This window comes from Mus musculus, chromosome 2 (assembly GCF_000001635.26).
Source record: "Mus musculus strain C57BL/6J chromosome 2, GRCm38.p6 C57BL/6J".
Taxonomy (NCBI): domain Eukaryota; kingdom Metazoa; phylum Chordata; class Mammalia; order Rodentia; family Muridae; genus Mus; species Mus musculus.
The window spans coordinates 158,333,616-158,387,302 of record NC_000068.7 but is presented as its reverse complement, the minus strand read 5'-3'; the positions used below and the strand labels follow the sequence as shown (position 1 = coordinate 158,387,302).

The 53,687-nt window shown below is 47.0% G+C and overlaps 2 long non-coding RNA genes, 4 other non-coding genes and 1 pseudogene across 7 annotated transcripts, besides 1 other annotated feature; 4 read left to right on the top strand and 3 right to left on the bottom strand.

Moving 5' to 3' along the window:
• Positions 1–828: 828 nt before the first annotated feature.
• Snhg11 (small nucleolar RNA host gene 11) lies at positions 829–11,590 on the bottom strand. The gene is made up of 5 exons (NR_164123.1): positions 11,415–11,590; positions 10,977–11,222; positions 10,231–10,309; positions 6,452–6,532; positions 829–6,364 (listed from the first exon to the last, which is right to left on the bottom strand). It is a non-coding gene; the product is annotated as a small nucleolar RNA host gene 11 (long non-coding RNA).
• Positions 7,637–7,769, bottom strand: Gm25129. The gene has a single exon (XR_003954172.1). It is a non-coding gene; the product is annotated as a small nucleolar RNA SNORA71 (small nucleolar RNA).
• LOC115489592 lies at positions 8,949–9,081 on the bottom strand. The gene has a single exon (XR_003954173.1). It is a non-coding gene; the product is annotated as a small nucleolar RNA SNORA71 (small nucleolar RNA).
• Positions 25,573–25,849: a transcriptional cis regulatory region, noted in NCBI's record as "promoter|chr2:158186667-158188194 (MGSCv37/mm9 assembly coordinates) targeted for CRISPR interference". NCBI's record gives its function as "positively regulates Snhg11 and Snhg17 gene expression in mouse ES cells" and the evidence as "EXISTENCE:mutant phenotype evidence [ECO:0000015][PMID:27783602, PMID:31784727]".
• Positions 25,781–33,603, top strand: Snhg17 (small nucleolar RNA host gene 17). 2 transcript variants are annotated; one of them, NR_027887.1, is made up of 6 exons: positions 25,781–25,898; positions 26,233–26,360; positions 26,704–26,839; positions 27,972–28,121; positions 30,040–30,105; positions 31,262–33,603. It is a non-coding gene; the product is annotated as a small nucleolar RNA host gene 17 (long non-coding RNA). The 2 variants fall into 2 exon arrangements; NR_015463.1 differs by having other exon boundaries at positions 25,794–25,898; positions 26,107–26,360; positions 26,704–26,844; positions 27,871–28,121.
• Positions 27,374–27,505, top strand: LOC115489589. The gene has a single exon (XR_003954170.1). It is a non-coding gene; the product is annotated as a small nucleolar RNA SNORA71 (small nucleolar RNA).
• On the top strand, positions 28,831–28,943 carry LOC115489593 (annotated as a pseudogene).
• LOC115489590 lies at positions 30,749–30,879 on the top strand. The gene has a single exon (XR_003954171.1). It is a non-coding gene; the product is annotated as a small nucleolar RNA SNORA71 (small nucleolar RNA).
• Positions 33,604–53,687: the final 20,084 nt, after the last annotated feature.

Genomic DNA, 53,687 nt, shown 5'->3' with positions numbered 1-53,687 from the left:
GCTCTGCACTCCTAGGTGCAGCTACTGAGACTGAGTTTCTCTCTCCCTTTTCATGTTTCTCTTCCTGCAATCCATCACTCACTAGAACGCTCCCCAAAAAGGAATCTCCAGTCCTGCTCAACACAACCATTGGTCTTGGACCAAGGTCATGGCGTAGGCCTAATCCATGGCTGCCCTTGGGTGACTGTGCTTTCTTAGTTCACTGAGCTATAGTCAGGGTAAAGGAGAAGTGCAGCTGGCTGGTGTGAAGCTGGGGTGCTACAGATATACCCAACCTGGTGCTTGCTGCAAACCCTGGCCAGACCCAGCTGCCTGCTTTACCTTAATGGCTGGCAGACATTTACAACCAGGAATGGCTCCTAAGGCCTCAGACACTGTGGCGTTCCCAGATCACTGGGTCTGATATCCATGAAGAGAGCTCCTCTCCAACATGGTCGACGCTGTGACGAAACTTAAACGGGCTGGAGTAATAATAGAGGTAAGCGCCCCACTTACTCATCACCTAGGTGACTTTTGGTCTACCGAGCACAAAATGGGACTCTTCTGGACTTCCTAGCCCGTTTCCCTGCTCTGTAACTTTCTCCTTGTCCTACTCCAGCACACTGTGAAAGTTCTTTGGTCAATCCTCTGCCCCGTCCTCTGCAAGGTCAGTCCTAGGAAAGAGATCTGTCTGTCCTTTGGTTTGTTTGCTTGGCTAAGTCCTAGAACTGCCTGTATTAACTGGCAAGGGAGGGGCAGAGAGAGTGCTCTTCCTGGAGGAGGTGACATTGCGGAGCTAGCTGCCCTGTGGAGGACACAGGGAAAGAACACATTCAGGACTAGACACAGTGGCTGGGGGCTGGGGTGCCCATGGAAGTTTATTGCACAAGGGGAGGGAGGAGGGGCTGGTTTGGTGGAAGAGAAATGGGAGTCTCATCCATGTCCCTTGCTTAGCCGAGAGCCAGACAGGATGCAAGAAGCTAAGAGCAACTGGGAGACAGGAGAGGCTGGGCCAGGGATGAGACGCATTCAGTAACTAAACAAAGGGCTGAGTTAGGAAGAACTGTCCCTTACTGAGTGCTGACTTCGGAAATCTGCACTGTGCTCTCTGACAACAGCCTTTCACCGCCTGTCTTAGGTACTTCTCCGTCGTGATAAAACATGTGACCGAAGGCAACTTAAGGAAGACAGTGTTTATTTTGTGGTTCCAGAAGAGAGGTGAGTCCATTACAGCGGTAAGGCATGAGAGCACACAGCAGGCATGGTGGCAGGGGCATGAAACTGAGCAATCACACCTTGAAGGTCAAGCTTAGAGCAGAGACTACACTGGAAGCAAGGCGAGGCTTTTAAACTCTCAAGGCTCTCCCCTCCCTCAGTGGCATACTTCCTCCACCAAGGCCAGCAGACTAATGTAATGATTCGCCTGGAGACAAGAAGGCAGCCCCACTCAACCCTACTTAGTAACTGGTGTTGGTTGAATCGTAGCAAGCCATACATCACTTATTCCCTTTCTCATTTCCATACAACTATAATTTCTTCCATCTGAGCTTTCTAAAGAGTTCTGCATTAAGCTAAAATCTGTATTATTACATTTGAACGACTCAGTTAGTCTAACCAAGCTGCCACCCATTCATGTGTCTAAATGTTTGGATACTCTTCTTTTTGCCTGGACAGCTGGTCCCAAAGAATAAAAACAATGATTAGCACAGCAATACAATGTTATACTGTGTCCTATTACAGGTGCACCCTTTATCCCTCCTTTTGACAAAAGGCATTTGGATTCTGCACCGACAGGCTGAGAATCAACATGAAATACAGTCAGTAAACATAACAGCATCATTTTGGGGTCAGCAGTATCAGGTCCTTCTTGCTTCCCCAAAGTCTTGGCTTGACCAGTTAAGTCTCTCCACGTTATTGGCTTCCTTGTCCTCTTGGGACGTCTCCTCTTGATGGGTTTGTCGTCTAGCTTCAACCCCTTGCTTGTCTGGTGGTCTCTGGGATGCAGTCCTTGTCTGAAATGTCACAGCAGGAGCCATCTGGGACTTCATTTTCTGGAAGACATAAGCATAACCTCGCCTCGATGGCAGGACACCGGGCATTTCCCATTGATTAGTTGTTAGGTTTTTTGCTTTTTGTGGGTTTTTGGTTTTGTTTTTGTTTTAAATATATACTCTAGGTAGTGTCTCCCTTGGGCAAAATTTTTTTGGAAGTAGAAAAAGCACTCTCTTTTAAAGTGAAAAAAAATTTTAATTAATTAATTAATTAATTTTTTTCAAGACAGGTTTCTCAGTGTAGCCCTGGCTGTCCTGGAACTCACTCAGTTGTAGGCTGGCCTCGAACTCAGAAATCTGCCTGTCTCTGCCTCCCAAGTGCTGGGACTAAAGGCGTGTGCCACCATTGCTCGGCTCTAAAGTGAAAAAATTTAGAGTTAGCCTAGCTAAAAGTAAGATGTGGGAATTCAAATTTGTAATTTGAGTATTGAATTGTGCTGTTTTACAATAGTTTGATACTGTCAACTGTAAGGGAGTTCAGTAGCATGATTAATATTCCATAAACTTCAAAAATTTTTTAATCATTTGCCAGTATCAGCAAGTCCATTTATCAGTTTTTAGTCGTAATGGGAGTCCTAGAAAGAAATGTGTAAAGAGCTATCTGACAAAGTCAAGTTGAAGATATGACAGAATGGTGTTTTCCTGGAGCCCCCAGGACCCTATGCCATGCTTGGGGCTGTATTCTCCTGCTGTCTAATTAGGGAGAGGCATAATACATGCCTGCAGTGTACACGAGCACAGGTCTCTACAGACAGAAGACAAGGCCCCAGACACAGTTGTAGATGTCACACTGATGCGAGAACCTCTCACTACTAATATGCACTAGAAACTTGGAATACTGTGTAACATGAGCCTTGAACAGAAGGCAGGGCTCTTGAGCCTCCCCTAACTTCTTCCCTTGTCTGCTCCTTTACGTCAGACCAAGGGCAGGCACAAAACTAAACCACAAGCAAATCCTACTTAATTCACATTAACTTTGAAAGATTTAAACCTAAGGCTATTTATGTAAGATTTGGGATCTTTACATTTTAGGGCAATTTGAATTTTGAGTTCAAGAAGACTCTCCTGGGGGCTGGAGAGATGGCTCAGAGATTAAGAGCACTGACTGCTCTTCTGAAGGTCCGGAGTTCAAATCCCAGCAACCACATGGTGGCTCACAACCATCTATAATGGGACCTGATGTCCATTTCTGGGGTGTCTGAAGACAGCTACAGTGTACTTACAGATAATAAATAAATAAATAAATCTTTTTTAAGAAAAAGCAAATGTACAAACAAAACAGCGCCAATGATGGCATGTCCCTATAGCCCAGCGCTTAGGCTGGGGGCAGGAAGATTATGAGTTCAAGACCAGCATGGCAAGTTTGAGGCTTGCTTAGGTAAATGGCTAAAATGGTGATATTATGTTATCTTGCTACATTAAAAAAAAAACTACTAAAATAAAGCAAAGCCCTCAAAAATAAGAAAGCTACTACCAGCAGTAAAAATTGTACAATGGCTTTGAACAAACATTTGCCACACAAGAGAGGAATGGTAAGGGGAAATATATGCAATATCATTAGTTATTAGAAATTAAAGATAAGGGCTGGAGAGGTGGCTCAGCAGTTAAGAGCACTGACTGCCCTTCCAGAGGTCCTGAGTTAATTCCTAGCAACCATATGGTGGCCCACAACCATCTGTAATAAGATCTGATAACCTCTCCTGGAGTGTCTGAAGACAGCTACAGTGTACTTACACATAATAACAAATAAATCTTTAAAAAGAAGGAGAAGGAGGAGGAGGAGGAGAAGGAGGAGGAGGAAGAGGAGAAGGAGGAATAGAAGGAGGAGGAGAAGGAGAAGAAGGAGGAGGAGGAGAAGGAGGAGGAGTAAGAGAAGGAGAAGGAAGAAGAAGAAGAGGAAGAGGAAGAAGAGGAAGAAGAGGAAGAAGAGGAAGAGGAAGAAGAAGAAGGAAAGAAGGAAAGAAGGAAAGAAGGAAGGAAGGAAGGAAGGAAGGAAAGAAAGAAAGAAAGAAAGAAAGAAAGAAAGAAAGAAAGAAAGAAAGAAAGAAAGAAAGAAAGAAAGAAAGAAAGAAGACTCTCCTATCAGGTTAACAGGAGATTACAAAGTACCTGAGGAACCATCACAGAACATCCCGAAGTGGGAAACAACTGGGTTGTCCCACGAGAGTGTGAAAGAACATGTCCGGTTGACACTGCAAACAAAACAAACATGTGAACAGTATCGAAGAATAACATTTCCATGGAAGAAGAACTTTCTGGACCGTTCTATTCCTTACTACATCCCACCTATTCTCAGGCTGTACCAAAAAAATCTTAGGTGGAAACTTTCAAGTAATCTAACTCCTATCGACTACACTTCTGTTTTTCAGTCCTTGGCCACCGTATTATCCATAAGAAATATTCCTTCTTGGTTCCAATTTGCCCCTATTTTTTTTAAAATCCAAGTTTGATCACATTGCTATTTAAATTTTTTTCTGTTTTACAAAGATATAAATTTAAGACATGAAGTTTTAGTAATCATAAAAACAAAGACTCTGGGTGGGGTTTGGTCTCTGGGTGCCAAAACGGCTTGAAGTCTGTCTTTTGTTGTTTTTTTTAATCGAAAGGACAAGATAAAATAGCTTATTTTGCTAAGGCTGATTAGACAGACGGTTGGACAGACAAAGACAATGAAGCAATGTGACCAAGACAATGAAAGCCCTGAACAATCCTGGCTGGTCATCCTCCAGGTGGCTTCTGCGGAGCGCCAGCAGCGGAGTCCACGGCAACCTACAGAGAAAACAAAACCTTCTTTAATGATCCTCCCTCCCGAGAGAGACTGCGCGCCACACAGGACAATACGTGAACTTCACCTAGCAAAATAATCGGCACGCATTTTATCTCATCTTTCTTAGGGGTCCAGTTGACCCTGTTTATTTAGGCCTGGTAGTCCTGTCTATAGACCGTCACCACCACCTGGCTGCATTTCCAATTTTCAACATCAATCATTTCTTGTTCAGGAAGCCAAGGGACTGAATCTGACTGACACTTGTGCAGAGCTGCAGCTCTGTTGCTCTAACTATTTCCCTCCTCTGGATCTTAACCAACAGCTCAGTAATTGTAAAAAAAAAAAAAAAAAAAAAAAAGCTTTGTTTCAGGACTGGGAAGAATCCAGGCATATTCTATCTTCCCACTTACCTGTTACCTCCTGGGTGAGAGCACGCACTGCTCCTGGGTGACTAGAGAAAAATTCTCTTACCTACTCCAAGACTGGAGACTCTCATGTTGGTCGCCATTGTGGGGGGTCCTTGCAGGTATCTCAAACAGCCAGGGTGGTAACCCAAGTAAGGTAAAAAAGGCCATCTGGTTCAACATGACTCAGTAGCCAGTGTTGATTCAAATGTCTTTATTACTTTAGTTTACTTAATTCTATGTTTGAGACAGGGTTTCTCTGTGTAATCCTGGCTGTCCCGGACTCACTCGGTAGACCAGGCTAGCCTCTAACTCAAAGATTCACCTGTCTCTGCCTCCCAAGTGCTGGGATTAAAGGCGTGCGCCACCATCGCCCGGCTAAGTGTTGGTTCAAACTTCAAGAGTCTGATACCAGGTAGTTTAACATAATAAAGCTTAAGTCATGACATTTTCCATAAAGATAATTGACTACACGTGACATCTTTTTTTTAAATTATTTATTTTTTGTTTTGTTTTGTTTATTTGAGACAGAAGATTTCTCTGTGTAGTCCTGGCTGACCTGGACTCACTCTGTAGACCAGGCTGGCCTCGAACTCAGAGATCCACCCACCTTTGCCACCCAAGTCCTGGAAATAAAGGCATGCACCACCACCACCCAGGTGACTGATTACATATGACATCTTAAGGGTTTAGGAGAAGAATACCGGAAGTAAAGGCATGCGCCCCCCCCCCCCCACCTAGCTGACCCATTATAGATGATACCTTAAGGCTCTAGGGGAGGCTCTGACATGGTCTTGGTCATACAGATAGCACAAAGTTCGCCAGGATATTAAACACCTCCGCTCCCAGCCTTCTGGGAGGAAAACAGGATATATGTCTCTCCCTTTGAAGAGACAACCTGCGTGTTTAACACGGCTGGTTTCCCGAGTGCTTATTTGTGAGAGCAAGAACCTCAGTGCCACGTGGCATTCTGTGGCTCTAAAGGGAGGGACAGACCTAGCGAGTCTCTAACTTTGGTCCCCAAGTCTCCAGAGTCAAGGCCCTTCCCTCTGCATACCTACCAAAGTAAAAAGGTGCTCCGTGCTGGTGAGCCAACAGCATCAAGGGCTGCAGGCATGTTGCGTGCCAGCAACCTTGCTCTTCCTGGGTACCACCACCATCACCTAGGGCAGAAAACCAGGCAAGGCCAGTAGCTTAGAATTTTCATTCCAGATTGCATATTCTGACCCAGCGGTCTGGCAGTAGCTCACCTGGCTAAGGCCCCTGCAGGCGATCACTGCGAGATGGTCATGCTCTCTGGTCGCTCCACACTGATGTTGGGGAGTACGTTCCTAATTAATGATGGACAGAAAGTGAACACGCATGCAGACCTATGAGTCTAAAACAGCTCCCCACAGGACAACTGAGTAGTCATATAAGTGGCAGAGACAGAGCTCAGGGCCTTCCTCTCAGGGCTCCTCCCACCAAGGTCCCAACATCCAGCAGCCTCCGCTATATACTGTCATTAGTGGCCTGCATGTCAACCTCAGAGTCCCTCCCACGCCTTCTCCTATAAGTCTCCTTTGTAGCTGGGCGGTGGTGGCACACGCCTTTAATCCCAGCACTTGGGAGGTAGAGGCAGGTGGATTTCTGAGTTTGAGGCCAGCCCGGTCTACAGTTCCAGTACAGCCAGGGCTATACAGAGAAACCCTGTCTCGAAAAAAACAAAAACAAAAACAAACCAAAAAAGTCTCCTTTGTTCATTGAATCAAATTTCTTCAAAGGCCCACTCGGGCATGTACACCAACTCCAAAAGATTGCTTCTGTCTGGCATGGTGGTTTTAATCCCAGCCACTCTAGAGGCAGAGGCAGGAGACTCTCTGTGAGTTCAAGGCCATTCTGGGCCACAAAGCAAGTTAGAGGACTCCAAAGAGAGTCTGTTTCAAGAAAAGAAACACAAAAAGATAGCTTCTTTATAAAAACCTTGTAGTGGTGAGTACGTACCACTCATTATGTGCAATTCACCTTGGCCTTCCTAGATGCGAAAGTGTCAAAACCTTGGTCTCTGATAGAAGAGAGCCACGTTGAGAAAGCCCAAGCCAAAATATAAATGTATCCATTTACTTAATGTATGAGTGCTCTGCTGCATGTACACCCAAACGCCAGAAGAGGGCATCAGATCCCCTTATAAATAATCATGCGCCACCATGTGGTTGCTGGAAATTATTGAACTTAGGACCCTCTGGAAGGGCAGCCAGTGCTTTTAACTGCTGAGCCATCGCTCCAGCCCCAGCACATGACTCTTTTAATCTTAGCCCTTGGGAGACAGAGGCAGGCCAGCCCAGACCCACATAGTGAGACCCTGTCTCAAACCAACAAAACAAAGCAAAACAAAACTGAGATGACTCTCACGCAGCCATCCACGTCCTGTGGGGAGGCTTAAGTGTTGGCAGGAGTGTGTGAAAGCGCCAGCATTTGAGAGGGAGGAGTGGACCCTTCAAACACGGGAAACGGCCTTCAGCAACTCCTCTCCCTGCATCATGTATGGCCAGAGCACACGCAGCCCATGGTCGGCTTCTAAATGCAGGTGCAGATGCAAAACAGACATGAGGCCAAAAAGAGATGCAGACACTGGAGGCCTGCAGGGTTGAGTCCGGGGAAAGCCTAGCTAAGCATAGCTCCCCTGCCATGGTCCTTCTTTCCTACAAAGGCCCAATAAAGCCTCATGGCCAAGGATAACCAAAGATCCCCTGAGCACGGCTACTGGGAGACATAAGGGGTTGGGACAGGCACATTAGCTCAAGTGGAACACAAGTTATCTCTGCCTGTCATTGTTTTAGTTCTCCTTTTTTTTTTCTTTAAAGATTTATTTACTTTATATATGTGAATATGCTCACTATCTTCAGACACACCAGAGAGGGCATCAGATCCCATTACAGATGGTCGTGAGCCACTATGTGGTTGCTGGGAATTGAACTCAGGACCTCTGGAAAAGCAGTCAGTGCTCTTAACCACTGAGCCATCTCTCCAGCCCCCTCCTTTCTTTTCTTTTCTTTCTTTCTTGTTTGTTTGTTTTTTGATTTTTCATTTTTTTTTGTGACAGGGTTTCTCTGTGTAGCCCTGACTGTCTTGGAACTTGCTCTGTAGACCAGGCTGGCCTCGAACTCACAGAGATCTCTGTCTCCCAAATGCTGGCATTAAAGGTGTGCACCACCACATCTACCTATCCTTTTATTTTTCAAATGCTGAAAATGAAGTTCTGAGTCTATCTTTGACTCAGAGAGTGACAGGACAGGAGTCCCGTGTCCAGTCGGCTCTTGTATCATCGCTGAAAACCCGTGGCAACATGCATAGTGCTGTATTGCATGCAAGGGACCAATGCTCCAAAGAATTGACTGGACAAGAGATCTGACCTCAAGTACAGGTGGGTCTAGAATGTTCCTGACATGGCAACACTCAGGATGCCTCTATCTACAGTGGAGTCACCAGCAAAGCAAATGAAATCTGATGAGTACCCAGCTTGCCACTGCTTACAGCAGGGCATGGTGGTTATGGGGCAAAGGGTTGGCACAGAAGTTACCAGTCAGTAAGCATCCCAAAACTGTTGGCTCTTACTTCTAGAACGAACCCATTGTTGGCTTTAACTGCTAAAAAGAACAGTGTGTTTGGCCTATGGCAGGGCAGTCACCACCAATCATACCACCAATATAAGTAGTGCCCAACAGGAATGGATGGATGCCAAATGTATGCTGAGTTGAGAAACCATAGTGTGGGAAAGCTCCCAGCATTGGAAGGCATGGGTGTGGACCTTCCAAGCACGGGACAGTTCTTTCCACATTTCCTCTGCCTGCACTACCAATGGTCAGGGCATGGGTATCCCTGATCACTTACGAACGCAGGGCCAGAGAAGGTGGAGGGCCTGCTGTCAAACGCAGAAGTTTAGAGCAGTCAGTTTCAACTTGACACAGACTAGAGTTATCTGAAAGGAGGGAACCTCAGCTGAGAAAAAGCCTCCATAAGACTGGGCTGTAGGCAAGCCTGTAGGGCATTTTTTAAATTAGTGATTGATGTGGGAGGGCTCAGCCCATTGTGGGTGGGGCCACCCCTGGGGCTGGTGATGCTGGGTTATATAAGAAAGCAGGCTGAGTAAGAACCAGGAAACCAGGCAGCACATAGCACCCCTGCATGGGCTCTGCATCAGCTCCTGCCTCCAGGTTCCTGGCCATGTCTGGGCTTTTGTCCTGGCTTCCTTTGATGATGAACAGTGGTGTGGAAGTCTAAGCCAAATAAACCCTTTCCTCCCCAAGCTGCTTTGGTCATGGTGTTTCATTGCAGCAAGGGAAACCCCAATCAAGACAGACCTGGGTCCAGGTAGATACGCAGCACTGTCCCGTGTCTGATTCAGACCTTCTGCTGCTAACCCACCAAAGCAAGAAGCATTGCAGAGGACTCAGAACTGAAGCAGGCACAACAGAAATTAGATGTATATCAGTGGCCCAAAGGAGAATAAAACTGGGGGACAGGAGCCGGGCGTGGTGACGCATGTCTTTAATTCCAGCACTTGGGAGGCAGGGGCAGGTGGATTTCTGAGTTCGAGGCCAGCCTGGTCTACAAAGTGAGTTCCAGGACAGCCAAGGCTACACAGAGAAACCCTGTCTCGAAAAAACAAACAAACAAACAAAAACAAAAAACAAAACAAAACTGGGGGACAGAGATGCAGCCACCTTCATCTTCTGTCTGTTTACTTTCCAGTCTATCCCATTCCTGGGAACCTGTGAGCATCTCTTGAGGGCAGCCATCTTTTCTTTTTTTGTAAGAATATTTATTTGTTTTATATGAGTACACTGTAGTTGTCTTCAGACACACCAGAATAGGTGTCAGATCCCATTACAGATGGTTGTGAGCCACCATGTGGTTACTGGGAATTGAACTCAGGATCTCTGGAAGAGCTATCAGTGCTCTTAACCACTGAGCCATCTTTCCAGCCCCGCCCCTCTTCCCCTTCTCCTTCCCCTTCCCGGAGGGCAGCCATCTTAGGTTCAGATCCTACCTTGGGAGCGCTGTGGTCCAGCTGCTTCCTAGCTGGACAGAGACACCTCTCATGTCCCCTCTGCACCAAGCTGTCAATTCTGCAATAAACAAGAAGCATTTAAATCAGCATCTAAATGTCACTTGGCCAAGTCTGACCTGGGCAGAGAACCTGGTGCGACAGCCAAATACAACAGATACACCCGAGGCTGGATAACTAATGACGCAGCACTTTCTCCTGAACAAAGAAAGATGCTAACAACACATTACCTGTCAGAGAGCACTTTTCAGATCGTTCCTCCAAGCTCTGATAAACGGCAGCGACTCCAAAAGGTTTTTTATCCCATCTCCTGCCAAAGAACCTCAAATGGAAAAATGCTGGCTAACTGGCTAACCGCTGGCTTCAAAGACCTCAGCCATATGAAATCTACCTGCCCCCACTCGAAGACCAACTTACGTTCAAAATGAGAAATCGGTTTCATTCATACCACAGGGCATAGCTACCATACAGCCAGGCACTAGGGTTCAAAATAAGACAAGCAGCCAGATCTGCCTTTGCAACTTCCCTACCTGGGAATGAAGGAACTAGTTCACAAAGGACCTGAGGTCTTTATGGCCTGAGTCCAGACTCCCAAGCTTTCCTGCACAGGGTCTTTGCTAGGCTGACCTCTGAACCTGGGTGAATTCCACACTACCCCTCTGCTGGTGCCCATAGGTAGGCTAAAATTAGGTGGCACTCAGGCTTCAAGGTGCACCCGCAGCACTTACCGGGATACTTGCTTCCTGGATGGTGGCACCCACCAGTGAGTGCGGAGAGTGGGGAGAGGGGTGTTGGCTGCCGCAGGTTTTGCGTCGTCATCCTTGGTGTCAAGAGGGCCTTGCGGCAAAGGCTCATCTGGGAAACAGCCCTTGGGAAAGGGTTCAAAGCAAGGCGCCACACAGGAGTCCTAGCATCCCGTCCTAGGGTCCTGGGCTTATCAGCTTGGAAGGACGCAGGTCAACAGTCCGAGAACCCTGTGTAAGAAAGGACAAGAGGCTTCGCATGCCTCATGAACCTCACCTGGGTTCAGCCCCCAACCCTCCACCTCCGCCCGGACACTAGCACTGCGTCCCCTGGTCTTTCTCTCCTACCGGCTCCCTCCCCTAAGGCTGGGCGTAAGCTCAACTGTAGCCCACCGACCCTGCAAGGCGGAAGTCCCAGCCTACCAACGATCTCTTTTCCAGTACTCCAGGAGGTCCATAGCTCTCAAGGGTTGGAGGATCACGCCTGCACCCTAGCTTCCCGGCTCCTGGGTTTATCCGGTTAAAGAAGACTGGAGGTCTTGGAAGCGGCCAAGAGCGCAGAGCCGAGGTGACTTGCCTAGCAGGCTGAGTGCGTGAGTGAGTGCCGCAGTGCGGGACTGCGCAGGACACTCCCCGAAAACCGCAGTGTCTGCCCAGCTGCGGCTGCGCGCGCTGCAGTCTCCAGCTTCGCCTTTGCGCAACTGGCCAGTGGGCGTGGCTCTGCAGCGTCCCCTGCAGGAGTAGAACCGAAATGCTTACTGCGCCATCGAGGCTCTCCTTCCTTAGTCCTAGCTTCCATTCTTCCGATCAGTCCATGCATCCATTTTGCCAGAAAATATGTGCAGAACGCCAGCTTCCTCTCATCCCATTAGTCATCTATCATACTGACCCACCTGCCTTCTTATGTATCTATTCATCTGCATGCATCTGTCTGCCTGTCCATCCATCCATCCATCCATCCATCCATCTATCCATATACTCATCTAGCTTTGCATCCACCCATAATATCGTATCAAGGGCCAGACTACGCACTAAAAAATAAAAGGAATAAGACAAACATGATCCATAACTCGGCTATATTTTAATCAGTATGATAAACAAATAGGCCAGAAAATTCAACCACTAAAAATCATAAGTGCAGGGCTGGAGAGATGGCTCAGTGATTAAGAGCGCTGACTGCTCTTCCAAAGGATCCGGGTTCAATTCCCAGCACCCAGATGGAAGCTCATAACTGTGACTCCGAAAATCTCACACCCTTACACAGACATATATGCAGACAAAAAACTATTGCACATAAAATAAAATAAATGTTAAAAAAAAACCATAAGCACTACAAATGAAATAGTGGTAGGCAGATTGTGACAGTGGTGACCTATTTATTTATCCAGCGTAGACATCAGGGCTGTCTCTGAAGAGAAGACAGTCTAAAGCCTGATGGAAAATAAGGAATGAATTATGGAATGTTCAGTATACTATATCCAGGAGGGTTTGCACAAAGTGAAGTAGAGACATCAAGCTCATGCAAGTGGCTCAGCAGTGCTTCTTGTTTTAGTTTGACTTGCCTTTCTTGAGACAGGGTCTCTATTTAGTCTTAGCTGTCCTGGAACTCACTACATAGACCAGGCTAACTTTGAAGAATTCACAAAGATCCTCCTGCCTTTGCCTTCTGAGTGATGGGATTAAAGCTGTGTGCTACCATGCCCGGCTGTTTCATGTGCCCTTTTTTAAGAGTTAGGTTGATGTGTGTGTGTGTGTGTGTGTGTGTGTGTGTGTGTGTGTGTGTGTTTGGTAGGCACACATGTCATGGTGCACATTTAGATATTGGAAGACCGCTTCTGAGTTGGTCTCTTCTACCACGTGGTCCTGGAGTGGTTTTTGGTTTGGTTTGTTTTTTTTCTGAGACAGGATTTCTCTGTGTAGCCCTGGCTGTCCTAGAAATCACTCTGTAGACCAGGCTGGCCTCAAGGCCTCAAACTCAGAGATCTGCCTACCTATGCTGGGATTAAAGGCACGTGCTACCACTGCCTGGCAGGTTGTCATTCCTGAGGACACATGCCTTTACTGGTTTCACCATCTAGTCCAGTCTAGCCATGTCATCCCAGTATGATACGACTCTGATACCTTGATCTCAATGCAACGAAGGAATACAACCAGCAGCCAGTATTTTTGAGCACACAAAATATTTCAGGTGTTTTGACCCATTTAATTATTATTCCAGTATTACAGACTGAATGGTGACTCCCTACCCTAAGTCCATTTTGAAACCCTACCTCCCACCATGGTAGTATCAGGTTGCAAGATCTCTGAAGAGGGAAGTGATCAGGTTATGAGGGTCCCCTGGATCTTGCTTCTTCCTTCTGCCACTTGGGAACAATAGGAAGGCATCCATCAGCCTGTGATACGGGAGTGGTGTGAGGCAGGGCTCAGATTCTGCAGTGCCTTGACTTCAGACTCCCAGTGTGATGCTGAGCCAAAATACCAAGGAAAGCAACTTAAAGAGGAGAGCTTTGTGTTAGCTTTTGATCCTTTGGCTTTGCGGTTTCAGGGCCTGTAGTGAGGTGTCAAGTGCTCATGACAAGGAGTGTGTGGTGGAACAAAGCTGCTCCTGGAGGCCAGACAGCAAAAGAGAAAGGGCTGTGAAGTGGAAACGTAAGGGTTCTTTGGAAAGCCGACTGGATGGTGTTTTGTTGGGGCAAACACGTGAAGGAACGTTTAGCTGAGGTGGACACAGGTGAAAGGCTAAGGCAGACTTGTGAAGGAATGTTTCACTGAAGTAGACGCAGGAGAGGGGATGGATGTTCTGCTAACGCAAGCAATGTGCAAGGACAGGTGCTGAAGGGTTCCTTGCTAACATCACACATGAATTGGTCCACCTTACACTGAGTAGTTGAGCTGCATTTATCCGGAACTCCATAGACAGAAATGCACCAAAAAACTTCTGGTGGTGTGCCAAGGCTTTTTTGCTGCTTTCACAGACTCGGGCTGATTGGCAGAGTGATATCAGCTGAGACAGACACATGTGCTGAGGCAAGGCCCATGGAGGGCACGTGATGTTTGGAGGGAGTATAAACAGAACTTGTCGGACAGGGACAAAGGCTGAACTTGGCTTGCTTACAGAGCTAGTCTAGCTATGCGAAGCTTGTTGGTCTCCAGTCTCCACTGATCTTTGTTTCACTGAGAGAGGCACAGCTGAGAACTTTCCCCAACATTCCATTGACCCTGGTCCATTCTGCTGACTTGTGCCAAGGCTGAGACCTGGCTGTCTCTGCTAGGTAGTGCCATTGCTGCTGATTCGTATTTGCTATCCTGACACTGTTGAATTGGACTGCTGGTGTATTCCTAAAGTGTTTGTGAGTGGACCGACGTGCCACTGCTAACCTGTGAACTAAACTGCCAATTTCCAGACAACACAGACAGGAGTTGCTCCAAAGAATCTTTCTCAAAAGGTCCGCTTCCCCTGTATACTTTCTTTTTCACTACCTCTGGTGGGTGGTGGGTGGTGGGCTACAAGGGGAGGTTAAAGCATTTAAGAATGAACCATCCTTTTTGTTGTTGGTGGTGGGTTTTTTTTTTGTTGTTGTTGTTGTTGTTTGGTTTTTGGTTTTTTTCTTTTTTTTGAGTTTTTCGAGACAGGGTTTTTCTGTGTATCCCTGGCTGTCCTGGAACTCACTCTGTAGACCAGGCTGGCCTTGAACTCAGAAATCCACCTGTCTCTGCCTCCCAAGTGCTGGGATTAAAGGCATGCGCCACCACGCCCGGCAAATTTCTAAGTTCGAGGACAGCCTGATCTACCGAGTGAGTTCCAGGACAGCCAGGGCTATACAGAAAAACCCTGTCTCGAAAAATCAAAAAAAAAAAAAGAAAGAAAGAAAAAGTTAAAGTTACAGGTCTGGGTTTCTAATACTCCTCAGAGGGCAATCTTCCAGTCACCTCTCCTTCTACTAGGCTCTAGCTACTAAGTCATAAACACACAGCCTTTGGAAGTCATTTCTATTACAAAGCATAGCATCTATGCTTCAGAACCACAAGAAATAGATTTGTATTGTTTACAGGCCATCCAGCTCATACATCATCTGCAGCTCCAGCCACAAGGAGCTCAACACTCCACACGCTCTGTTGGCCTCTCCTGGCACCAACACACAGGCATAGACACCACACACACACACACACACACACACCACAGCCCATGATTGGTGTTTTAGATAGGGTTTTATTGCTATGAAGAGACATCATGACCAAGGCAACTCTTATACAGGCAAACATTTTTGTTTGTTTGTTTGTTTTGTTTTTTGAGACAGGGTTTCTCTGTGTAGTTCTGGCTGGAACTCACTCTGTAGACCAGGCTGGCCTTGAACTCAGAAATCTGCCTGCCTCTAATTGGAGCTTCGGGTGTCAGAGGTTCAGTCCATTATCATCATAGTGGGAAGCATGGCATTGTACAGGCAGACTTGGTGCTGTGCCGGGGGAGCCAAGAGTTCTACATCCTGAACCAAGGGCAGCAAGAAGGAGACTATCTTCTACAGGTTCCTCCGCAGGAGGAGGCTCTCTTCTGTCTTGGGCAGAGCTTGAACACTAGGCATCCTCCAAGCCCACCCTGACACAGTTCCTCCAACAAGGCCACACCTATTCTAACAAGGTCATACCTCTTAATAGTGTCACTTCCTGTGGGCCAAGCATTTTCAAACACATGAGCCCAGGAGGGCCAAACCTATTCAAACCGCTACAGTTGGCCAGAAAGGATCTTGGATATCGTTGAGCTTTTCAGGTGCAGGCAAACCTTGGGGCCCCGACATTGACATGCGTGTGTTCAACCATCAAGACAAGTTGGGTGATGGGTATTAGGGAGGGTGACTCTCCTGCAGCTATGAAAATGGTGGAAGTGAGGACCCGTGATGCAAAGGCTAATTTTGATTGTCAAGTTGACAGGATCTAGAATGCTTAGGGGATGAGGTTCTATATTGGGTGGAAAATTCCACTCTGAATGTGGGTAGCATCATCCCACAGGTCCGAGGCTGAATAAGAAAGAGATAGCAGGCACCAGTGTGCCATCTTTCTCTGCTTCTCATTTTAGATATATAACACAGCCAGCTGCCTCATATTCCTGCCACCACGCTGTGATCCTGCCATCATGATTTCTGCCATCCCCGCTGTAATGGACTGAAACCTCAAACTGTGAGCCAAAAAGAAATCTTCCCCTCCCCAAGTGACTTGTACCAGGCATCTCATTGCAGCAAGAAGAGCAGCAATAGATACACTCTGGCTTGGGAGACAACTGAGCATTGAGCTTAGAATCCATGAAGGGAAGGACTGTCTTTCTCAGGAATCCTGCCTACTGCTCACACGTTCTTCATCTCCAATAGCCCTGCACAGTCTCTCACTCTCTCAGGCTTAATATTCTGCTTTGCTTCATGAAGTCGCGATGGTGTGAAGGTTAACCCTGTAGAGACACAATTAGAAGATATTCCCAGGAGACTTGATTAGAAAGACCTTCCGTTTAAGCATTGGATGATGTACCATAGGGTCACTCAGCTGCACCAGAGGGGGCTTCCTGGGGAAGTGTCTACTTTTTAGCCATATGTGTTTGTGGCTTCAGCTCAATCAAGCATTCCCAACACCTCTGCTTCCCGGCCACCGACTATGATGCCAATGTGCTCAGTGCCCAGTCTGCACAACTTTATGGGCTAGTTGTCCCTGGGGCAGGTCAGAAACAGCTGAGTGGTCCTGGATGCTGTGCCCAGGCTCCCATTAGGGTTCAGTCCCTGACCTCAGGAGCCTGAGCTCACTCCCTCAGATTACTGCAGTAGCAGAGGAGCAGAAAGAAGCAGAGGAGGAGGATGGACAGGCACAGCAGGGCACCCAGCAGGGCAATCATTTGGGCTCAGGATGGGGCCTGGAGCTCTCGCAGGCCTCAGTGACCCAGCTGCTGATTCCTGGCCTTGGCCCTCCTCGGAACACTCTGGGTCTTGACTCCTCCTCCAAGGAAGAGCGCCAGGCCTCAGGCATCCTCAGCTACTGTGAGGTCACAAACTCTCAGAGGGTGGAGCTTTGTTCGTTCTGCTCTAGCTATGGGGAAAGCAAGAATCCTGACACAGAAATGTGTTTGCTTTTGGTAACACGGTTTACCTGGAAGGAAAGCTGGGGATGGAATTAGAATGAGTGAAGGAGAGAAATAAGGAGCCAAGACAAAGGTCTCTGATCAAGGCTCAATTTTATTTAACTCTGAATATATAGAGGGAAAGCCCAGAAGCCCATTCTTTGATCTGACTGGATTCTGTTGTGTTGTCTCAGCTGGATTCTGTTGTAAAACAAGCTCTTCAGCTCAGCAGGCAGGCAGTTCTCAGGTCTCAGGTCTCTGAGTTCTCAGGTCTCTGTAGCAAGACCAGACACCTGGCTCCAGTGTTGGAGACTTGTTCAGCCAACTCAAGGCTGGGGGAAGGGCACAGCACTTGCTAAACAGGCATGTTTTTTCCTAGGATATCACTAGAGAGTCTTGGGCATACCCCATAATTCTTTTCTCTCTCTCTCTCTTAAAAGGTTTATTTATTTATTTTATGCACATGAGTACACCACCATTGCTCTCTTCAGACTCACCAGAGCATGGCATCAGATCCCATTACAGATGGTTGTGAGCCATCACGTGGTTGCTGGGAATTGAACTCAGGACCCCTGGAAGAGCAATTGGTGCTCTTTACTGCTGAGTCATCTCTCCAGCCCTTGAGTCATTCTTAAAAAATAAAAAAAATCAAGCCCGGCAGTGGTGGCACACGCCTTTAATCCCAGCACTTGGGTGGCAGAGGCAGGTGAGTTTCTGAGTTCAAGGCCAGCCTGGTCTACAGAGTGAGTCCAGGACAGCCAGAGAAACCCTGTCTCAAAAAACCAAAATAAATAAATAAATAAATAAATAAATAAATAAATAAAATAAAAACTCTTATGAAAGCTGGGTGTGACTGGGGGGAGGGGAGATGTCTCAACCTATACTTTTTTTTTTCTTTTTTTTTTTTTTAAAGATTTATTTATTTATTATATGTAAGTACACTGTAGCTGTCTTCAGACACTCCAGAAGAGGGCGCCAGATCTCATTACGGATGGTTGTGAGCCACCATGTGGTTGCTGGGATTTGAACTCCAGACCTTCGGAAGAGCAGTCGGGTGCTCTTACCCACTGAGCCATCTCACCAGCCCCTCGACCTATACTTTTAATCCCAACACTCCGAAGGCAGAAGCAGAAGCAGGTAGCTATTTTAAGGTTAGCTCGGTGTATATTGTAAGTTCCAGGCTTCCCAAAATGGCAGAGGTACATAGGGAGGCTTGTCAAAAAAAAAAAAAAAAAAAAAAAAAAAGAAAGAAAGAAAGAAAAGAGAGAGAGAGAGAAGAAAAAAAAAGAAAAAAAAAGGCTGGGATGGTGGCATAGGCCTATACTTCCTGTATTCTCAATATGGGTTTTCTGAGGGTTTGTGTCCAACTTGGGCTACAGAGAAAACCCTGTCTTAGAAGCTCAGTGGAGACATGTCTACTTAGTATGCACAAGGCCTTCAACTTGATTTTTACCACAAAAATACAAAAAATAAATAAATCTTCAACCATTAGAGATTGGAAGCAGAGTTTCTTTTCGGTTACTTTAATGCTTAACTTAACTGTGTTTTTTATAACCATTCATTGTTAAGAACTCTCTTCCCTACCAGCTGGGCCTGAGCACAGGGGCTGCAGTCTGCTGGGAGTGGTCTCCTCTCTTATCCAAACCCACTTCTCCACTAGGAGACTTCCGTCCACTCATGCATTTGAAGGACACCCGGGAACAGCCTGGTGGAGGGACGTGTAAGGACTTCTGCATTGACTGGCACTGGGGCAGGAAGCCTGTGCCCGAGACATCCTGAAAGACACGATTCATAGTTTCTCTCCTTTCCATTGCTGCTTCTGCTGTTAATTCCCTCTCACCACGTCGGGCCTCAAGAGTGACTCTTGCCCTGGCTATCCTGGAACTCACTCTGCAGACCAGGCTGGCCTCAAACTCAGAAATCTACCTGCCTCTGCCTCCCAAGTGCTGGGATTAAAGGCGTGAGCCACCACTGCCTGGCGAGAGTGGCTCTTCCCATATGCCTTTACTTCCTGTAGACACTGAGGATGGAGAGTGAACTAGCCAAGACATCTTCCCGAGTGTTGTGGATGATACCGGACATGAGGGATGCTTTGTCTCAGTGATAATGGAGATGAAGCAGTGGAAGAATAAAGCAGCCCTCAGACAGGAATTTCATGGTAAGCCGTTCCCCAAGAATGGGCTTTAGCACCCCTGGCTTGTTTGGCTGAAAGGCCCCAGCACTGAGGAGTCAGACCAGCCTTGGACAAAGGAGGTGAAGGTAAGGCTCTTGCTTGTGTGCAGTGGGCCTAAGTCAGAGTGTGCGTGTTTGGACAGCAAACTGCTGGACCAGTTGGTTCTGTGCGTGTCTTTAAGATATGCTTCTCCTTGACGGCCAGCCTCAGCAGATGGGTGCTCAGCTTATCTGGAACTGTAGCGTTTGGTGTCTGCTCCAGTTTCTTCCTGTCATTGTGATAAAATGTCCTCACCAAAAGCAACTGAGGAAGGAAAAAAGGTGATTTGGCTCCAACTTTAGGTCAGAGCTACCATGGAGAGAAGTCAGGACAGGTTCTCAGCTGAAGCTGCTGGTAGAAACCATGGAGGGATTTTAGACTCTGGTTGGGGCTGTGGGAGGATTAGGCTCTTAGTCTTCTGCTGCCTCCTCCTCCTCCTTCTGGCTCCAAAGAGCTGACCAAAGCCTCAGATGTGAGCTGGAAAGTGTGGTGGTCACCAGCCAAGTGTGGCTACTCAGCCTGAGAAATGTAGGCAAAGTTGTAATATGATGTAAACATAAAATACCACCATTCCACCAGGCAGTGGTGGCGCACGCCTTTAATCCCAGCACTCGGGAGGCAGAGACAGGCAGATTTCTGAGTTCGAGGCCAGCCTGGTCTTCAAAGTGAGTTCCAGGACAGCCAGGGCTACACAGAGAAACCCTGTCTCAAAAAAGACAAGACAAGACAAAACAAACAAATAACTCCCATCATTCCAAAGACTTTGTACAGACAAAAGAAAATGGAAATATAAATACATCATTAATTTAAAAATTAGGTGTGTTAGGGCTCAGAGAAATAAATGCCTTAGTTAACCACTAAGCTTGTGCAGAAGATCTCAGTTTGGTTCCCAGAACCCATGTCTTGTGGCTTAAAATTGCCTCTAACAGCAACTCTGGGGGGATCCAACACCCTCTCTCCTGGCATCTGCAAGCACCTCCACACTTCAGGCACACACATGCATAATAAATAAATAAATAAATAAATAAATAAATAAATAAAAGCAGGCAAGATAAAAATTTGGGGGTAAAAGTACCTGCTGCCAAGCCTGACAACCTGAGTTAGATCATTGGAAGGGGAACAGCTGAAGGAGAGAACCAATATCCACAAATTGTCCACTGACTCCCACAGGTGAACACATGGGTACGCATGTGCACACACACACACACACACACACACACAGCACAAACATACACAGAAAGGAAGAGCACACTCAACACATACACAGCTGTACACACATACTTACACGCATCTGCACACTAAGTATAAATGTAAAACATTAAAAAATAAGGTGGACCGACCTGGAGATGCAGGCCTATATAATCCCAGATACTCAGGAAGCTGAGGCAGGAGGATTGCAAATTCAAGACCTTTCTTGTGGAACCTCCCTGAGCTACAGGATGAACTGAAGGGCAGTGTCAAAAGCCAGCTTGGCAAAGACCTGCTTTGACACCCAGGGTAAACTGAGGCAGGGTGTAGAGTCTGAGATTAACTGTAGTCATCCAGAATGTTCCAGGGTGGGGCGGGCTGGTGAAGATTTCCTTTGAGGGCCTACAATAGGCTGATGAAAAAACTCTTTGGGGGCCACCAAAGGCCAGTCACAAAAAAGAAAGGCAAAAGGAGGGACACACACACACACACACACACACACACACACACACTGGATGGATGGATGAACCAAACCTCAGCAAGCTCTAATGAGCAAGTTTCAACAAGCAAGCTCCATCAAGTTATTTTCCCCCACAGCTTATATATCCTAGCAAAATCTTGTAAGCAGTATAGAAATAGTACAATGTGATTATCTGTTTTTCTTATAGTGAACATTTTTTAGTAATAAAAAAAGTATTCTTCCCCAATACCTTTACATGAAAACACATTTTACCTAGTACAGGTTAAAAAAAATTATGCCAAGAACCCACATGCACTCATAACTAAGCAACTTGTTATAGTTTAACAAAGTATGAGCAAACAAGGTAGTTTTCTCAGCCAGTTATTCTAACTAGCAGGCAGCAATTTGCAACTACAAGGAAAGGAACAATTATTTTATTATTTATCTTAAAAAGTAATCTCACAAAAATCTTAAATGAATCACACATCTAAACTTGTATAGACAAATGATCATTTCTACTTTAAATCCTCAGAATACACATCTACTCGTCAGTAATTTTTATTAAGTTATATCAGGAAGCTGAGGGCAAAAATGGATACAAAAAAATTAACGCTCACCAATTCAGCCTAGTGAGAGTCACGTCAGCCAATGCTAGTCAGGCTGCTGTCCTTGTTCCCTGACCTCAAATGTCCACAGCTTACATTTTCTGAACTTCAAACTGTTTCCTAAGTTTTTCTGTGCCAACAATTAATTTTTCCAAATGCGTTTCTAAGAGCGATGGTCATAGGTAACAATCTCTGAGCGTGGCAATGGAACCATTAGCCTGCTCCAGCAGCAATGCCTGAATGAGAACAAGCATTATTATAGGGCCAGTGATACTGCCCAGTAAGGGGCTGGAAGCCCCCTTAGGGTTTTCATATAATTCTTAGATGAAGAGAGATGTAAGGGCAGCAAGCAGAGCAGAACTCCACAGCAGCACGAAGTCCTCTGGACACATAATCCTAGGGTTCTGCCTCTCCAAGGCACACCCATTGTGATTGTGTTAACCGGTAGGCTGCATTCCATGAGTTCTGAAGCCCCTGTTGTTCCTCCTACATGGCCCCCGACACCAGCGATGACGGGCCAGGCACTCAGGAGGATGTGTGGGGTCAGCAACTAAGCACTCAGCAGACTTTTCCTCTGAGAGAGCAAAACTTCATTTTCTAAGGCTGGGGAAAAAAGGGGAAAACACACACACACACACACACACACACCACACGTACACAAGCACACACACACACGGTGGATGAAGCAAGGCTCCAACAACTTTATATATATATAAAATAAGTAAGCCAGGCAGTGGTGGCACGTGCCTTTAATCCCAGCACGTGTGAAGCAGAGGCAGGTGGATTTCTGAGTTTGAGGCCAGCCTGGTCTACAGAGTGAGTTCCAGGCAGCCAGGGCTACTCAGAGAAACCCTGTCTTGAAAAAAACCAATAAAATAAATAAATAAATAAATAAATAAATAAATAAATAAATAAATCTTTTAAAAAAAGATTATCTCATACACACAAGTTACATAGTCTCCAAAAACATATTCTTCAAAACAGATTAAAATCATCACACAAAACGAAATTACACAAAAGGAAGTTACTGGTTATATTCTTCCTTTGAAACTCATACCTAACTGAGCATTTCTGATCTATCTTTCCATAAATTCATCCTAACTTCAGGGCAATAATTCTTTTGTTGTTTATTAACAAAAGTTTAACCAAGCCAAGTCTATGGTAGCTAGTTTTTCACTATACTTGGCTGAGGGCAGTTTGTATTCACTAAGAAACAAATCATTTATCTTATTTTATTTTTGAAACCTTATTTAGCTAAACTGGCTTATCATCTATTCTCCACACTTATTTACTCTTCATTTATAACCCTGCCTTTTCATGGTGCAAACCAAAACCTGTGACAATCCTTAGGTCACAAGATCAAGGAACTCAGATCCAACCTAGGCCGAATGTTTCTTTGATCATTAACCTGTCTCAAACCTCTTTTACTTTCCGCAAGTACAACTATGTGCCTGTACTGCATGAAAGCTCACGGTATCCTTTCCTAGTCTATACAGCCCCACTACTCTACAAAGAGGGGCACGTTCTACTCTTCTATCTTTTTTATTAACCTTCCTAGCAAAACAACCTAATCCATCTCCTGAACCTTCCTATCAACTACCTTCACCTCCTAAAACTGTTTAAATCAAGCCAAGTATTCTGGAAAATCATTAATTCATCTAAATAGCATTATCCTATGAAAGTTCATCTTTACATTGATCTGCAGAAAGACTGACCAGTAGAGTGGGCTGTTTCCCATGAAACCATCACACCAGACTATAAGCAATGGGGGTCTCTTCACGCCCATTCACACCATGCCAGATACAGGAGGAATACAGCAATGACAAACAGGAGTAGCAAGAAACAACCCAGAAACAAAACCCCAGGGGTTGTGACTCTCTGTAGTACATCTGTCACAGCTGTGCAAAATGGTGGATCACTTCCAGAAAGTTCACTTCCCCCCACATGGCATCTTCCAGGTCAGCCTGCTTAATTTAGTGAGATCCATCTCAAAGTTAAAATATATATATATATATATATTTTGCATTGGTGTTTTGCCTGCATGTATGTCTGCATGAGGGTGGGCAATCTCTGGGAACTGGAGCTACAGATAGTTGTGAGTTGCCACGTGGATGCTGCAAATTGAACCTGAGTTTTCTGGAAGAGGAGTCAGTACTCTTAACTGCTGACCTATCTCTCCAGCCCCTCAAAATTAAATTTTAAAAGAGGGCTGGTGTTTGGGCTTAGTGACAAAGCAATCACCTAGCGGGGGTGAAACATTTAGTGCTGGTTTAACCTCCAGTATCCAGAAAGAAAGAAAACTCCAATATGATGACATCAGTTGCCTTCTCATTGCTCTGTAAGATACGCTGACAAAAGCGAGCTGATCGGGAAGGAAGCTATTCTGGCTCCCAGTTGGAGGGTACAGTCTATCATGGGAGAGGGGTTCTGGTTGAGATGGCTGGTCATGCTGCATTCAAAGCTGGGACACAAAGAGTAACAATTGCTACTGCTCAGCTAATTCTCCACTGTTCAGCTCAAGACCCCAGACCAGAGAATGGTGCTGTCCACACCCAGTTAAGGTGGGCTTTCTCATCTTGTTTGGTATAATCTAGATCATTCCTTTACAAACAAGCCCAGCAGCTAACTTAATCTTGGTGTCCCTAACAGATGTGCCTAGCCTATTGTCTTCTAGGTGATTCTGAATCCTGTCAAGTTGGCAATATTAACCATGACAATGCTGACACAATATCTTGTTACAGTATTAAATTCATAAAAATACATCTACCTTTTGCCTTAATTTCTTAAAAAAAGATTTATTTATTTAATGGATAGGAGTACACTGTAGTTGTCTTCAGACACACCAGAAGAGGGCATCAGATCTCACTGTAGAAGGTTGTAAGCCACCATGTGGTTGCTGGGAATTGAACTCAAGACCTCTGGATGAGTGGTCAGTGCTCTTAACCGCTGAGCCATCTCACCAGCCCTAAAAAATATATATATATATATTTAATATATATTTAATATATATTTATATATATATTTAATATATATTATATATATATATATTAAATATACTTATTTAATATATTTAATATATAATACATATTTAATATATAATATATATTTAATATATATTTTAATAATATATATATATATTTTTTAATGGTTTTTTGAGACAGGGTTTCTCTGTATAGCTCTGGCTGTCCTGAAACTCACTTTGTAGACCAGGCTGGCCTCAAACTCAGAAATCTGCCTTCCTCTGCCTTCTAAGTGCTGGGATTAAAGGTGTGCGCCACCACGCCTGGCTTCCTTCCTTCCTTCCTTCCTTCCTTCCTTCCTTCCTTCCTTCCTTCCTTCCTTTCTTTCTTTCTTTCTTTCTTTCTTTCTTTCTTTCTTTCTTTTAATGCTATGCCTGCGAGTGTTTTGCCTGAAATACTATGTGTACCACTTTTACAGGCAGTGTTTACAATGTACAGAAGAGGGCGTCATATCCCCTAGAACTGGAGTTACAGACAAACATTAGGCTCTCTGTATGAGTACTGGGAATTGAACTCAGGTCCTCTGCAATTGCTTTAAGTCACTGAGCCATCTCTCCAGCCCAGACTATCTTTTGTCTTTAAGTCACCCTTAGAGGCGGAAGAGATGGCTGGCTCAGAGGTCATTTGGACTCTTTCAGTGGAGTTCCTTCTTCAGCCCCAAGGGCAGAGCTGCTGTACATAGGGCCAAGAGCCACATTTGGCCTAGGATCCAAGCAGAGTTTGGGAGTATGAAGACTTGGAAACACGTGAGCTCCTTCTCAAACATCTGTCTCTCATCTGTTACTTGGATCAGGACTTTTCTGGTTAAGGGAATCGTCCCATCGGCCTTATGATTTTTAGGTAGACTTTTAGCAAAGCATTCATTCTTTGCTCTCATCCCTTCCACATGCCAGTCTCAAGCCACTACTGACCTCGTGTGGTGGTGTTTAAAGTCATCATTTGTTCCTTTGTGACACCACTGAGCCATGTGCTGTGGAATCAGTAGTTTGTAAGAGAGGTCTGCTTCAGAACAAACAGAAAAAATACGGCAAACGAGAGACAGTTTCCTCCTAAAACGTATCATTGTTTAAAAAAAAAAAAAAATTAACTTAATATGTTCAAACAGTTGTTAGTCTCCTCTCCTCGTGGGGGCGCTGGAGGGCCCGCCGCTCGGAGATGCTGCTCTAGGCTGCAGCGTGCTTTGTCATTTGTTCTTCCGCCAGCGCCCATCGTGAAGACCACAGTTTCCTGTCGCGTGGATGTGTTTCCTCTCTGGCCATTGCCATCCGCCCAAATCTACAGACATCCCGCATGTTCCCGGGCTCGTCTCCCCAATACAGGGCACCAAGGTGAGTGCAAGGTGCATGGGCAGCGCCGTTTCCTCCATCAAGGAAACCGGGCTGCGGGCCGTCGGTGGGCGGCTGGTCTGCTGGGTCTAGAGGAGGGAGGGCCTCAAGCCGCGTGCTTTTCACCGTCTGAGTATCTGAAGCCTCAAAGCCATGTCTGTCGCCTACAAAAAGTGGGTCGGTGTTTACGACCTGTGTCCCATGTTTTTAGCATCCTACCAAGGCGAATCCATTGACCAGGATTTAAGTTGAGACTCCCCCAGGACCCCGGGTGCAGCATCTGGGTCCCCCTGCCCCGCCCTGCCTTGCGCCGCAGCCGCTTCCGTTGTCCTGCCAGGCTGTAGACTGCGCAGCCCTCCTGGAGACAGATGGAAGCTCCTTGGGTCGACAGATTACAGCTTCTGGAACCCCCTACTCCCTTCAACTCCGAGATGGACACCCACTGTCCAGGGAGAGGATGCCTGGGTAAGTGCTCTGCTATTCGGGAGCAACTTGAAGCCCGGGTGCCTGTAATTGGCCTTCCCATGGGTACCAGCAGAGGGGTGGTGTGGAGTTCTGATTACTACTTTTGAGGAGGTCGACAAAGCCACTGTGCAGAGAGAAGCTCGGTGAGGGCTCGAAATAACCAAGGGCAAGATTCTGGGGACAGTTCTGTTCCATGTTGCATAGTGGGGATTACAGAGGAAAGGGGGGGGTGTCTATGCTCCGTGGTTTGCTACCTGGCAGCTTTTGTGTTTGGGATTCTGGGTGCTTTCCCAGGTAACTGGGTGCTGTTCATGTGGCTCACCTGGGCTTATTGTATTTGCAGAAATAACAGCTGGGATCTACAGTGGCCAAAGAGTTGTCTCCGTCTTGCTACATCGACAAACTGGTGCTCCTGAGTGAGGATTGTGCCCTGGGATGGGGGATTCAGTTTCTTCATTTATAGTTGGAAGTGGGTGAAGGTGAGGTGAGGCTGGGTTCTTTGAGGTGTGCCTGCTTGTTGCTGTACCCACTTGGGATCTGTGTCTTGTGTGTCCTGTGTTCCCACTGTCGCTTCTGTACCCTTCTGCTTTACTCTGGTGGGTGGAGAGCAGAATGGAAAGGAGCCAGAAGATTTTGGGGGTCATATGCACCATCCAGATTTCAGCCACTGCTCTCTGCTGGCTTCCGGGCCTTGTCTGGTTCTTGATTTCCTCATCTGAAAAATGGGACTACCTCTGTGACATAAGAGTCCTGTCACCTCAGTTCTGCCAGCTGGGCAGGTTGCATTGATCTAAGACAGCAAGTGCTGAGCCTACTGCAGGTCTCGTGGCCAGTGCTTATTAGAACTGTCACCTCCTCCCGGCCAGTCTTCCGAGCTCTCCTTAAGGAACAGCTGTTGCTCAGTTAGGAGCAGCCTCTTTCCTTTGTTGGCTGTCTGGCTGTTGCCTATCTGTCCATCTCTTTCCAGTTTAACCATTACCCAGCTCTTGGCCATAGTCTTCCTTGCCCTCTGCCCCTGTATTCGAAAGTGATTGTGGGCTGCCTGTGCCCTGGTCATTGATACTGCAGGGAGAGGATTTGGAAAGCCTTTCCCCGTGTTTGGAGGATCCACACTCGTCCTTGCCAAACCCTGGTGCTTTCCCACATTGCCCGCTGCCTGCCGTTCTGGCACTTCTGGGAAGCAAAGGTAGGGAGCTCAGACGGTGGCTGCTTCCTTCAGATCCTTTCTCAGCCTCCACACCCAGTTGTCACTTCTTCAGGACACTTGAGACCGTGTAGAAAATGTCCTGTTGCTTGACTTCTAGAATGCATCTTGCTGTGTTCTGTTAGTCAAGAGGCAGGGTTCTGACTGAACAAATGAACGATCAAGGGGCAGTCACTTTCTGTAAGGCATTGTCGTGTGTCAACTGGGTAAACAGCCTGACAGGGAGGCCCAGGAGGGAGCAAATTTGCCGTTTTGCCTCCTTGAATTCTTCCCTCATGGCCTGCTTTTGACTCTTGCCTTCGGTAGCCACTTCGGAAGCGTTTTCCTCTCCACTCTGACAACAGGCAAGAGTGAGGGTCCAACAATACAGAGGAAGTAACGTGTCGCTGCTACTCTTCCATGCCCAGTGCCAGGAGCGACGGTACACTCCAGAGTGCTGTGCCCTGATGGGCCTTTGAGTGGCCAGTGCAGTGGATCATCAGCCCTGTCTCCCAAGAGCTCCAGTCCCTTCTCCGGAGAGGAAGTGGGTCCACTGGCAGCTCAGGAGGCCATAGCAGGTAAGTCATACACTTGCTACTGTTCAGAGGCCTCATCAAGAGATTGGAGTTTGAGAGAATGTAAGGATGGCTCTGTCCAGTCTGGAGCCCCAGCCTTTGAGTCCCTAGAGTTTCCTGTAGTATTTTCTGCCTCTTTGGGGGCGGGGAAGATGAGTGGGGAGTGGTGTGTGGATCCTCCCACCTAGGTCGTGCATGGGTAAGTGTGAGGCCTTTCCAGTGTTAGTGAATTGTAAGGGCAAGGGAGTGGACGTAGGCATTGAAGACACTTGTATATGCCACGGTCTCCCTCTTTTTGTCATTGTGTTGGGTAGCAGTGACTTGTTAGCAGTGGAGGGAAAAGTCATAGTTGAACGATGGAGAGTTAGGGTGGTCCGGAGCACCTATCTGCTCTGGCTCTTTGAGGCCCCTCCCTTCCCGTTCATTCTTCTGCCAGTGGCAGAAGTGCACCCACGTGTGTGCCTTGCTTCTGCCCTGGAAAGCTGGGCCTCAGCCTAGACATCAGGTGACTAGCTGTTACCTAGCTAGTCCCCAGATTCCACCTTAATTAAGCAGCCTTACCTGTTTTGATCTTCCATTTCCTGACTTGGAAAACTAAAGCTAAGACAAAGGTTTTTCAGGACTGACTCCCCCTTCTTCTTGGCAGATTGTGGGGCTCTGTGCAGTTGATGTTAGTTAACCACTGGATCCACGTGTTCACCGTGGCTTGCGCCCCTGCATCCGAAAGTGATCTTGGCTGCCGTGTCCTGGTCATTGGTAGTGCAGGGAAAGGATGCGGAAAGACGGGCTCCGAGCTCGGGGCGTCTGGCCTGGAGCTTTCCTACACTTGTGTCTTGCTCTGCAGCCTTACGGAAGTGTGGGTGGCGCTTTCTGGAAGCTGCACAAGTCAGTGCTGGGTCTTCGCAACTTGGTGTTCTGTTTCCAGAAACTTGGGGTGTTTGCATGTGCTAGGTCAGCACAGATTTCCAAAGGATCTCTAGGTGGGTTCCCTAACTTTTCACAGAGGAGCAGAAGGTAGATGACAGGAGGAGAGGTGGGGCTGGACTGAGGGGAGCTGTGTGTGCCAGGGTGGGGTGGGGCGGGGCGTGTAACAGCCCTTAAGCGTGTGTTGAGAGAAGGAGCTCCCTGGTACAGAGTGTGCAGCTCCCTTCCCAGCCTGTGGTCCCCGTGGCCCAATGAGTTTTTGTATCACTTGTGAGCCACTGGTCTTAAAATGCATGGTTTGCAGACCAAAATGCAGTCCAACATTATTTGTTTCATGTGTCTATGTGAATGCACATATGTATGTATGTCATTTGTGCCTGGTGCCTGTGAAGAGTTTATTGGGGGCTAGGAATTTCAGAGGGTGACTCTTCAGGATCTATATGGCTTCAGGCACGGCCATGTTGGACAGTAGCTGGGAGCTCACATACGTGATAGGACCACCAGGCAGGGAGCTAACTGAATGGCATGGGCTTTTGGAGCCTCAAAGCTCTCCTGCCCCACCCCCATGATACCTCCACTAACAAGGCCATACTTCCTAATGGTCCCAAGCAGTTCTACCAACTAGGGACCAAATATTCAAGTATATGAGCCTATAGGTGGAGGAACTTCCACACAGATCCAAACTTTTAACAAAACAAAAAGCAGGAAAGCCAACTTTATCAGAAGTTACAATGTAATCAGTGTCAGAAGGAAGAGAATGGAAGTGGGAGACTGAGGTGGGGGGTATGCTGAGGATATGGGAAGTGGGAGATTGCGTGGGGGGGGGCTGAGGGTGTGGCTTTCAGTTGAGTGTCCAGCATGGGAGGAGAAAGGGGGCTCTGGGAAGAAGCTGCTGCAGCCACCTTGTGTTCCCCCCACCCCCAGCTAATAGCTGTGTCTTGGTTCCTGGTGAGATCTTGGTTGACTCGGGGGTCCTGAGTGTGGCTTGTCTCTGCAGGATTGTCACGTGTGCTCAACAGTCCTCCTCGGCTTTCCAGAAGAGGCTGGAACAGGGCCCTTGAAGGTATGACTCCAGATGCCTCACTAGAGAGCTGCAGAGGTCCAGCAAAGGCCCACAGTCATGAAGAAAAGCTGAGGCTGCTTCCCCACCCGGGCCAGCGGGAACATGGCTCCTCCAGCCCCTGACACCTCACTTCCCCACATCTTCATAGTGTGAAGTAAAGAGCTACACTAGGGTCACAGGAGCCCCTGGGAACCTGCATGGCTTCATTGGGTTCTGCAGTTGGCTTGAGAATGGCTACAATTGGGGTGCAGTTAGCCTTCTCTGAACTTCTCTGAACTCTGGGCACTTGTTAGGGAGCAGTCCCGTCCCAGACTCATGAGGACTCGTGAGTCCTCAGAAGTTAACCCCCCCCCCAACTTGTCTTTTTTCATTCATTGTCTTAGTAAGAGGCCACTGAAGTAATGGTTCTCAAATTGTGGTCTCTGAAGCAACACTACCACCATCCCTTGGAGTGTGTGAGAGTGGTCCTGCCTGCAGGCAGCAGTATTTAGCAGCTCTCCAGGGGATTCATGGTTGAGAAGATTGGAGAGTTGGGAAGCTACCTCTGTTACAGGCTGTAAATATGGTCACTGTTTCCTGGTCACTTGTCCCAGTTTGGCCCTTTCCTAAGCTGCCCATCCATCCATTGTAGCTTCCCTCCTGCCCCTGTATTCGAAAGTGATTGTGGGCTGCCGGTGCCCTGGTCATTGATACTGCAGGGAGAGGATGCCGAAAGCCTTTCCCCGTGTTTGGAGGATCACACTTGTCCTTGCCAAACCCTGGTGCTTTCGAACAATCTTCCTTCTCCCAGCCTAGTGGTCTCTCAGTTGCAGATACCAGGCTCATTTAGAGTCCTCTGCCAGTGCCGGGCAGTGTCCTAAGAGGACATTATTCTGGCTCAGTTTTGCAAATATCCCATGAGCCCCAGTCACATCCTCCTTCCATGGCTGTGGATTCGAGGCCTGCAGACAGACATCTGTCTGGTAGATGGGTGGCATGTTCCCACATGCAGTGTCAGGAGGAGAGTAAACTTGGCTAACAGGGATGCTGGTCCCTGAGCCTGTCTAGCTCTGACCTGTTGTTACCAGCTTCCAGTTAGCTAACAGTGCCCGAAGCTACGTGATGATATGGTGGAGATAAGAAAGCATCATGATCCCCCTCCCCTTTAATTTTCTAGATGTTTGTGGACATCAGAGGGCCAAAGACGACACAAAGTGAAACTGGAGACACCGCCCCCCCTTGGCATCATGAAACTGCCGATGTTACTGGCTCATGCATGGGAGACACCAGCATACAAAGTCTTGACACCAACACCTCAGAGGGCTGTGTTCTGTCCCCGTGACCATCATCTAGTGCCTGGAAAGACTAGTGACAAGAACTTGTTGCCAACTTCCTATTACCTCCCTAACAGTTGTGCAATAAACCCCATAGGTTAATTCAGTCTGCCTTTTAAATCTGTGTCAACCCATGAATTCAGGGCTAGGTGTGGAAAAGGAGGCTAGCTCCTGACACGCCTGTGACTTTCCTGTTCTTAATGCCCCCTGAGGCTTGGGCTTCAGGGTGTTGGGAGTGGACAAGTAGGGCTGGTAGTCTATATGATTTTAGGGCTTGTGAGAGTTGAGATAGCTGAACAGAGAAGGTCAGAACTTGGGGAAGGTGCCTGTGTCAATAAAAAAAGGCTGGGGTGTCACAGTCCTAGGAAGTGACGTATCATTGCTGAGAACTAGGGGTGTGAATGGGCAAATGGACTGGAATATAAAATGTAGAGCATTTTCCTGACAGGACAGGTTGCTGTAGACAGGAACGAGGGTATGCTCAGTGACTGGCTTTGGAGGACCTTAAGGAACAGAAGTACTCTGGGTGGGGTGGAAGAGAAGAAATGCCCTTGAGTGACTTGGATACCAATAGGGCCAAAGAGAAACTGGTAAAGAGGGTGTAATTACTGATGGATTTATAACTAGGACTTTTCTATTGGAAGTGAAGGACCTGGGGAAGGCTTGGTAAGGCTGCTTACCAAGCTTAGATCCCAGAACACAAACAGGTAAATGGTACATTTTTAAAACTAACACATTTTTCTTGTCTGAGAATTTCTAAATTTTGATTTTTAAATTAAGTCTGTGTAGGGAGGTCTGCAGTTCACAGAAGGCATATGATCACCGGACTGGGTGTTAGAGGTGGCCTTGAGCCTCCTGACATGAATGCTGGGGACTGAACCCGACCTCTGCAAGGACAGAATTCATGGACCATCTCCAGGCCAGTGAAGAGCTTGATAGCAGGCTGTAGGTGTGGACAGCTACGGTGCCCCTGGACTTGTGGGAACACCAAAGCTAGGGGTTGGTTTGTAAGGGGTTCGAGACAGGGTTTCTCTGTAGCCCTGGCTGTCCTGGAACTCACTCTATAGACCAGGCTGGCCTCCAACTCAGAAATCTGCCTGCCTCTCCTAAGTGCTGGGACTAAAAGCATGTGCCACCACTGCCCGGCCTAGTTTTTTATTTCAGAGAAAGATTTTTGGAGTTATTCTGAGTGGGGTGGTCTTTCCATTCTGAGAAGGTATTAGCTAAGATTTGTCTTGATACTTTTGCAGTTTTTTTTTTTTAAAGATTTATTTATTATTATATGTAAGTACACTGTAGCTGTTTTCAGACACCCCAGCAGAGGGAGTCAGATCTCATTACGGATGGTTGTGAGCCACCATGTGGTTGCTAGGCATTGAACTCAGGACCTTCAGAAGAGCAGTCAGTGCTCCTAACCGCTGAGCCATGTCTCCAGCCCCTTGTAGTGGTTTTTAAGCATTCTAGATATCTGGAATTTAAGCTAGAGATGGTTCTAGAAAAGTTCTTGAATTTTTATGTGACAACTTCTAATGTTACTGGGCCTCATGATGGATGCTTACCAAGGCTGGGATTGACAGTCATTTATCTTTAGATTTTGGGTGTTCCCATTAGCATTGGTTACTATACAAATTTATTTAATAGAGTCTTGAATGATTAAGGAAGAGAATGGAGCCCTCTACTGTTGGTTGGGAAGAACGTTAACATTGGTACTGAAAGATCCTGACAGAATGTAAAAGGTCACAGAAGCCCTGAAATTGACAAAATAGATTTCATTGTTAGTAGAAGTAGCTTCACTGATTTAGAAAAACAGAGGTGCACAGTGCTCTGGCCCCTTCTTGAATCTGTGTCTGAATGTTCTGACCGTTCCTTGAACCCAGCTGTGTGTCCACTGCTGCACCTCACTGCCAGGTGTTTGTGATATTGGTTGCTAAGATAGAGTCAGAAAATCTCCCCAGCATTAGACTCTCCTTGTTTCCCTCCCATACCCATTTCTTAAGAAATCAATCATTTTACATTGTTTAGATCTGGAAATCCCCTACTCCCCTCTTCTCCTTTCCCCCCTGAGGACCTATAAAAACTGGGACCCCTTTCCCCTCGGGGTCAACTCCTCTACCCCTGAGTGGGATACGAGTCGTCCCCCGAGTTCTGGCTTTCCCCAAATAAAGCCTCATGTGGTTTGCATCAAGCTTGGTCTCGTGAGTTCTTGGGGGTCCGCTATTATCCTGAGGCTTGAGTGAGGGGCTCCTCTCGGGGTCTTTCAGTACCTATAGCTGGACTATCTCGGACTCACCAGTGATATAAATAATGACGCAAGAGACTAGAATTTTAAAGCTTAGGCCTTATGCTGAGGAGTTTCCAGGCTACTCTAACCTAATTCTGACAATGTGTCCCACCACATGGTCAGATCTGCTCTGCTCCAATCTGGTCTGTTCTCCCTTGGAGGCTGAACCTTGGGCCTCTGAATTCTTCCCCCAGAGTCCCTCTGCCCAGAAGAGCCTTCCTCTACTTCCTACCCAGCTATTGTCCATTGGCTCTTTCATACAATTCTAGATTGCCTTAGGCAGGTGAGGAAGAGGAAATATTTACAAAATAGAAATCCAGGTAGTTGTGATACCAGAATCCTGCCAGCATCCAGCTCTGCTGGTACAGAATGAATTTTGAATATACACAGACACCTTCACACAGAAGAGGTGGCCAAAAGAGGTCATGGTATCAGATCTGTCCTCTGTTAGGATCTGGCACTGGCCATGGTGAGCGGTTGGCACTTGACAAAGATTTATCAAAAGAATCAGTGTGTGTCATGGGGTGGGGGTGGGGTTCCCTAGTTCTCCACCCTTTAGAAGCCACCTTGAGTAGCTGCTGTAGTGGCTCTTAAATCCGTAGGGTCCTGGGCAGCAAGGGCCTTTTCTGACTGGTTCTGCTTTTACTTTGCATCTGGAGTCCTGGTACAGGGTAGCATTAAGATGTCTCCTTGCTCTTTAGACAGGGCAGTTTGTAGAGGATTCAGCTGAGAGGATACACAGATGGGCCAGAGGCCAACAGTCCTCCGTCTTGGGTGGAAGAAGGTGACAGGTAAAGGTACCACACCTTTGCACGTGTAAAGGGGACAGAATTAGGGAAAGATGGGGCAGGAGGCAAGAAAGCAAGCCCTGGCTGACCAGGTGGCATTCAAGACACGAGGTAAACAGGGCCCTATTTACTCATCTATCTCTCTAGAGGAAAAATGCCCCAGGCAGAGGAAACAGCACAAAGGCTCTGCCAGCAGAAGCTCTCACACACCTGGGGCAGTTAGACTGAATTTCCAGGGTCTCTGAAAAGGCATTCCTGTTTTGTGGAGGAGGAAGGGTGTGAGAAGGCAGGAGGCAAAGAAGATGGTAGGAAATGAGAGAAATGAAGGAGCAGGTACTACAGCTTGACCCACCCGAATGTGAACTTGAATCTGCATCAACCCCTGGAAGGCATGTTTAAGCAGGATCACTGGGCTCTGGCCAGTTCTGAATCTGTACGTGTTGCGTAGGGGCAAGAGTCTTTCCTTCCGAAGATTGATTTTTGGTTTTGTGTGTATCTATGTACAGACTAGTGCAAGGGCCTGCAGAAGCTACAAGACAAGTGTTGGCTCCCCTGGGGATGGAGTTAGAGATGGTTGTGAGCCACCTGATGTGGGTGCTGGGAACCAAACTTGGGTCCTCTGGAAGAGCAGTAAGTGCTCTTAACCACCCAGCCATATTTCTAGCCCCAAGACTTCTCATGTCTAATAAGTTCTTGTCGCTGCTCAAGGACCACACTTTGAGAACCCATCTCACTTCCAACTAGCCTGGAGATGCTCTCTTCCTCCTACCTGGGAAGCAGCCTTCATGATGAACAGGCAGCCTGCTTCTTCCAGAAGAGCATGTGTCCAGCTGCCGACTCCATCTGTCTGTTCAGGCAGTGGCAAGATGTCCATGAACCTCTCAGGAAACACTGAGAAGCAACTTGGATCCGGCCCATTACTGTCTTGTCAGAGGGAAAGAGTCCGTGCTTGGTAACCAGGCTTCGATCCTCTGCCAGCCTCCGTGTTTTATCTTCAAGCTGGCAAGAATCTTATCCTATGGTGGTGGGAAGACAGCCCAACCAAGTTCTGTCAACCCAGATAGCACACAGCTGCCCCACCACCCGGGGGGCGTGGGGGAGAGTGAGTGACCTCATCCCCCTCTGAAACCTTTTTATTTTTGTCATAGGGGACAGGGGAGGGTGTGTTTCTTTCACATGTCTATCCCACAGAATGATCTGAACAGCCTAGCCCTATAACTGAGCATTGGAGGAGACAGGAACAAATGTGACATGCTTCAAACTGGGCCTGTCACACAGCTCAAGGCCAGGCCAGAGTGATGTGTAGAGAAAGAGGAATGTCAGCTATGGTCACAGTGATTAATTAACAAGAGAGAAAGAGACTGGGGCTGGAGAGGTGGCTTGGTGGTGAAGAACACTGATCTTCCAGAGGTCCTAAGTTCAATTGGATCTGGTGTTTTCCTCTGGTGTGTCTAAAGATGTATACTCACATACATAAAATAAATAAATCTTTAAAAAAATACAATCCCCAACTGTGGCAGTTGTTAGAGAGAGAGAGACCCATTAGGGTCTGAGATAAAATTCTTTCTTCTGATGCAACTCACAACCACTGCCCTGCCCCATCTCTACCACCACCAAGAGGCCGGATAGCATTCCTGATGGCGAAGCTTGTGATGGTTTGTATACGCTTGGCCCAGGGAGAGGCACTATTTGGAGGTGTGGCCTTGTTGGAATAGGTGTGTCACTGTGGGTGTGGGCTTAAGACCCTCATCCTAGCTGCCTGGAAATGAGTCTTCCACTAGCAGCCTTCAGATGAAGATGTAGAACTCTCAGCTCCTCCTGCACCATGCCTGCCTGGATGCTGCCATGCTCCCGCTTTGATGATAATGGACTGAACCTCTGAACCTGTAAGCCAGCACCATTAAATGTTGTCTTTTATAAGACTTGCCTTGGTCATGGTGTCTGTACACAGCAGTAAAACCCTAACTAAGACAGCACTTAAGCAATTTTCTGGTAAACTTTAACAGGATTAGGACCTCTCTTTAGGGAAATCAACCACCCAAGTACCCAATAGTGATTATCAGACACCTTATGTCTTATATTCAGTTTAATAATAGTTATTCAGCCGTTCTCTTTTCCCAAGAACCTTCCTTGGGAAGATGTGGATTGGGTTCTGGGGCAAGCTAGAAATGTAACTTGGACACATGTTCGTAACTAATTTAACTGGAAAAAAAAAAGTAAAACTGACATTTTGAGAGGGCACAAGAGTAGTAGCTAAGATTTCAGTTACTGTTCGCCAGACAATGTATTGACTGCTCGCTAGTTCTGTATAACGAACTGAGTTATAATAGTGGTTTTGTTTCTGAGGTGCTCAGAGAGGTGGAGTAATTCACCCAAGATCACACAGCCAGTAGCAGAAAACCCAGGTTTGGAATCTAAGCATCTGGGTCCAGAGCTGGAGCCTACCGTGGAGTCACACTTCTGCCTTTGCTAAAAGAATTGCAGCAGGAGACAGAAAGTGGGGCAGTCCCTGGGGGGAGTGGGGGGAGCTGGTGTAGTGGAGAGAGAGGGTCTCCCCTCTGTGGTGGGCTTGGAGAAGACAGGCTGTCCCAGAAGAGGAGGTGGGGGAAGGCCACATGGGGACAGTGAGCAGAGCATGTCACGTGAGCTTATTGTGAGGAGACTGCAGATCCAGCCGACAGCCATGGCCAAGGTCTGTCTATGGCTCTGTCTATGGTTTTATTCTCTGGATTTGAAGAGCCGGTTCCAATCCCATCCCTCACTGGTAGAGTGACCTTGGACAACCCCTACTCCCGCCCCACCAGACTAAAGGTTCTCTTACCTGCAAATGAAGGGCAGCCACAGCGCCTCCTCCACAGGCTTGCCAAGGATTCAAGGACATAGACCTGAAAAAGCAATTCCCACCTGCCTGGCACCTATGAAGGGCTCCAGGAAATGGAAGCTGTTACAGCTTGAGCGGCAGAACCCAGAATGGCGTTAGAGCACCATTTATTTGATTTGGGTCAGGGGAGGGGTGTGGATTAGCTTGTCATCTCACCTACTTTCAGACTTTTTGAAAAGTTGAGAAGACTAGTACAAAAAAAAAAAATCCTGTACAGGGATTATACAAAGGGTCGTGACAGCCTAGGGAGGGGTGGGCATGTAGCTCAGTGGGTAGAGCGCTTGCCTCATGTGCATAGAGCCCTGCCCCTCTCCCCCCAAGTATCTCATAAACTGGGAGTGGGGATGCCCACCTGTAATTCCAGCACTCAGGAGATGGAGGCAGGACAGTAAGGAGTTTGAGGCCAGCCTGGGCTACATGAGACCCGATCTCAAAATAAACATATGTAGAAATGCGTACAGGTATATTTGTACCCTGAACGATTTGCAAGTCAAATACAGACCACTGGCTTTTTACCCTCCAATAATTCAGCACATCTCTCTGACCAGCAAAGGCATTCTCCTATCTAGTCACTGTATGATGACTGACACCATGAAATTAACACTATTATAGTCCAGTTATCTACACAAAGGGCCTTAGTTAGATTTTTATGCTGATTGTCTCATGATATCCTCTATGAAAAAGGCATATGGGAACTACTTAAACTCTATTTTTTCCCTAAAAATACAAAGCTATTTTAAAAGATAATTAAAAGATTAAAAAAAATCAGTGCCCAAAGCAATCAGTGATTTATTTTATAGTTATATTAATAAAATAATCATGAGCAGCATAGGCCTTGAGAATCCGGTTCACAGCTCTCTTAATCTGGTCCCTCCAAGACTACCTGAGCTAATGGTGCCTGAAGCATTGAGGGGCTTTGTGTGTGTCGTTATCATTCCCAATTATTTGCTTGGAACCTTTTGGGAATCCTCCGTTCCTGGTTTAGATGGGATTGGGTGTGTGTGGACAGTGGGGTGCCTCCCATTCCTGGCTAGAGACCCATCCCTGCATCTTGGGGGACTCCCCCTCTGGTGTTCCCCGTGGGTGTCCCTGGGTTGTTGTAGCAGCTTGTGTGTAGGGGCAGGACCTGCCGAGCTCCATTCTCACCCCTCCACGCCTACATATTACACACACAGTGGTGGTGGTGTCTCCTGCTCATTTTTCTCCTGTTCAGAATCCTATTTTATATATTTTTTTCCAGCCAGTTTAGGCGATACATTTTATTATGAAAGGTCTTTTTTAATATAAAGAAGACACCTGGGGACACAGTGCCTTTGTTTGTCCCATTTCTTTAATCTCCCAGAGTCACCCTGAGTCCTCAGCCTTTCTCATGTATCTTGTGACTTGAACATTTTCTTTTCAAAGTTATGAATCTCAGGTGTTGGGACAAAGCATCCAACTACCAGGGGGTCACATTTTTCTTTCTTTTTTTTTTGTGGGTTTTTTTTTTCGAGACAGGGTTTCCCTGTGTAACCCTGGCTGTCCTGGAACTCACTCTGTAGACCAGGCTGGCCTCGAACTCAGAAATCTGCCTGCCTCTGCCTCCTGAGTGCTGGGATTAAAGGTGTGTGCCACCACGCCCGGCAAGGGTCACATTTTTCTGCATGTTTTTGTTGTTGTTGTTGACAACTTTAAAATAGGGCCCAGAATGGGAAGAGGGGGGAACACTGGACCACCTGAACCATCAGCCTCCCTCAGAACCTCTGCAAGTAACCTGGGGAACTCCAGGCTAATCAACCAAAATCGTCCATTTTCTTCTAGCCGGGACATTCCAGGCACCGCCAGCAGGTGGCTCTGCAGCCCACATTTCTGACGCAGCTCCACAGGTCTGGAAAGCAACCCATTGAGCTTCTGGGGAAAGTCGTCCTGGAGCTCCGGCTCCAAGGCAATCCATTTCCTCCTGTTGCTTCCCTAGAAAGGGAATTTACATCATCCATCTCTGGTCCCTTCAAAGTGACTTCTGTGGGTGCCTTGAGATTCAGAACTGACCTGGGGTTCCTAAGCTAGAGCTGATCCACTCCCCAAAGTGGGAGCCTTCTCTGGTATTCCATGGAGCAAGCCACCCAGGGTACATCCTAATGTACTGGTTGGCATTTACTGGGGACTTGTGGCAAACCAGCTGCTGTGGCATGTTTTCCAGGCAGTGGTCATTTAAGCTGAGACTCCTTTGAAGGACTCCTGAGAAGAAGCCCTTCAGAGAGGGCTTCAGAGAGAAAGTAACCTGCCCAGGTCACACAGTTGCCATCTCTGCAGCGGGAAGTTGCTTGGGTCTCTCTCTCTCTCTCTCTCTCTCTCTCTCTCTCTCTCTCTCTCTCTCTCTCACGCTCTCTCTCTCTCTCACACACACATACATACACACATAGGGGGACATGAAGAAAGAGAGGGAGAGAGTGAATTTTACTTATAATGGGATAATGAATGATATAGTAAGCAGAGAGAGCTCAGATACACACATGGTGGGTGTACTGGCTGGTTTTGTGTCAACTTGACACAGCTGGAGTTATCACAGAGAAAGGAGCTTCAGTTGAGGAAATGCCTCCATGAGATCCAACTGTAAGGCATTTTCTCAATTAGTGATCAAGGGGGAAAGGCCCCTTGTGGGTGGCACCATCTCTGGGCTGGTAATCTTGGTTCTATAAGTGAGCAGGCTGAGCAAGCCAGGGGAAGCAAGCCAGTAAAGAACATCCCTCAATGGCCTCTGCATCAGCTCCTGCTTCCTGACCTGCTTGAGTTCCAGTCCTGACTTCCTTTGGTGATGAACAGCAGTGTGGAAAGTGTAAGCTGAATAAACCCTTTCCTCCCCAACTTGATTCTTGGTCATGATGTTTGTGCAGGAATAGAAACCCTGACTAAGACAGTGGGAGAGACAGACAGACAGACTTATAATGGGGATTGGAATAATGAGTGATGACTAGTAAGAGAAAAGAGCTCAGAAGATAACATGAGGAGTGGCTGCTGTTCTGGGGATCTGCCTGTCTTTGACCTCTCAGTGCTAGGGTCACAGGTGTGCACCTCCATGCTGGTCTTCTAAACCAGGGTTCTGGCAATCTGAACTTAGGTTCTCATGTTTGCCCACTGAGCCATCTCCCCTCTGTTACAGCTGAGATGTCGCCGGAACCTGGGCTGAGAGGCAGACTTTGCTGGGGATGGGAGCAGGGTGGTGGCATTCCTGTGGGTCACTGGATAGGGAAGCGTCACTGTGGTCTGTGTGGGTGGAACGTGCTAGACTCTTGAATTTGTCCCTAAATGTTATTGCATCACTGGGAGCTAACAGTAGTTCCAGTGTGTGCATGCTAGGACAAGAGGCTGGCTTCCTTTTGCTGCTGGTTGCTGTTCGCTGCAGGACTGCACCATGGCGGTTGGGGGGGCTGACAGTGCTGAGGCAGGCTGCTGAGTAAGCACACCTTCCTTAGCCAGGCATGGTTGGACTTCTGGGAAACAAAACAAACAGCAACCTTAAAGGATCTTGTGTTTGGGCTGGCTTTCCACGTTGTATGCCGTCTTCTCTCTCTTCTGCTTGGAACATGGTCACGGAAGCTGCGGCCATTTTCAGGATGGTGGGCAGGCACGCTAGGAGAGTGAGCACCTGGTGTCCCACTGGCATGGTCCTTTCTTCCTTGGACTGCCTTTCTTCAGACTCCTCCTTGAGAGAGAAGAAAGCAAATCCCCATCTTGACTGTGATGTGTCCCGTGAGTGGCTTGGTTCCCTAAGGTTGAGTATAACTCCCCGTTGATGACTCGGTTATCATCGGGGGCTGATTGTTTGTAGTTGATTATTCCTGGAAGCTCTTCAGCCAGTGAACATAAAGCTGCCCCCAAACATAAAATCTTCCTTTATCATGGATGCACTTCGGCTTCCTTAAGGGGCAGGTGGAAAATAAGAATAGAAAAATACATCTCAGTAGTCTTTAGCCTAATACTTCTTAAACTCCACATAGAAGTTCTAACACACATATAAAAGCACACCTAGACTCTTACACAGGTGGAAGTCTGTGGATTACACTAATGAGTGTTTCAACAGTACAGAATTATTCAGAATTTTTCTCCCATAAAGAAGTGAGGAGGTAGACATGTTGTTTTAGAGTCACCAGTGCTGTGATAAACACCATGACCAAAAACATCTTGGGGAGGAAGGGCTTTGTTTGGCTTCCACTTCCACATCACTGTTCATCATCAAAGGAAGTCAGGACAGGAACTCAAGTAGGGCAGGAACTGGAGACAGGAGCTGATGCAGAGGCCATGGAGGGATATTACTTACTGGCTTGCTTCTCATGGCTTGCTCAACCTGCTTTCCTATAGAACCCAGAACCACCAGCCCAGGAATGACCCAACAACGGGCTAAACCCTCCCCCACCAATCATTAATTAAGAAAATGCTCTGGAGAGATGGCTCAGTGGTTAAGAGCACCGACTGCTCTTCTGAAGGTCCTGAGTTCAAATCCCAGCAACCACATGGTGGCTCACAATCATCCGTAATGAGATCTGACGCCCTCTTCTGGTGCATCTGAAGATAGCTACAATGTACTTAGATATAATAATAAATAAATCTTTAAAAAAAAGAAAAGAAAAGAAAATGCTCTATAAGCATACCTACAGCCCAATCTTACAGAGACATTTTCTCAATTGAGGCTCTCTCCTCGTAAATGACTTTAGCTTGTGTCAAGTTGATACAAAACCAGTCAGCACACACAACATGTCTACCCTGATTAAACACTTCATAACGTATGTATCAAAACATTTCATGCCCTCCTCCAAATATGCACAATTTTGTTTTTAGGTATGGTTTAAAAAATAAGCTTGAATTGAACAAAACCAAAAAGATTAGCGATATGTAAGGGCAGGAGAGCTTTAAAAATGTGTGGATCAGCTCTGGGGAAATGGCATTGCTGGTAAAGGGCTTGACGTATAAGCATGAGTTACTGAGTTTGAGCCCCGGAGCCCCTGTAAAGTTCCAGGCATAGAGATGTAATCTCGGTGCTAGGGCGTCAGAGACAGGTAGCTTCCTGGGGCTCCCGGCCTGGCCTAGAATCAGCCTCAGTCCCAGTAAAAGAACTCTGTCTTTAAAAAAGAAAAAACTAGGGAGATACCTCCTCAGGAGTGACATCTCAGGATATTGTCTGGTCTTCATGCATACACATGCACCCATGTACATTTGAACATAGACAAACATGCAAAAATTGGGGGAGGGATGAGATGGATCAACAGGAGAAAGGACTACCATACAACCTGACAACTTGTGTTCAATCTCTGGAACATATACATAATCACACACACACACACACACACACACACACACACACACACACACACACAGGCATGCACGCACACCAATAATAAAGTTTTTTATTTGTTTGAGATCGGGTCTTTCTTTCTATGTACACCAGGCTAGCCTCTATCTCACAATAATCCATATCCCTCTGCCTTCCCAGCACTAGAATTAAAGGCCAACCAACTCACAACTAAGCTTAAATGTGAATGAATGATGAGAAGCCAGCCTGGAGACCAGACGGGAGATCCTGGCTGGACTATGCCACACAATGCATGCTCTAGGCAGTACAGTGCTAAACAACTTATTTTCTTTTTTAAAGAGATATTTATTCGCTGGGTGGTAGTGGCACATGCCTTTAATCCCAGCACTTGGGAGGCAGAGGCAGGTGGATTTCTGAGTTCGAGGCCAGCCTGGTCTACAGAGTGAGTTCCAGGACAGCCGGGGCTACACAGAGAAACCCTGTCTAGAAAACAAACAAACAAAAAAGATATATTTATTCCCTTTTTATGTATATGAGTACAGTGTAGCTGCCTTTAGACACACTAGAAGAGGGAATTATATGCATTATAGATGGTTGTGGGCCACCATGTGGGTGCTTGGAGTTGAACTCAGGACCTCTGGAAGAATAGTCAGTGCTCTTAACCTCTGAGCCATCTCTCCAGCCTGCTAAACATTTTCATAAGGTGGGCATGCGGTTATAGCTGCTGGGATCCGGAAATGCGATTGACTTGCACCCTGTAAGTTCTCCTTATTGTCTGCTCAGTCGTTGCTCTAAGGAAACTGTGTCCCAACTTCAGACTGCATAGATTGCGTTGCCTATTTTTGAAAGTTACATAAATGGAGCGCACACAGCACAAGGTCCTTTGTGTCTGGCTTTCTCTGAGCATTGTATTGGAGAACTCATGCATTGCTGTTGCCCTGGGAACACTTACGCCAATCTCAGAGCTTGAGGAACAGCTGGAGGGAAATGGTGCGTGAGATGGACAGACACTGCTTGCCACCAGTGCATGCTGGGAGAGAGCATAGCCAGACAGGGCTGTGGGTGCAGGTGTCCATGTCCAGGCCATGTAGCTGCTAGCCTAGCACATTCACACTGGAATTGCAACCCTAACACACAGAGCCAACATTCTGTGTCCAGATGGATAGCTAATATTCTCTAGATAGCAGCCATCTTTGGGCCCACAAGTCTTTTTTTTTTTTTTTTTGAGACAGGGTTTCTCTGTGTAGCCTTGGCTGTCCTGGAACTCACTCTGTAGACCAGGCTGGCCTCGAACTCAGAAATCCGCCTGCCTCTGCCTCCCGAATGCTGGGATTATAGGTGTGCGCCACCATGCTCAGCTTGGGCCCACAAGTCTTACAATTTGTATCCCCAACAGTCCTTTCACTGAAAATTGCTCCTTATCACACATTGCTTATGTCTTTAAATTTTTTTTTTTTAATTTTAGTTTTTTAAGACAAGGTTTCACTATGGCCTAGAACTCACTATGTAGAGCAGGCTGGATTTGAACTCATAGAGGTCCATCAACACTATCTCGGGAGTGCTAGAATTACAGTCCTGTGCCATCATTCCTGGTCAGTTAATTACTCTTTACATTTTAAATGTCCATAGACAGGTAGACATCTTTCCTTTTCGCAGGTCTCCACGAATCCACAGTCTACAACTTACATGACACCACTGAGCCATTTGGGGGAAGTCTTTCCTGCACCCCTCTCGCTCTGACACATTTATTTTGCAACGTTTCTTATCATAATCATCACCTCACTTTCTAAATGCTACCTCCTAAATGGAAGAAAGTGAGGCTGGATCAGCTGCCATTGTCCTGTTACCACAAAGAAAGAGGCTGGATGTGGCTGAAGCATCCCTGGGGGCTCGGGGACAGGGGGAGAGAAAGGGAACTGCCTGTGAGTTCCTGTCTCTAAGCCCAGCCTGAAGTCTGATCTCAGTTTCAGTGCCATGAACTGGAGGGGCTCTTTTATGCCACAACTGACCTTACTGATTTTCTGGAGCCTAGGGGACAAATCTCATGAGATCTATTGAGTGAAGAGACCTCAGAGGTCAAGAGAGGTAGCCGATCTCTAGACTCCACAGAACTTGAGATCCAGTCCCAATGGCAGTTTGTCCATTTGCAGGTCATCATTTCTGAATCTCACTGGTGGATGGAGAGGCCCCAGGACAGTCAGTCAATGGGCCCAACTCTTTGTGGGAGCTTCCTTGGATGAAACCAGGCAGGAGGGGCTGGTACCTATCTTTGGTCTTCATATGTGTGACCATCTGTGTCTGTCACTTCCGAGCCTTCTGGAAATGATGACTTCTTTAGGAAGAACCCGCTGTGCAGAATCTGGCTGCCACAGTCGGAAGGAGAGACTGAAGAAAGTTGGACAAACCTGAGATTTCACAGGATGCAAACTGTCAGAGACTCCAGATAGGGACATATGTTGGGAAGCAGTGACACAGGACGGTCACTGCCTCTAGACAGGAAAAGGGAATCTATAGTTTTTGTTCTTGTCTGTGCCCATCTTTTTCTCTGCCTTCATGGCTCTGCTCCTATCCGTCTGCATGTCTACTCTGCTGCCTCTACCCATTCTCCAGGTTGCCAATCTCCTCCCTTGCCCTAACAAACCTCCTTACACCAGATCTGTTGCATGTCATAACTACCCGGCACACCTTGGCATATATTTCACAGTGTCCACCAAGGTGGACACTTTTATGTGATTCAGACAACTCTTAAATGTATTTTATTTTAATTAGTTACTTTATTTTTCCAAAACAGGTTTTCTCTGTGTAATATCCCTGACACTCCTGGATGAAACTTACTTCATAGACTAGGCTGGTCTCAAACTCACAGAGATCTTCCTGGCTCTACTTTCCAAGTGTTAGGATGAAAGGCATGGACCACCACTGCCTGGCCTTATATTTTAATTTTTAGTTTTTTGTTATTGATTTTATTTTATTTGTCTCTTGTGATTTTATCTGTACTGTGGGCCTCACCTTATCTGCCACCTAGGGCACAGGAGGGAGAGAATCGAAATGACCAACATCACTCTTGCATAAGTCCAGCTGAATGAACAAGTCAACAAGTCCACACTGAGTCAAGGGTGACAGAGGACTAAGTGTGAGCTGCAGTCACAGGTCAGGTTGGGGATCTGATCTGAACAGCCAGCCAGGCCACTGCACAAGGTAGTGTCACAGCAAGTGACCTGCACAGAGTGGCCATGCCTTACAGAGACACACAGAAGCGTTTACAAGGCAGACTGGGGCTGTGGTGATCTATGGTGTGCATTGTCAACTTGACAGGGTCCAGAATCATTTAGAAAACAAACCTCTGGGTTTGGCTGTGATGGGTTATCTAGATTAGGTTAAGTTGGGACGACTCACTTTTCCTGTGGGGAGCAACACTTCATAGCCTGAGGTACCAGGCTGAATGGAAAGGAGATGGCAGGCTAAGCACCAGCGATCATCTCTTTTTTTCATTGTAGATGCAATGTGACCAGCTTCCTCAAGCTCCCAGCATCCCGACTTCTAAACCATGATGACTGTACCCTCAAACTGTGAGCCAAAAGAAACCCCCTCTCTCTGTACACTACCTTTATCAGGGTGTTTTGTCACAGCAACAAGACAAGTGACTAACACAGTGTGTTCCCATGATAGAAACACCAGACGCCATGTTACTTAACAATCAGTCAACCTTAAATTAAATCAACAGTAGAAAGGACACAAAGACCAAACACCCAAAACACTTGGCACCCCCTCTTCAGTTCCATGTGAGAGCAACGGGAAGTCAAAATTGCAAGTTCAAATTCAAATGAGAAAAAAAGAAACAAACCAAAAACACATTGCATCAAAAGTGATGAGATCCAAGGGCTGGAGAGATGGCTCAGGGGTTAAGAGCACTGGCTGCTCTTGCAGAGGACCCACCTGGCAGCCCACATCCTCTGCAGACACCAGGCACACATGTGTGCATAGACATACATTCTGACAAACACTCATACACATAAAATAAAAATAAATCTTTTTTTTAAAGTGATGCGATTCAGCTAAGATCGAATTGAAAGGAAAATGTCATTTCTGAAAAAGAAGAAAACAGATGAATGAAAGATGAATTCAACTCATAAAGACATAAAGAGAGCAGCAAAATAGATGTGAGAAAAGACGGATTGAAAACAGGAAGAAACGAATGAATCCCGGTCCTTCACTAAAATAAATAAGATTAACTGAAGAGCTGCGTTCTGGGCCACAGCCTCTAGAGGGCGCCACGAGGCAGCCTAAGGAGGGCCAAAACAATATACTCAGAGGAAGTCCAATTAGCATGGAGGACAGAAGAATAAGCACAAGACAGTTAATATGCATTTTAATTGCATAAATAATGCATGGGTGCATATTTACTGGAGATAGAAGTCAAATAAAAAGAATAGGCAGAGCAAAATGCAGAGGCCCTCTTTACAGGGTCTCCAGGGCCGCCATGGCAGATTGCCCCAGCCTGGGTGATTGGTGACTAGAAGCAGAGATGGAGGCCTTGGAAGGGACCCATTCTTCAGAGGCCGCTCTCCTTGGCCTCATGCTGTTGTCTCCCTGGGCGTAAGCACCCGGGTGTCTCTGCTCACCTGTATTTCCTCTACTCCTGCTTGGTGAGATTGGACCAGGTGCCCCGATTGCTGGATTTTAATTCAGTCAAATTCCCAAAGGCTATATGTCTCCAATCACAGTCCCATTCTGAGGTGCAGGGTGGAGGTGGGCAGAGGGGTGAGGCCAGAGCTTCCACTTGGAAGATCACAGATCAGCTAGTGACACTGTCTTCCACGGGGATCGCTTCAACTTCTAGAATTCTTTCCAGGAGTCACGTGATTGTCCACGTCCGTGGGGCCAGCACAGTCAAACCAAGGCTAGGTGGGTTCAGCATCACCCCTTCCTATGTCTAAGTACTATGGTCAAATCCTACTAGGCAACACTGTTCTCTTAGCCAAGCAAGCATGTTTTGGTAGAGAACTGGAAAACTAGAGTACTTAAAACAATGTAATGCGGGCTGGAGAGGTGGCTCAGCGGTTAAGAGCACTGACTGCTCTTCCAGAGGTCCTGAGTTCAAATCACAGCAACCCATGACGACTGACAACCATTTATAACTGGATCTGATGTCCTCTTCTGACACATTAGTGCACATGCAGATAGAGTACGTATATACATACAATAAATAAATCGAAAAAGAAACTCAATGCTAATTTCCTTTAAAAGCAGGGTGATTTACTGAAAAATATAAGCTTAAGAAAACAAATGTCAAGAATTGACTACAAAGGCTATTAATGTCTGGGAACCAACCGGAAATGGTTGGAAGGAGCCAAGGATCCATCCAAGATGGGTGACGGATGATGTCAACATTCTTTCTGATGCTCTCAAGTGATTTCAAAGGCCAATGAGGGGTGCCACATGAGCCCGTGTTACTGATGAGCAAGCTGAGACCCTGAAGACAGTATTTTGACTGGAGGATGTAAGACTGTCTGTTAAAAGGATCATGCACAGATCTGTTCTGTAAATACCAGTATATGGCGACTGAGCTCTTTGGTAAAATGAACTGTGACTATTGAGAGCCAGGGTTCTCTGTTAAGAAAAAAAAAGTTACAAATAAGGAGGGTTGAGGGGTATAGGTGAGTGGTAGAGCCCTTGCCTAGCTCTTGTGAGGCTCCGAGTTCAAAAATAGGCAAATAAGAAAGAACTAGAATGAACTCTGTGTAGTGTTGGGTTGGAATCAGGAATGGTGGTAGAAAACCACGGTTGTGCTGGGCGTAATGCCAGCACTTGGGAGGCAAAGACAGGTGAATTTCTGAGTTGGAGGCCAGCCTGGTCTACAGAGTGAGTTCCAGGACAGCCAGGGCTATACAGAGAAACCCTGTCTTGGAAAAAAAAAAAAAGAAACAAAGAAACAAACAAACAAAAAGAAAACCATGGAGCTGGAGAGATGGCTCAGTGGTTAAGCGTACCGATTGCTCTTCCAAAGGCCCTGAGTTCAAATCCCAGCAACCACGTGGTGGCTCACAACCATCTGTAATGATAACTGAATCTCTTCTGGAGTGTCTGAAGACAGCTACCGTGTACTTACATATAATAAATAAACCTTTAAAAAAAGAAAACCATGGTTTTTACTAAATAAATATACATATACGTATATACACACATAGATGGACAAACACAGAAGCATGAATATCCTTGTTCTGCCCACTCACAAGTCCCACAGGCAATGACACCCAGCAACACCGGGCACATCTTGAGATTTTTCTGGCTGGACCTTGGCCTCTCAGGTTCCTTTGCCAGTAAAAGGAGACAGAGTTGTCTGAGGAGAAGAATAACCTGGGATGTGGTAAGGGAAGTGCCAGGTGAGCCTGGCTCGAATTATGGTGCTCCAGAGCAGGGGAGCATGCCGAAAGGGAAGGGCCAAAACCTGTGCAAGCTTTGGTTCAGGGTCACCCTCTGAAAGGTCTATTCTTATTGCCTTTGGTCTTGGGCTCCCACCTCTGGACTTGACATTTCCTAGCCTATAGACCTTCCAATTCTCTCCTGAAGTCCCCAGACAGTTCAGAGCCTCTGAAAGAGTGAGCACAAAGTGGCTAATCCTTTTACGGTGGTGTCTGTGCTCTGAACAGGAGTGGTCTGTAGGGAAGACAGGGGCAGCTGAGCGTGTGCGGTGTGCGCATTAGAGATCACTTACAGCTGGCAATAAACGGGAGGCTCGTGGCCCAGGGCAGCTCCGTACCACAGGAGGATTGGAGCGTTGGACTAAATGAGGGGACTCAAATCAACAGTACACATGGCCCAACCAGCCCTGCCCTGAATCACAGAAGACGCAGTAACGCCTGCTTCCTGCCCTCAAGGCAATTATAATCTATTTAGGATGTAGACATAAAACACAGGGGAAAGAGATGGCAAAGCACTTAAACAGCAATTCCCAGTCCTGCACCTCCATTAGCTGTCAAACGAACTGCAGCGGTAATGACAAACATTACTGGAATTGTGAACTAGGAGAGGTTATTTGGTTGTAGATGCCTGCTTTCTTCCTGAGGGAAACGAAGGGTTACTCCCATTTGCTGAGCACTTACTACAAAAGGTGGCAATTCCCATACCTTAATGCTCTTGCCTCCAAGTCTCCGTCCATCCTTTTTTATATTTTGTATTAACTAAAGCCAACACTTGTGAATGAGACAAGTTCCAATCTCAGGGCCTAACTGTATCAGAGCTTTATTGGTCCATGCAGCACGGCTTGATTCTGGAAACCTGACTGGGGTAATGAAGGAAAGAAGAGAGGACAGACACACGGACACATGCACAGAAAGGCTGGGGTTAGATGGGCCATGCTGGCTCTGATGGAGCAGCACCAACTATACAAGAACCCAGAATCTCAGAGTATCTACTATGTACGTCCAGCAGGAGAAGGAGGGGTTGGCTAGTCTTGGTGGTTAGTCTCTGTAGGGGAGCACACTGGAGCTGTAAACATCTTGAAAGAGGAAGCTGCCACCATGACTTCTGTATAACATGTCTTCTGCTAACATTCCCACACAGACCAGAGGAAGGCTTTGCCAATTCTGGTGGGTCTGTGGTACCCATCCTTGTTCATAAACATCACACCCTCTGCTTCCCCACAGTATATTTCTGCTGGTATAATGAAGTCCAAATGATGGTGTACGATGCTATGGGTGTCAACATGGGGCTGACAAACAGGAGGTAAGAGGGATGAAGGAAGGTCAGTGTGAAGGGGAGAGGTATAAGAATATCTGCACTCCCAATTCATATGTGTATGGTTTCTTAAGATGGGGCCTTTGCAAGATAAGTGGGTCAGGAGGATGGGGCCCTCACCATGGGGTTAGTGCCCTTACAAGAAGAGATAGAGACTGACTCTCTGACTCTTTGCTTTCTATCAAGTAAGGGTGCAACGAAAAGAGAGCCAACTTTCAACCAGACAGACACCCTCACGGGGCGCTGGATCTGTCAGCACCTTAATCTTGTCTGCCATCGTTTCCAACTGTGAAGAATATTTGCTTATCTCTTAAGCCGTCCAGTCTGGTAACTCTTTAGGGTAGCCCCCCGCCCCCTCAATGGCTGGACTAGCTGGCACTAGCAGTGCATGGCTTCCCAGTCACCCCGTATCCTTTCTGTTTGTTGGAGCCTTTTCTTAACAATTGTTTTGTGTTGGCTCTTAGCAGGTGGCTTTCAGAACCCTGATTTCCCTAGGAAGTCTGCCGGGGCAGGGGAGGCATTGAAAGAAAGCCAGCTTTGTTTGGGTCTGGGGGATGCGGGTGCTTCGGAGCTGAGCAGACGAGAGCATCCTTCTGCAGCAGCCCATCCGTACCTGGTGTTTCTGCTGCAGACAGAGGCGATGCTCATAGCCCCACGAGATCACTCAAGATGAGGCATACCTCCTCAAAGGAAACCAGAGATGGGGGGCCTTGGATTTTTCAGGGGCCCCTGGTGGGAAGTCATTTTCTTCTGGCTCATAAGGCAGCCATCTGTTCTGCTGTGTTTTACTACCTCCATTTCTCAGAGGGCCAGGGGGAGGCAGGCCCAGGTGGGCATGCTGCAGGGGATGGATGCTCTGGGCTCCCACAGGAACCCTCAATGCCTTTACCCTCCCAACACACTAGCCATGTGCAGCCTTCCAAATGCAGTGACCAAAAAGAGATGGCAGAACCACAGTCAGGGGACAGCTGAACAACTCAAGGATATCCCTTCTGCCGGGCCAGAAACTGGATCTGGAACGGTGTGATGGCTAACTTTGGTTAGCAAGTTGACATGTCTGGAATGAGGGATTGCTTCCATCAGATTGGCCTGTGATCATATCTATGGGGGAATTTCCTTGATTGCCAGTTGATGGAGGAGGGCCCAGCCCAATGCGGGCAAAATTAGTCTGAAACAAGCAGTCCAGGCTATGTAACAAGGATCGCTGGAAGGGAGCCTGGGAGCAAACCACTGAGCAGCATTTCCCTGTGGTCTCTGCTTTGCACTCCTGCCCTCAGTCTAGAGATGGTTTTAAGAATATGGGATGATGTGTATAGATCATATGAAAACCCTATGCTATTTCATATATGGAATCTGCACAGCTGCAGAGTTTGGTACCCATGGGAAGGGACATCCCTGGAAACCATCCTCCAGGAATACTGAGAGGTGAGTATAGGCAGGTACCACTTCTGTGATGGTTAATTCTTAACATCAAGTCAATGGGATTTAGAATCACCTAGGGGATTGATGAGGGTGTTTCCACAGAACACTGACTGAGCTGGGAGACCACCACTGGGTATGGGCAATCCCATGTGCTGGGAGCCATGATGGGGAAAAAGGGAGAGAACACAAAAATGAACTAAGTGTTGGTTAGGGTTTTATGTCTTGTCTTTTGTCAACTTGACATAAGCTGGAGTCATCAGGGAAGAGCAAACTTCAACCGAGGAAGCGTCTCCACTAGACTAGTCTGTGGGGCATTTTCTTGATGGATGACTGAGGTGGGTTGTCCCAAGCCTGGGCAGGTGATGCTGGGATGAATAGAAATTAGCCCAGGGCTGGAGGGATGGCTCCAAGGTTAAGGCTATTCTTCCAAAGGTCCCGAGTTCAATTCCCAGCAACTCCATGGTGGCTCACAACCATCTGTAGTGGGATCTGGTGCCTTCTTCTGGTGTGTCTGACAGCTGCAGTGTACTCACATACATAAAATAAATAAATCTTAAAAAAAAAGAAAGAAAGAAATGAGCTCAGCAAGCTATGCGGAGCAAGCCAGTAAGCAGAGCTCTTTCCCTGGTCCCTGCTTTGGTTCCTGCTTCCTAGTTCTTACCTTAGGCTCCTGCTCTGACTTCTCTTCATGGTGGACTGTGATCAGAACATGAGAGCCAAATAAACCCTCTTCTCCCCAAGTTACTGTTAGTCATGGTAGTTTATCACGACAACAGGGAGCGAACTGAAAACCAGTTTTCTCCTCGACTTCGTGTCTGGGCCCCAAGACTTGAACTGCTCAGCGCGACTGTGATCATGAGCCAAACCGCACATTTCCTTCATTTTAAGCAGTTCTGTCACTTACTTGGTCCTAGTGACAATGAAAGGGACACAGACTCTTGCAGTGGGTGGGGGAGGGGTCTGCTGAGTGCTGCTCTGTGGGCTCAGTTTCCGCGTGGGCTTGAGCTGCTGTCACCGTGGAGGCATACTCACGTGCTTTATACTGGCCCTCGCTTGTTCCTCTGGCTCCCCACCCTCTTCCATACTTCCTGGGACTATCTTTCAAATACATAATGCGCTCTCTGTCTTGGGCTCCGCTTCTGGGAAGCCCAAGGCAACACAGGTGACAACCGTATCTGCCATTTGCAGGACTTGGCTGTGTCCTGGGCACTCATGAGAATTTGACATGAGCCTCAAGGTGTGTCCCACGTTGCCAGGGACTGGGCTATTCCCAGCCTCATTTGACAGGTGAGGACACGGAGGCTCAGAGATACTTGGCCCAAGGCCCAGGGTAGGCCAGTTGCTATCCAGAATGACTCTTCTCTGAAGACCCAAGGTAGTGCTTTCAGAGGTGAAGGTTGGAGCTGGGATTGTCCTTTGCAGCCAGGGACTAACTCTTCATTGTGGTTAAGAGGACAGGGAGCATGGATAGACCACCTTTCTATTCTGTGAGGTCACATTTATACTTCATATGGTAGAAGTCGTTCATATACACCGTTAAGTGCTTGCTTGTTCTGAGTTAAGCCACAGCCCGGGTGGCATTTGGAAGGATGCTGGATTGATTTTAGCAGACACTAACCAAACTTACCATCCCTGGGAGTACCTGAACCCTCTGCTCCTCTCTCCATGAAGCCCCTACCGCAGAGGTAAACAAAAAAAGGGATGTGGCTAAGGTCTAGCCTTGGAGACCACTGTTGAGGCTGAACAGCCAAGACTGGCCAAGGCTAGACCAATGGGGAGGGTGCAATTAAAAAGGTTCAGTCAAGCCGGGTAGTGGTGGTGCATGCTTTTAATCCCAGCACTTGGGAGGCAGAGGCAGAGGCAGAGGCAGAGG